The 60948-nt window shown below is 36.0% G+C and overlaps 3 protein-coding genes across 5 annotated transcripts; 2 read left to right on the forward strand and 1 right to left on the reverse strand.

The window, feature by feature from the left end:
- The first annotated feature begins 4458 nt into the window (after positions 1–4458).
- LOC146148513 (uncharacterized) lies at positions 4459–15128 on the forward strand. Its single transcript, XM_083387623.1, has 7 exons — positions 4459–4556; positions 5080–5358; positions 6805–6993; positions 7260–7394; positions 10770–10919; positions 11087–11308; positions 15008–15128. Exons 1-7 carry the CDS (start codon positions 4502–4504, stop codon positions 15010–15012), a joined length of 1035 nt encoding a protein of 344 aa, XP_083243749.1. The 5' UTR covers positions 4459–4501; the 3' UTR covers positions 15013–15128.
- A 1130-nt stretch (positions 15129–16258) lies between these two features.
- On the reverse strand, positions 16259–20906 carry LOC146148514 (uncharacterized). The gene is made up of 6 exons (XM_083387844.1): positions 20758–20906; positions 20074–20349; positions 18769–18978; positions 17858–17992; positions 17192–17335; positions 16259–16910 (listed from the first exon to the last, which is right to left on the reverse strand). The coding sequence occupies exons 1-6, from the start codon at positions 20816–20818 to the stop codon at positions 16675–16677; spliced, it is 1062 nt and encodes a 353-aa protein (XP_083243970.1). The 5' UTR covers positions 20819–20906; the 3' UTR covers positions 16259–16674.
- A 2181-nt stretch (positions 20907–23087) lies between these two features.
- LOC146148515 (E3 ubiquitin-protein ligase MIB2-like) lies at positions 23088–54959 on the forward strand. Of its 3 annotated transcripts, none has more exons than XM_083387750.1 (15): positions 23088–23233; positions 24685–24882; positions 38131–38167; positions 38379–38495; positions 38616–38680; positions 41900–42056; positions 44018–44210; positions 46605–46748; positions 47238–47395; positions 49617–49759; positions 50266–50407; positions 50505–50560; positions 50621–50759; positions 53831–53928; positions 54496–54959. In XM_083387750.1, the coding sequence occupies exons 2-15, from the start codon at positions 24718–24720 to the stop codon at positions 54661–54663; spliced, it is 1782 nt and encodes a 593-aa protein (XP_083243876.1). In that variant the 5' UTR covers positions 23088–23233; positions 24685–24717; the 3' UTR covers positions 54664–54959. The 3 variants fall into 3 exon arrangements, with proteins under 3 accessions (XP_083243876.1, XP_083243878.1, XP_083243877.1); XM_083387752.1 differs by lacking the exon at positions 23088–23233 and adding an exon at positions 37700–37801 and having other exon boundaries at positions 24792–24882; positions 38324–38495; XM_083387751.1 differs by lacking the exons at positions 23088–23233; positions 24685–24882 and adding exons at positions 34728–34887; positions 37700–37801 and having other exon boundaries at positions 38324–38495.
- The last annotated feature ends 5989 nt before the right edge of the window (positions 54960–60948 follow it).

The raw sequence follows: 60948 nt of genomic DNA on the forward strand, positions 1-60948 counted from the left end.
GATGAACCTTGTTCGTTTTTTGTACCAAAAATGTCCGCCGGCTGCATTAAAAACTGAGCCAAATATATTCTTTATAGACAGGCCGTATGTTACCCGCCCCTGTTATACACTGTACAGTTTAGCTTACATATGAAGCCAATCCTAATTTTCTACGTAAAGCTACAAAATAACAATTTTTTGTTATGGTATAATCGACTTTTTTGTTACAATGGAATATTTTAATATGAAATCAATCTCAAGAGTATAGCGGCATTTTATATTTTGTAAACCAAGACAAACATGGATGACGTAATTCATATCTTAGATGCGTTATTTTTTCAAACGTTTTTGGCAGTTTGGGAACGTTTTTGGCAGTTCCTTGCACGTTCTTGTGAATTAATAAAAAACCTTCTTTTACAATTTGTTGAGTTTTTTTAAGAACCAAATATATTGAAAAAAGCTAGAATTTTTTTATGAGATCGAACGAGTTTGGAAGCATTTTATCATGAGCTTTACCAGGGCTTCTCTAAGCTGCGTGGGCCGGGGATGGGTGCGCACAAAATGCACGCCTGGGTTTTCAACATCCTGGTCTAAGATATTCATATCAGGAAAGGATGGACGCACATTGTAAAGAAATTTGTGCACATTTTACGTTTTCGGACATTTTTAAGTGTGCATTTTGGCGTGAGTAGGTTTGGTGAAAACGTGCACAAATTTAAAGTGCATATTTTGCTCAAAACGCCGAGCCCTCGTTTGTCTGCGAGTCCTTTAAACTTATTTTTACCTTAATGTTTACAACACAATACACCTTTTTTGTAACTTTAATAACAGTACTAAATCCATTCTATTCGACAAATATTTCAATACTATCGAAGATAATGGCTTTAGTATTTTTATTGTAACCCCTTATTAAAGCTTTAACAGAGAATAATAAAATGCTTTTAATTTTTCGCTTTACTACATGCATTCGTTAAAGTCACGTCAATCTACGCACAAGGCATAACACTTAACACGACCGGTTTGGAAAGAGCTTGTTTCAACAATAGTGTCTCATAAGAAACATTCGTTAAACTCTTTTCTTAAATATATAAATATGTTTCGTAATTCTTAGACTGTAGAGCAGTGCTCTTCAACCGGTGTTCACGGTGCACCCTAAGGTGTACCAAAATATGCATGGGGTGCATCAGTATGATAAGGTACACAAGGGTGCATCACAAACTTTTAATGAACCATTAATATTTGACATTGAATTTTGTTTTATGACATGCAATAGTACTCGCAAGCAGCCTGCGGCCATATAATCGAACTCTCATCGACAGTGAAAGACACACACAAACATATGTGTGCGAGGGGCTAGATCACAGATGTTATTAAACACATATGTTTGTGTGTGTCTTTCATTGATTGATACGGACTGATGATCCCCCAGTGTGAAGTTGCTTGTACTAACAAAATGTGCAAGTATTTGGGCATGGTTGTTTCTCGACTCGCTCCTCTCTGAGCCTGCATAGCTCAGTTGGTAGAGCGACGGTCCCGGCTTGACCGGAGGTCATGACTTCGAACCTCACTGCAGGCCAGTTGTTTTTCTGGCTTGCTCTGCTTGCATCATAGATCGACAGATTCTGCGAGTCGGCGATGGCTTTTCGTTGTCTCATCGACAGTGTGTAAAACTTCGGCAGCTCCGCTCGTTTTAATTGACCTGATGATATTGATATGCATAATGATTTTTCATATCGCCTTTTACCTCAGTTTACCTTTTAAGTAAACAGGGTGCATGAGTTCGTCACAACCACATTTAAGGGTTTACCAAACCAAAAAAGGTTGTAGAGCACTGCTCTAGAGATAATTAGTCATAAAATATGTTATGATAAAATTGTCCATTTTTAAATATGTTGCTAGAATGTCTTAGTTCAATTTTATAAAATTGTTTAACCCAAGTCGCCGTGTGACCTCATCGTACCTCGAAAATAAAAGTGTTGGGCAACGATATAAAGGCGTTTTTGCACTTTCGCGAAAGTGATAACATCTTGATAATGTAGCTTTTGTATTGAAAATAACACCTCGAAACTAAAACTTAAACTAAATAAAACAACTGTTTGGTGTAAAGAATACTTTATCTAAATTCGTAGTTTTTAATAACTTTGTGACGTATTCATGTTTGACGTAACTTTGTGGCGTAATGTTTTGACGTAGCTATGTGACGTCACGTTCTGACGCAACCAAACAAAATCGTAGATCCGAACCTGGTCATGATTTCCTTTATTTATTGAATAATGATTAGAATTCATAAAGCAAAGGGTGTTCAAAGAAAGATAATGCATTTTAACAGTGCAACCTGAAATTCAATGAAAGAAAACTTCCCTTCCAAAAATTAAAATAGAAAATCTAATATAGACCACTATTCATCAATAAAAATATCTTCGTGCAATTCACACGTATCCTACAGACCTACACCATTACCAATAAAAGTGTTTATTGTACGCAACGAATGGTGGACATCCAGAACAAGCAAATCACATTAAAAAGGTTTCCGGTCAACCAGTTTAAAAGGGCTCGTATAAAACTACAAAACAGAAAACTTGTTAATGCTCGTGGTTGACTATGTAGTACAGGGGTCGGCAACCCCTGGCACGCGTGCCACTTGTGGCACGCAAGATTATTTTGCATGGCACGCCAAATGATTTAACGCGCACGTCATATCACTTTAAGAAAGTGCAAGCATTACATCACTACCACATCATTAACATTTCATTACTATTACATTACTAACACTAGCGCTAACTAAATGGTTGCACACACTGCCAGTTCGTGTCTCAAATAAGTGTCTTAACTGTGTTCTACTTAATATTATTTTTTGTGGGCGTTATACTTGTTGTTTACTAATAACCGTTCTTATTACGTCACAATGCCCCAAATTTGGCGTGACGTTTACTACGTTAAAGCAGGGCATTCTACATCAGTGGTTCTCAACCGCCGGTTCGCGTCAACTGTCCCGCCGGTCCCCCAAATTTAGTACAAATTTATATCTCAATTGCAAAAAGCAAGATGTTGAAAAAAAAGGCTTGTCCATCAAATTTCGAAACTTATATATAGTTCCGTAATTTGCAGCATTGTGACGTAACATAGAGTTAATGGTCTACTTTGGACTTTATCGTACGTCACAATGGTGCAAGTGTTATGCCCGACTGTTTAAAAGTAAGCTACACCTTGTTTAAGTCTTAAACTTTAAGACCAGTTGTATGTGAAAAACTTCAATAGAACCACGTATAACACGTGTGATATCAATAAGACAGCAGCAAATTTCTTATTACATTGAAGTTTTCGTTATTTGCTTTTAAGTTGTATACTTTTGTGATAATTACAATATGGGTTGATTTTAATTTTTGAAGATCCATCGGTCCGCAAAAATTGTTTTAATATTTTACTGGTCCGTAAGCAAAAAAGGTTTAGAATCACTGTTCTACATTAAAAGTAAGCACGTGTGTTTTTGTGCGACTGAGAAACCAACAAAAAGCGAAACTGATAGTTAACACTTGTATCGGGCTATCGGCTTAAAAGCATCGAAGTATATTTCAAAAAAGATACGTAAATTAGATGTCAGATCACAGCAGGGCTGCTGAGTCGAACTCGGGACTCGAGTAAAACCAGGTAAAACTGCCCGAGTCCGACGTGTGCGGCATGCGCAGTACCAAATTTCGAAACTGATTTATGCAGCAAACTGTAAATTGTTAAGGTGAATTAGCATATGCTTGTAGCATATTTTCCATGACCATATGAGTGGATTGCGGAATATCCACCTTATTTTAGTTACGTAAATTAGTGAAATACAGAGGCTGAGTCGAACTCGGGACGCGATGAAATCTCATATTCGGCCAGAGTCGGACACGGATTGTTTTTAACCAACTCCGCAGCCCTGATTGCCAGTGCGAAACCAAACATAGAAAAATGTTTGGCACGCCAGTTGCTAATATTTTGACATTATTCATAATCTGGCACACTGCGTACGAAAGGTTGCCGACCCCTGATGTAGTATATATAAATGGCTGTAGGCTTTCAAGGAGTAAAATAAACAAAAAAGTTATTGAGCTTTTCGAGAACGTATCCTTTGTTCAAAGTTACTGGTTTTCCGCTTTAACCCAATGTATTAGCTTTTTACCTGATTGACTTCTCAAGGTAAAACGAAACCAAACCGTCAAGCGTCGACAAACAGTGAGCATTCAACCATCTTATTTTTTATTTGGGTCGAGTGGCTCTCTTAGTTTGTGCGAAAACAACTTTGCTTACAGCTTGCAATGTCTTATTAGTCTCGTGGTTGTTAAAAAAGACAAGCATGTCTATTTAAACTGCAATACTATGAAAAGTTTTTAATATTGTTTATACTAGCCATGCTGTTCTTCTAAGTTGTTGTTTTCGTGCAGACATTTTTAATGTGATTCTTTGCCCTGTGTTTACCCATTAATCATGATTTTTCTTTATTGATTATAGCAAGTAGCCACTCTACCATTTTATTAAATCAACGAGAATGCTGTTGTTAAAATTATGTCTTGTGTTTATTTTGTTTAACGTCTCAACTCAAGGTAAGTTTCATAAAATGGAAATAAAAAAAATATTGCATAAATTAATCTCTTTTATAATAAACATACAAAGCTTGATTAATCAAAAGTGTTGTAGTAGGAATCATGGTTGATACCCCGTTTCACGTATTGATTTTGTTTGTTCACGATTTCATTGCAATTCAATTTATAAAAAAAATATATAAAAATAACGTTTGGTATAGTCAACTGAGTTAAAAGTCAATAGGTGTAAATTCGTTGCAACTAAAAGGTAATAAATGTTAGGTTATTCGTGATAAAACACACCAGAGTTTTTCTCGCGTAATCATTTTGCATAAGTAGACACGACAAACTGTATAAAATGCCGCTAACAAAGCTTCGTTTTTGTTTTTACTTTTTTGTGTGTTTTTGGGATTTTTCCATGCATTTTAGTGCTTGCAGCCTGCTGTGTGTTACTGTGTGAGTGGTTGAACTGCTTTTTTGCGACAGTTTGTACAACTATACATGTATCTAAATATACTGCATTTATGATAATTCTTTATTGCAGCAAATCTCGAAACCTGTACATCCAGCGCCGTCACGTATGCGCCTTACAGTCAATTCACGAGTGTCAAGGCCGACGGGTCGCGTTTCAATTGTAGGTGTTCGGGGCGAAACTGCGTCAGGCTGACTTGTACGCGAACCTTTTCGGCCACCACCACCCAGCCACCGGAAACCACTGCAACTGAGGAGGACGCTATAGGCGGTTCGGTCGTAACATATCATGGTGGACAATCCGGGAAGTTTGTTCCGGCCATTGAGTTTCCTGATTCGTCCGGACCAGAAGGTTCGTGAAAACAAGCACTTTTTTCTATTATAAGCTTTGCATATGCGCAAGATAAATGCAGAATAGTAATCACGTGCGTGCCTTATTTTGTAAAGGAAGCCAAACTTTGTGCAAATTAAGCAACTATGATACAGGACTTTTTACAAGATTTGACATGAAAAACAATTTGACTTAAGTCAATTGAGCCTTAAAAAAAATTTGTTATTTATAAGAGTTTGTGAGTTGACTTTGCTATTCGTTGTACACGACTTGACTTGGAATTAAGCTGTTTTGCAGATAAATTGAATTTGACTTTGCTTACGTGTTATTTCGAAGTATTTTTTTACTAGATTCTTTGCTTTCCAGAAAATTTCCCCTTTGCGTAACCAACAATCTTATTTCGTTTTATCATGTCTTTAAGTCCGTTGCGAGGCATTTTTGAGTCCAGTCATGTGTAAGATGGTATACCCTAATAATTTTTTTATATAATTAATCTATAAAATGCATTTTTAAAAGTAATTTCTTTGGCTTTTAAGTATAAACATACTGCTTGATTTAGAACCACTGGTTTGAGTTCCAACGCGCTTAATACTCTCAAAAATATATTATAGTGTTAAATAACATGGCGTTACCTATTTAAACTTAAAACCCGATTTAAATTTTCACAAAGTATAAAAATTATGATGTGCAAGAGTATGGAAAAACACCAAAAACTATATAGCCTACTTAATCAAATATACTTATTGTTTTCCTTGGAACTTCAAAAATTTATATTTTAATAATATGTTGAAGACTATAGATTAATGGTCGATAAACTGTGGGTCACAAGCCATTAATTATTACTCAAATTTGACATGTATAGTTATGTGCCACGTAATAGCCGTACATTCATTGTACTTTAGCTTTAAAAGCTTGATCTAACCGCGCTTCGTGTGCTTAACCATTGTAATTAAATATAGTCAGCCCTAAGGTGCTATACATACTACCATGCCATGTTACGCCGATTAATTAATAAACTGTGCAACGCGCAATTTTTACGTTAAGTTAGACTATAAACGCCGTTATGTTAAGCAATATTTCTTAAAACTTTTATGTGCCTTTTGTGACGCGTAGCATGTTTGCGCATGAGTTCGATCTAGAAAACAGGTGTTGTTAAAATTAATTAATATGTGACATCACGTGATGACGTAAATTTGTCACGTCATTCTAAAAAAATCATGTCCACTGGACGGAATCCTCGGTGTTATCGTAATGGTTTAACGTAGAGGGCCTTTACTATCTCTTGAAGATTATTTTAGGCTGCGACTAAAAAGTTTGCCGACCACTTCTATATATATTACTACTCGTCTATCTCTGCTCTGGGTTGCAAAATTTTAGACAATGTAACTATATTCTGAAAGTAAATGTCAATAAGGTAATCGCAAGTTTAAAAAGGGTGGAAAACAATCTGTTTAATCTTGCAAACAGATGGCATCGGGTGCATAGAGGATGGGCGACACTATGCGTTAGGACAAAGCGTCGTGAACTTAAGGCCCTACCCGAAGTCGTGCAAGTGCATTTTGAGGTCAGAAAGGCCAGAATTCGTTTGCCGTCCCCGTCGATGCGAGTTACCTAGGACGCCGCGGCGCCCACTTGCAAGATACAGCCATTATGCAAGTAAGTACTGCCATATAATAATAAGACTGTGCAAGTTCTGAAATTGCATGGAAATGTTATATAACATTAAAAGTACATAGAAACACACGAAAAAGCCTATTTTTGCTTGGATAAACAGAATATCGCTAACACCAAAATAAGCAACTATCACTTGCTTGCTATGGATTTGGTCGTAAATAATATCGTTGAGTGTACGCTAAGAATACAACAGCCAAACGTTGAATATTATAGGCTTGCATAGAGTTACGCATGAAATGTGTGCTTAGGTTGTTTCGATGCCTGGATGAATCAAGAGTTTAGAAACGGAGAAACTTACATTCAAAAAAGAAGCATGAGTTCGGACGGGTCAATTACGGGGAACTACAATTGTTCATGCAACTACCAAATGATGCGCTGTAATGGTAAGAAGTGCTCCCTATCAGCAAAATGTATTTTAAAGAATTATCATCGTGCATGTGTAGATAAGTACCGGTAATAGCATTTGTGAATACTCGCCATGTAGGCTAAGTGTGTGACGGTGTAACTTGAATACATGTTAACAACCATATTGTTAACATTTATTATGGCAGCCTTGGTTACCGTACTCACTCTAACAATACCTTTAATACTAATACATATAGTTAGGCCAGTATCAAACCTCAGGCACATAATGGACAATATGGCGCCCGACCAAGAGTAGGCAAAGTGATATAACTTAAGTTAAAATAACTATAATCTTTACAAAAAATATGGCCTCAACTGGAATATAACAAAAGATAAATAGTGCACCCTTCTTTGTGTAGCAGTAAAGGTAAAGTAATTATGGTAGGATTGTAGTGTCGTTAGTTAAAAATCGACAAATATATGTTACGTAACAAGTTATAAGTATTTCAAAAAGCTAGTGTCACTTACAGAAACCCCAATGCAAGCCACATGGACCTAAACATGTGCAAACATTTAATCGCACTAATACGAGGTTGTGGGCAATTCAATAAATTACCTTTTAAAAGTACATTTTAGGCACGGTTTTTAATGACTTGACTTGAGACTTTTGGGCAAATGTCTTCGGTTGAAATGAAGTAATTTTTTTATAAAATTGGGAAATTTATCTTAATGTTTGCACATAAAACAATATACTTGTTAAATATTGTGTTTTGTTGTTTGGATGAGTTGTTGCTCATAATCGAACGAGTTTACTCATTTGTTTACAACACTGCTATTCCCTGCACAGTACAACTAAGTCGTCATCAATTCATTATGAGTGGCTCTGGAAGTTAACAAACTACGATTAGGGCAAAATTAGGCTCTTGGTTTCCTACCGGCGCAAACAAAGCAACTGTAGCTTGTCGTGTGTTTTACAAAGCATAATTTTTTACAAGATATTTTTTTCGGTAACGCCTTCTATTGTAGCTTTGGCACCCCATTAAATAACGAAAACCCTCACAACGCCCCTTATAACTCGTTAAAGCCCACAGGAAGACGGTACACCCACATTGGGAACCACTAGTTTTGTCCAATATACAATGTAAGTATTTTTTTTAATTTAATATTATGAACATACACTTCTTAGGTGATTGATTCGAGCAGAATCAATAACTCAAGTTCATGTTGAATTTATATATAGCCAAAATTATCCCGAGTGGCTTAATTGTGTCAATCATTTTAAGCTACATACTGCTACACGATGGAAGTCCGATTGTTAGTATCAACTATATCAAAATCTTTTATGGCGTTCCAGGGCCTCAAAAAATGATTACCACAGTATTTTGAAATACGTTCTACTTCTGTTAACAATGAATAGTACTTAGTTGAAATAGATTCGGTCCCTAAACTTTTCTAGTGGCCACTAAAGCGAAATCCGTAAAAACTGACGACAACCAGTGTTTTGTGTAGCGGAAATCCAAAAAATAAACCATTTAAAAGTGCGTTGCGCGATTGATTTACGTGATTTTTGTGTGGCAATTTTACAACTGTAGAGTCATTTGCTATTTCGACACAAACATACCAAGTAATAGGTTCAAATCCTTCGGTGCAATTAACCTGAATGTTGAGACTAGATTTTTGTGCCTTTGCGAACATGTTGGACTACAGCAAGACTGGCTAAACTTTTGCAACGTTACAAAGATATGTGATTGTGTAATGTCATAAAACAAGACACCTACTTTACCCGGTGAAAATCGTGTGCAAATGTTTGTTTGAAATCGAGTTAGAATACATTTAAAGAAATAACAGCGCCTGAAGATTTACGCGAAACGAGATACAATCGCGTTAACTATAGTTCAAGTTGGCAAACATTTTCATTAAGAAGGACCCGTAACTCAATAAGCACGAAAAAGGTGGCGTTTGCTTAGCTTAGAAGAATATTTTAGAAAAACCATTAAGTTATGAAAGTCATTGACTTCACATCTATGGCTTTAAAGAACCCAAGTAAAAATAGAAGTATACACTATAGTTACAGTACGTTTATTGTGTTGAAGCAGGTTAACATTTAAAGTTGCTGAGATAACATTTAAAGTTGCTTTAATGGGCAAAAAAATATTATTCCAAATTATCGGTTCACATTCTAAATGCGTAAACCAATTGCGGAGGGAAACAATGCATTTTAAAAAGTCAGGATGGCATAGTTTTAATCTTAGAAAGCATCATGGTAATCACGAAACAGTGTTCCTTCAAATAGGATAATGCACCTTAAAAGTCAACAAATATTTTTTTGCATGGAGTTAATGTTAAAAATAACAAATATATATACATGATATATATTTTGGAAAATATACAGTTTGGATAGGTCCATGGCCTCGTGACCCTATTAGATTCGCTCCTAAACGTGAGTGTTGATTGTCCGACCTAATGTAAAAGCCATGTTATGCCGTAATCGCTGTTTGCCTAACGTTTAGTTCAACTTTTCGTGTGTGACGCAAAATTTAAGGCAATCAACAGGCTGCAACCGATTACTAAAGATAAAATAAAAACTGAAAAATGCAAAACTGAAAACTGATTTATTCTCAATAAGCAGGCCACTTCAAATGCCCTTATGGACCACATCAGGTTTTATCACCTCTTGTTATGACACACGCTTGTAACATATTATAGAATTGTAGCCACTCCTTAGAGTCCTCGCTTAATTGCAAAAAAATTGACGTTATTTAAAGCGGGTTTTTGTTAATGACACCTTAATTTTGATCAGCTTGTATCGTTTTTGGCCAATCGACTTTTTTGTCAAACTAACTATATTTTTTTATATGAGACCAACCTCGGGCGTTTGAAAGCATTTTGAATTTCCTAGCTTTTTACGAATATGGATGTCAGACACAACTCTTCCCTGGGTATTTTTTGGGTTTTTTACCTAGGCTTAATTTGTTTTGACTTGCTGGCCTACTGAGGCTTTACAATATGACGACAGAGCCATTTGGTGAAGGCAGCATCTGCTTGTAGTTCCAGTTAGTAAACACTGACTTAGATTATCTTGGCTAAACTTACAATGTACGAAAAACACTTTTTACGGGCATCTAAGCTGAGCTAGTAAACTCTCTACCAATAAATCTCTGCTCTAACTCGACCAGTTAAAGCAAAAGCATATTAAATCCAACCATACAGCATAACACTCGTCAAGTATCACCGTTCATAAAGTTGACTAAACAGACAACCGTTAAAAATTGCCATGAAAAGACTATTCGTTGAATGATCAGGACGCCGAAACAAAACTTACAAAAAGTCAGTTTTCCGAAACAATACATGGCAAGCCTTTTTTCATAAGTAAACTTTTTTGTTTTAACACTTGCCTACTGTAACTATTATAGCGGTTGACATACCATGCTGTGACATACAAACTGGAGGGTACGTGCCCAAGGGTTCTCAGTTTACAACGGTGCATCGCGGTGTTTTGGTGAAGTGCTTTTGTGAAGGACAACGAGGACGTTATTCGAGATGCATCCCTGTTGGCATTCCAGGTTTTTTGTGCTTTCATAGTTATTTCAAAATTTGTTGTTATCTATGTGAGGAGTAAAACTTCCATCGGACCTCTAAGAATTCCTGTCGGGTTACGCTAATAATGCTTTTTTTAAAGTTACGCAAATAATGCTTTATTAATAGGACCTTATTTTGACTTCTATATTAGAACCTGGCTTTCCCGATCGGTATCCTACAGAAACGATACCCGAAGTTGTTGGTGAACAATGTTACGACCCAATAACTAATCGAAATCACGAGGTGGGCAGAGCGTTCGACCAATATCGAGATGAAGGTCAAAGTAAGTGGAGATGTATTTGCACAACTCAACGTCACCGACAGCATCTCAGGAACCGTCTTATTTGCGAACCTATCTTTAATCATCTTTCAGGTAATAATTCTTCTTTTTCAAATAAAAATTGCTATGTAAACAATTTTCTGTCATCCATTAGGAAGTTTTCGTAGATTTAGTAGAGAGAAACTTTTGTATATTCCACATACTAAAACTCGCTCTAGTCTAGTATACAGAACCAACATAGTTTCACCACAGCCGTTTTTAAACTGTCACAAAGCCCTTTTCGTTTTATTTTTTGTTCAATGTGTCAGCATTCAGTGGTACTTTACGTCTTTACATTTTTTTTATATTGGCCAGAAATATCTTGTTTTTGCCAAATTTATTTTATGGTTTGATTTGGCTGATTTTGGGGGTATGACATTTCATTAAAAAGAAAACAAACATAGAAAAGACTAGAGGGTTGTTAATATGTAACATCATTAGAGCTTTTAGGAGAAAATACCGGTAAACTGTTGATACGTAAATTTGGAAAATTTGGAAAATCTTGACATTTGTGGATCTGATACTAGGGGTTTAGGGTGCCTCTGCGAGATGTGTGGAGGGAGAGGTTGGGGTGATGAAATAAACAAAATCAAACATTGGATAATATTTGTTGGATAAGTTTAGCATTGACGAGCTGGCCAAATACAAATCAGTAGATTTTTTGGGGACCGGTGGTTGTAGGAAATAGCAGTTAGTTTTTATTATTATGACAAGGACAAATTAAAACTAATATATTTTACAAAGTAGTATTTATTTGGCTGGTAAAGAGGAGGTTGAATTGGGCAAACAAATGGTATTTTGGGAGACTAAAATCAAATAAATATAAAAATTATAAAATTATTATTCAGGTTAGATGATAGTGGAGGTGAATTTAGGGTACATTGGTTGAGGAAATGCTTCCAAACCTTTTTCAGTTCGTGACCCACTTTTAATGCAAGTTTTGTTATGCGACTCACAATGAGATATGACCAAACAAATAAATTTACATAAAACCTGCATCTTCACTACGGGCGTACGTATACTGAAATAGTTAATGCGGCAACACATCTAATTGTTACGTATTTGTTACATTGTTGCATAAATGTTACGTAATGATAATGCAATAATTTTCCCATCTAATAGAAAACTGTAACATTTAGAAATGCTTCGCGCCTCACCAATGGGTCGCGACCCACTGGTTATAGGAAGCACTGGGTTAAGGGATAATTTTGATAGGGCCGACAAGTGGTTGTAAGAAGGGCAAATTAAAAAATAAAATGTATATAAAATATTGTTTTTATTATAAAGCTAATATTAGTTTTGTATAGACAAATAACTGTATATATCCCTTAACTAACTAGACCCTTCGCATTCGTAAAGGAATTGGTGAAGCGTGAAATTTTCGGCAAGTATATGTTTTTTCTTGCAATAACTAGTTAAACGCGCAATATACCAAAGTGAAACATATAATATTTAAAAGTTGAGCCCTATAAATACCTCTATTTACAACGACACACTGATATAAAACTAGGGGTAAAAGTGGAATATTATTTTTACCGAAACGCACGAAAATTTTCGGCGATGACGTCTCACAATTATGTCATAGCGGAACGTCTAAAACAAGTAACGTTTGACAATCTGTGGTTATCCTTTAATTACATGCATAAAGATACAACTATAATCTAGTAAAAAAGGACATGGCCTGCTAAAAATATTTTTTTACCGGAACGCTGTTCCGGGCCGTCCGCTTTACTTTCACCACTGCATGAAACTCCTCAAAAATAAACAACAACCGCAATTGTTTCCTCTTACTCCTAAAGTTTTAAGTATAAATAAAACCTTATATTTTATCTGGTGTGCGCCGGAACATATGGTCACGTCTTTTTCAAGTCGCTTGTCCCAACGATAATGCAGTTCATATTAATTATACCTAAAGTTCATATATTGACAGACTCGTATATTAAATATTTGAAGTTCAAATGTCGTAACAATATAACTTAAATTTCTAAATGGAAAGTCCTGACTGGGCGAAGCCGAAAATATTGTAGTTCGCATGGAGCAACGGGCACAGATAAACACGGTTTTTAGTATTATGTAATATAAATGTTACAGGCTTCATCAAAGCTGTTCTTTTATTTCATGCTTCTGCTTTTGACAGCATTTTTTGGCAATTTATGCAGCAATATTTCATCAACACCGATTGTTTATATAGGACGAGTTTTGGTCTGTTCTACAAAGTTGCGTGATGCAATACAACATTCTATGTACGTTATATTTAATACGTAATTATTTACAAAACAATCATTTAAATGAGGTTGGAAAATGCAATTTCCAAAAAATAGAAATAATGCTCTTTTTCACAAACTAAGTTTTGTCAATCAAATCAGAACTGATAAACAATTTTTTTATTTTTTTATTCGGTATACGGCGCATCAGCATGTTTAAGCCCTTTTGATTAAAATTATAGCCCATGCTCTATATACCAGGGGTCGGCAACCTACGGCCCGCGGGCCACCGATGTAATTCATCCGGCCTGCCGCCTCTTTCACAAATTAGACACGAGTCTATAATTGCGAAAATTTTCGCGAATGTTTATTTTACGTCCGGTTTGTTTACGTTTTAATGCTGCCTTTGTAACTAGATCAACGCTTCTTTACCGTGACGCTGTGAAAGGCTGTCAAGTGCGTCGCGCGAAAACGGAAAACATTTTTGAAAAATTGGACATATATTTTTTAACATTTTTTTATTTTTTATTTTCGGCAATGTCATAAAAACTTGCAAGAACTTAAAAGAAATACCGGTATACTCTTAAAAATCGCTCTCGCTTCGCTTGCCAGGTGCGCCTTGACTTAAAACGGTTAACAAACACTGAACTAGATTTAATTCCGAAAAAAAGATTAACTTCAAACACTGAGCTAGATTAACCTCGAAGTAGTTTTATTACACTTTTCATTATTAGTATTGATGACGAACTTTTGAACTCGTATTTTAAATCAAACAAACGTTTTTTTTCGCGCTTTGCGTCTACACTTTACTGCCTCTGTAAATGTAATTATATACACGTTCTTAAGTGCAAAAATATCGAGGCCCGCAAAGACCTTTCTAAGTTTGATCTTGGCCCGCCACTAGAAAAAGACTGCCCTATACTGTAATGGGAATTGGTAATGTATATTTTGTATGCGATATTATACAACCTCACTGATAGTGTAAAATTATGTTATTAAAGTTATTTCAACTTAAACTGTTTGCGTGCTATATATTGTTCGTATTTTGTTTGATTTGAGGAATAGTGCTCAAAATTAAGCTAGTTAACAAATTTAAGTAGTTTTACTTTGAAGTTACTTTTCCTACTGACTGGCTTTTTTGCGAATGACTTCATTTGTACCTGGTTATTTAACGAATAACTTGTACAACACAACTGCGATGACTATCTGATACGCCTCGAGTCCGGTTTAAAAAATAGCACAACTCACCCGCAGTGAGAAGCGTCTAAAAATAATAATGTCTAATAACCTCTAAATAACTTTTTTAATTGCACTGACATTTATATTTAAAAAGAAATGACCGAATATTTAACAAAAATAATTAACATAATTTACATTAATTATTACATTTTGAACTATACAAACTATATAGGTGCTGTAATTCGTTTGACTCGGTACTTATGAACGTTCGGAAACTTGTTTTATTGTTTGCAACACACTTATGTCTTGATTAAATACTAATTATGCTAAACAACTTACAAGAGTTGATATTAACGAATGTTTCTATCAGGATAAAGAGCATCATGCCCGCCTGGACCAAGAAGATCTGTCCGAGCTCCATGATAAAAACAACTATGTGTATTTTGTAAATTGCTTAACCAAATGCTAAATAAATAATTGTCATAAAAACATTTTGTTCTTGTATTTCGTGGGTCTACAGGAAACTTAATTGTGTAGGAAATTAAACTCTAAATATGTTATAGTACAATGCCGACAACTAGGTTCGAAGTGAAAAAACGTATAATTTAGAAAAAGTCGTGACAAATGGGCCCCACAGAAAAATCGCATATCGGTCGATATAATCACGTTATCAATTTGATTTAGACAAATAAATTGTAAGGGCAATAACCCCGCAGCTGTGTGGCTATACAACTGCGTTAAAAGTTCGCACAAAGCGCAAACATCATACGTGCGTCGTAAGCTTATCTGTTACCGGTTTCTGTTTTACTTGTGATATAAAAGGCTATACTACAAATACGTTGCGAATTTGCGAATAGAACAAAATAACTTAGCTGTACCAGGAATGGCACGCCTTTTTGTTGCGCAGGTAACAAATGAGACCTTAATTCTTAACAAAACGCACAATTGGCTCATACATTTAATTACCGGTACATGATAAATTATTGCAAAACGTTGCCGCTGCGTCTTCTTTACAAAGCGTGTTGGCTTTGGTCGGCTGGGCCATCAATGTTTTAAGGCGATTTTTAAAATAGGATTTGCACAAATTAAAAAATCCCAAAAAAGTTAACAAAACTGCTGCAAGTTTTATTGAATGAAACGAATTTAGCAGAAAGCGTTTCAGTATTGTTTTAACCAGGGCTTCCTAAAATTTTTAGTCTGCTAACCATTTTAACATCCTAAACTTTTCGCCACACTTTTACAGGGACAAGTTAATTGGTATTAGTTTTGACTTTGCAGGAAGTTCGGAAAGCTGGAACAATAGTCATATAGGAAAAATTTGTTGAAACATTTACTTTTTTCTAACAAATTATTGATCATGATGAAATGTACAGGCAATTTCACTGAATAAAAGTTCGATGATTTGGTGCCTAATAACTTTACATTAAACTTCAAGCAACATCCACCGCAACTTCAAGCAACATCCATTTTTGTCTTCTAAACTACAGAAACATTGAGTAAGAATGCAATACTCTAACACATTAAACCCTTTGTCGGAAAAAACAATTTAGAGAAACTAAACGAACCAAGCTGGAAGAATATCGTAGCTCCCCACAATTACCGCTGGTAAAATATAGCGAAATACGCAAAAATCGGACTACACGTGTACTTTTTATAGTTTAGAAATGTAAATATAAAGGGCAAAATTTGTTTATTTGAACAGGGTAGTGTTGGAGTCCGTTGGGCTCAAAAATATTAAAAAAAACGGGCTGTACTAAAAAGTCAGGTAAAATATCCGCAAGGCTGGAAATTGTTTAGATTAAAAAAGGGAAAAACTATTGGAGAACGAGTCTATGCCGCAACTCCTGGAAATGCCTTTGGAACGACATAATAATACTAAATGTACGGGGGTTTTCAAGTAACTTTATGTGTCAATTCGTTAGTCAAAAGTATAATATCTTGGCAAAAATAGGCAAAGTTATTAATGTGAGGCAGCATTTAAGAACCAAATAAAACACCCTGATGGTAATAAAAAAAATGGTAATTAGCATTTAAAAACTAGAGGTACAAAATACGACATGACACTTCAGGTGCGAGCCTGATTTTTACACAAAGACAAAGCCAGGTGCTTTGAGGTCGATGCTGCAGAAATCGATCACCGATTCGGTAGAAACGGCCTGTTTCTACGTCGTGACACAGCGCACGTGATCTGCCCAGTTGCTGATTCGCTTGACTGCTTATACCTTTTATTTGTTTTTCTGGAAGAAACGGTCTTGAAATGTGATGATCATTGACTGCAGAAAAACAGATATGTTTTGAAAGTAGGCCTGTAAAGTGCAACTTTATAGTTTAACTGTAACATTTCGCAAATATATACGATCACGAAAAAAATGTAGGCATAGTTCTTGAAAGTTTCACTTAATATTTAAGGCAAAGTTTTCATGCGCAATTTTACCGTTAATGTTGACACAGTTGTATCAATTTCAAGTTAATTATAATTTATGATTGCACAGTAATGAAATGATTTCTATCAACAAGAACAATCAGTATAGCATTAACGAAAAACAAAACTAACCTTTAATAGGGACGCAGTCGGTGTATCGTTGGTTTTGTCCAAGACACGTGCATGTAAATCTTCTTCCTGCACGAATCGTCACAAAACGCCCTCCGATTTTTGAATATTTTAGCGTATCCACGTTACAACAAGGAACATTTCTCGCTGGGAGTTTATAAAACAAAAATCGTAAGTTGCATGTTGATTTCTGTATGAGTTGTTTGCATAACAATTATATAGCTTCTTAATAAATATAGCCTAATAAGGGTCTCTTGAGTTTACTTTGAAGCTCAAACTTAAATTTGTTAACATAACCATGTGGCTATCATTAGGATATAATTTAAGCAGTGAGGTTAAAATTTTACTCCCATTGAAAACAGTTGCTCTTTTGTGTTTAAAATATACGAAAATAACATAATATTGTACAATTTAACGTGCTAGGGAACACTTATGTAAAAACACACACACTTAAGAGAAATAATGTTACTTTCTAAAATAGGCAAAACTTTTTATACAACTAAATAATGAGTAAGGCGATGACAAGGACAATATTAGAGCATGCAAGCAATAGTTATGCAACGAAAATATTGATCATCTTTTATGGCAGACAATTTTTGAAAAAACGTTTTTCATCACATGAGTGTCATTTGCGTCTCTTGCCGTATGATGTTACATTGTTACAATTACCTGAACATCTAATCAGGGAGTTGTGGCATCTACATCGGTAATCTGCAAATGTGGAACTATCTTCATCCATGTTTCGTATTCTAATAAACACAGCTCCATTGCGATATTCCTTGTCATTCCAATAATCGTAGCATCCTATATATAAATAACAAATAAAATCACTATATGAAACTCACAAAGCAACAATATTTTCAGCGGAAATATCTACAATACCACAGTATTAGGACCAACAACGCAATAAAACAAAATGCTCATTAATAATTACTACGACCTAGACTCGTCGGAACAAGACCTAAACCTGACGAGATAAGTTCTAAACCAATTGGAAAAAGACATAAAAAGTTTATTAAGTTGTGATCGATGTTTTTTTTCTGAACACGATGCAACTTCTAATGATAGGGTGTACTAATGATACGTAAGCCGTAATCGTTGGTCAAAACGCAGCTTTAGAAAGGCTAGATCACAGACGTTAACACACATATGTGTAGTATATTTCATCCAATAATGATATGGTTCTGTAGAACCCCTTCAATGTCAAGTTGCTTTATTGTACTATCTGAATGTAGCAAGCATTGGCGTATGTTTTTCGACTCGCTTTCTTCTGGCCTGTGTGACTCAGTTGATAAACGACGTTCCCGGTTTGACCGGAGGTCGTGCGTTCGAACCTCACTGCAGGTAGTTGTTTTTTTAGCCTGCCCTTCTTGCATCATTGATCGACAGATTTGACGAGTCTGCGATGGCTTTCGGTGTACTAATGATACGTAAGCCGTAATCGTTGATCAATAGGCAGCTTCAGAACTTTACATCAAAGTCGTTTAACACACAAATGTGTGACGTGTGCATCTTTCACGTTGTAACTAAAATGTTTTTTTTTGTTAAATACTAGCTGTTAATGTAATATTGATGCCCACCTAAGTTATATTTATTGGTCGGATATCTCCTGGGAGGTTCTGGGAAGGGGCATGTCTTGGAGTGACAGACGATTTTGGGAGGTAAACGCTTTGGTGTTGACTTGCAGCTGCAAATAGCGGAATGGTCCGATGGTCGTACGAACCTATCTTCCAAGTTGTAGCTCCTCCCAGTTTCCTCGTCGTAGCAATACTCGCCTGGTTCACCGAAATCTAGATCAATAAAGATTAAGTATAAGTATACGCAACCAAGCGAATATACAGAAACAAACAATCGTCCCAATATCGTAAAAAGTTATGTTTGCTATTTCCTGTCGAACCAATGTTGTCAGTTTGTGAGGTTGTGGGTATTTTAAAATATTTCCTAACAATACAGGATTCTTTGCTTTCTGAAAAAAATCCACTTACTTAACCAACAATCTTATTTCGCTTTGTAGTTTCTTTACGCCTATATTGAGGTAACTTTTAGCAACGAGCCTCGCATACAATAGTATGTTATAATAAAGTCTTACATACTTAGGCTATATAAATGATTTTTAGTGTTATTTTTGTTTTTAAATAAAAAAAAAAAATCCAATCGATAATATTTAAATAGCTAGTTTGGGCGTGTTAACTATCTCAACACTGCATTTTTTGCCTATACAGCTAATGGGTGGTTTGTGCAGCCATGCTCTTAACGGTTCTTGCTTAATGACCTTAAAATTAAAGTTCAATTGTTCTAGTTTAGGTTTGGTCTAACACAAATTAACCTACATACGTAGTTGATATACGTTTGATACTTTGCTGATTTGCACACGTGATATAAAGTGCTTTCCAACACATATGTTATTAGACTAACAAATTTCTGGATTTACGCTAGGTTGTGAAACATCAGTTCTTTTTGGCAACAAAATTATTCTGTTGTTGTTGGGTGACTGATTACGGGTGGCCAAACCGCTAGCGGCTCTCCTTGGTTGTTACTTTGGATGTTATTAACACAGTTTGTCAAAACTATTACTCATCATTTGTGATCACCCTCTATTTTGTGTTTTTTATTCAAAACAGACTATACTTCGGCGTGGCAAAAATTCACCATAAGTTAAAGTCTCCCTATGTAGCTTTTATTTAACTACTGAACTCAAAATGGGACTGAAAAGATAGCCTAAAAGATTGTCCACCCCTGGCCAATGACATGCAGCATATCAGCTGGGTGTCCAACATTATATAGATTTAAGTGAATAATGTATATAAAGAGAAAAGTATAGACAATCGTGGCATTTTTATCTAAGACTATATATTAGTTTGCATTTGTCTTAAAGGTAATTTCACCTGTGTTTACCGCATAAGCGGTGTCTTGCTTTGTAGATTTCACAGTATTATTAACATTTTCTGCAAACCGAGTGATGGGAAGGATATTTTTTATACCAGGCCCCATGTTGTCGTTGGGTCCCGACTCGCGCAAGCACCGTATAGTTGTGCAATTTTCGTGCAAGCATGTACAAGTAAAACTGGTTCCGTCCTGTTTGTTGCTGATGAACGCCTCGCCTTCGACGTACGAAACGCCTTCATCAATGCAAATTTCAAGCAGATCTTGTGATGTGGTAACTATAGGGTGAAATAATGATGTTTTAGTTAAAAACAATAGTCTATAGCTAAAAAAATCTAACGTGAACGAGGTCCAAAAATATAACATAACATAAAATTTATGCAAAAACGAATAAACCTGCGCGTTTTTAAACGTTTTGTATATTTGACAGGGCGCCTTTTATTTAGAGGTTTGTGCTTAAATAAACGTATTTGAAGGTCCCATATCTATTGTTCGATTCTAGTCTTACGAGTTATTGTAAATAAATTAGTCTTATTGTGCTATTGCCCAAGATTTGGTATCATCCGGCGACTGGTGTCGTACTGTCGTGCGTAGATTGCCGCTTACCGAAGGCTTATATGTGACCTTTTAATTAAATGTTAGGTTTGTTACAAATTTAAAGCAAATTGTAACGATTTAGGTAATACCTTGTATGTAAAACAATGTCAAAAGGGTCCTGTTAATCCAGAGTTTCATACTTACAGCCATAAAAAATCTAGGGTTAGAACAAAAGTTGGTTAGTCGTTGTGCCTGTATAAAGACAAACAAACTAAAGTGAGTGATTAACTAAAGCTGCAAGAAAGTACATATTAGCCAAATAAAGCGACTATTTGTTGAGGTCTGAACTATAGCATTATTTATTTTTTAAATAACAATCTGTTTTTTAATTAGTTTACTTCTGTTAGTAAACGTAGAGTGTTATTATATTTCACTGCTAGTGTTTTATTCGCCAAATTTCCATAAAATATAACATTTATTGCTTTCGATTAACACTACAACTACGCAATATTTTATATCTGCCGGCTCTACTTGACTTTCCAACTATCCCAAAAACTCATTTTCTGCCGGCTTTCTGTATTTGAAACTTTCAATGGCCATACCGGAAGAGTACAGCAATTGAATTACAAATGAATCATCAATGTAAGTTATTGGAATTGGCTTCACAAACAATAAAACCCAATGAGCTTTGCACAGGTTTTGGCTTTTCTTTGGACAATATAAGTTGATGTTGGTGAATATTTGATTCGTTACAAAAATAAAACTAAAGGTCATCAACTTATTCCAAACCGGCCGGGAATGTGTGCAAAGCTAGTTTTAAACATAAAATAACATATTTTTTTTCAAAAAAGTTACTTCATGTAACATTGGATGTCAAATTGTTTGGCTCAAGGTATCTTTTTTTGAAAGGGGACATAAAATTAGTATCCGACGGAACCGATAACATCCCACGTGTGCAAATACTACCACTTGGTATGGTTATCGAACATGAGTTGGAACCCTGGTGCAATCTCCACTGTAAACCCCTTTTTCAATTTACTTATCACTACAAAAAAACAATTTATGACAGTATTTTACTTGTGACTATGTGGAGACGTCTTTCTTTTCAGCTAACGAAAGCCTGTGCAACTTTTCTAAAAATCTAAATTTTATAGGCGCGTAATTTTTCTAGCAAATACAGTGACAAGCCGCTCTCATAGAATATAGAAACTTTGAATATAGTTTATCGTCTGTTTGAGTTCTGAAAATGCTTCTATGGTATACCAACATTTGGGTCGTCATGCTTGTGTTTTTAAATACATACGCAGGAGCAGTATATAATACCACACATAGGTCAGCACAGATAGAGTCCATACTTGTTAGTTTCATTTTTGTTTTTATCTGTTCAAATAAATCAGTGTTTTATCAAGGTTTTTTTTCCGCCAACTTTTTTGTCAAGGTTTTTTTCCGTCAACCAAATGGTCCTAATCAAATAAATAAATACATTTTTGTGGACTGTTTGTAGGTACGCTGCAGTCGTTACAAGCTTGCTTGTTGAATCAGTTACCTTTTGCGATTGCAACTATTTCATCAAACATTGTGCTTACAAATCCTGAAAAATTTTATGGGAGCAAAATCGTAATTGAAACGAGTTTTGTCGTAGGCCAATACAAAAATGATCACGTATTAAAATGAAAATGCCGCAAAAAATATTTCTACGTGCAGATTCTAAAATAAATAATTTCAGGTTTAGGTATGTTTTTATATTAAATAATAATAATTTACAAAAACCCAACAATTCGGGCACCCTTCGCTCACGGGAGCCAAGTGAATTGTGGTTGTTTGGGCTCCGATTCATTAATATAAGCAATGCCATCAATTGGTATTTAAATATTCGCTGAAACAAGGAATTTTTAGCTAGACAAAACTCGGCATGGTATTAAACAAGTTTCAAGACTTTTAGAAATATTACATGTCATATACTGGAAATAATGTTTTAAAAGTTCGACAGTTTGTGTTTTGAGTAAAGCTATTTAAAAACTAAACAACCGTTCGTTCATTTCGAGTGTGTTTTATCCATTTCGATGTACGTTGGTGTTTTAGGATTTTTCACAAAATTTTATTTCAACTACAATGAAATATTATTACTCGAACTGAGCCTTAAACTCTGACAAAAGAAATGCTTTACATCTTTTAGATTTTATAATGTATTAATGATTTACTTTGCGTGCAGTGTTGTTATGAAAACTGGTCGTTACTGAAAAAGAGGAACTAAAAGTCGACGCGTCGGTGACACGGGCCTTTGTGTTTGCCGTGGGTTGTGGGAGCAAGAATCGTACTGCTGTGCATTCGACGTCACAATACAAATTATAGTAGATTGGTGCTAAAAAGTTGTGAGTTATATATTGTTTGTTATTAACCGTGTTAAGTCAAGTCTCTTGCTTGAAAGCTTATAGCCTACATGAGTTTTTTTTAATATTTATTTTGTTCGCAATGCAAAACGAAAGTCAGCAGTTAAAATAGTTTTCGTATTGCGACGAACGAAATTTAAGAGAGAAGTTAAGCAGCGTCGCTTTAACTGTGTTTTGCGGCAACACATCGCAACTCAGGAATACCTATAGAAACTATTTCAAAGAAGCATTTACGGTACGCACACCCGGTTATATATATTTTTTTGGTTGTGGCTGTGGCTGCTATTTATTTTAAGTTACTGTTATTTAATTTAACACAACGCTAATTAGAAGGTAAAAGCAAATTTTGTCTGCAAAGCCTACCAGTTGTACCTAATAGCCTATCTACTGAACCTCGCTTCAATAGCGAGCAGCGTCGCTATTTTCAAGGGCGTAACGCAGTACCCTATACACCAGGCGCGTCATAATCACTGCCTGTAACATAAGCATAACAAAAGAATGAAAATCGCTTTGTGTTGAAATGTCTGATGTTAAAATAATTTTGGAACTATCAACTGCCAGGAAATTAATTTTTCAATTAAGAAAGTTGTTTAGCTTATTTGCCAGACTTGCATATACCACGGCCAGGTATGTCCCCTAGAATGATATGGAGAGCAAGCTTTAAACTTCTTATGACAAATGTCGGCATCCTTGTAAAACAGTGTCGTGAACACAATATGTCCAAATACATTATCCAAGCGTTTCGAAATTTTTCCGTCAGTAGAGGTTTGTAACGGCCGTTTCGAGTAGTAAGCATTAAACACAAACCAACAAATATGTGTAACGTGATACTTTTAGCCGACGAATAAAAGCTTGTTAACATGATCGCTGTCGACCTGTTACTTGTTTGCTCTGTCGATCTGTCTGTCTACGTAAATTTTACGCAAACACTCATTGTGTGTTATTGTATGACGTATGTAAAGGACAAGTTGTATATCAGTTTAAAAATTACGGTGATAGTTTTTACATAAAATCTTCTTAATATTAAAACCTGGACTTCTTTAGATCAGTCCTGTTAGTAGTTTGCTCGGTCGACTGGGTCTAGTTGTTACTATAGTACTTCAATTTGGAAACAGTATTTAACGTGTTTTGTAAAACTAAATATAGATTTCTGCTACACGATATTTTATTCCGATACCGACATTCTGGACAAAAAGTATCGCGATTCGATCCGACACTGAAAGCGGTCATCACTATACTCTAAAATAAGCAAATTACATCAAATTGAAACAATGTTTTATGTTAGATGATAATGCCAATTTTGCTTTTATTTTTTAGTTAACTCCAGTTATTAACCTATATTTTTATTGTTAAGATGCCCTTCAACATAGAAATCGTTGGTTTTCAATGTAAATAATGGCTAAAATTACTGCAATAATTAGGTATCGGATCAGAACCGATACCCTTTTAGCATAGGACCCATACCGATATTACCATTCGCTAATCGGCTTCCCGATTTGATGTTATTGGACATCCTTACAGCGGAGTAGATATCGTTTGAAAGTAAATCGTTGGAGGTTTAATGGAAAGCGACACCAGGTTCTAAAATGGAAATCAAAATCACTTTGATATGGCATACAGACGTTTTGTAAATTTTATATAAGTCTGTGTTTTTTTTTCATTTTTTCATTCTTTTTTTCAAAATAGGAGGAACAGGACAATAGATTTAAACAAGTGGCCATGGGGAATAAGCAAAGTAGGGACAAGTGTAGTTCTACACCATCCAAATCAAGTGGAAATTATAGGTGTGACAAGTGCCGACGGTCTTTTCCTACTTTACTGAGTCAAGTTATTCACGAGGCAGAGTGTGAAGAACCCACCACTTCAACTGCTGTTTCTGCAACGGTAAGACTAAAATATGATAAACAACAGAGATTGATGCTAACTGCCAGAGGCGGATTCAGGATTTTAAGTTTTGCAAATGGAACTGAAGTTTTTAGAGAGGGCTTGTTAACTTACTGACGGATGAAATTCATAATTTCAAAGTTTTGTAAATATATTTGATTAACTAAATATATTTTGAACTCAGCTTTGCTCGCCTAGCATGTGGTCTTATAGCACACCAGTTCGAAGAACTAGCATATCATTAATTTCGATTAAAAAATCCCATGCCACTTTACTGGTGGTTTAGATAACCTTTGTATGCTATGACGGCACGCTTGCGAAATAATTAAGCTACCTGTGCCCTGAAGTTACCTTTATCTCGCTCTGGCCACTCAATAAACTTGTACAAAAACGTGTAGCCACAAAGAACAAAAACCCAAAGGCCAGTCGAAAAAGAGATTTTATTTAGTTAGATATAGAATAGACAAATAAATTTGAACATATGATTTCCCAATTTATAAAGAAGAAATTGCATTTTAACCCTCTTTCACACACTATCAATAAGAAGTTTTATAGAAAGTTACCTTTTGGCACAAATATGATGATGCATTTTACTCGTTGATACACATTGCAGCGACACGATTTTTTATCAAATTACTGTAAGACAAAAATTGACACAATTTTTAGACGTTGAATGTCGTACCTATATCGTTGCGGATTTATTTACTTTTTAGTGTCGCCCCTGTGTCAACACACAGTCAAAAAGTACATACCTCCCTTGTCCACAAGCTTGCATTTGATATTTTGAGGTGTAGCACACAAACACTAGTCAAGGAAATTGATCTTCTATAATATAATCTATGTTAATAACCCTTGAAAACAGTGTTGCTTTCAGCCATAGTAAGCATGTTTATGGCATGGCTGTTCTTATGGAAAATACAATAAACACGGATACGTTATTCTATTTTGCAAAACGTCTTCTCAATATTTTGACTCAAAGCAATATTCAACAACAATAGCGGTACTTTAATTAAGAAGCCTTTGCACAGATTCAAAAGGGCAGCACCACAAATGGTGGTGCTAAAGGACACGCCGTTGTTTTATAGTAGGCCTAGTCCAGTTTTTTGATCAAATTTAGTTTCTCTGAATTGTTCTAGCGGATGTTGCGACCCTGGTTGGGAACCACTGGCCTAGTCCTAACTTAAACGTTAAAACCCGGAAACATGTCCAATTTAAGGATCATGGTATTTTCGCTGCACTAAATATTTCGTGATTCTGAGGTACACTGGATGCCGGCTTGTCGGTAGGGATAACATGATTATCCAACGCGAATATTTTTGTGTCTTGGTGGTTCCAATGGATGACTATGTTTATCCATGACAGTCAGTGCAAGGGGCGACATGTGTTCTATTGCCTAATAGCCTACGTTTTCTTTAATATGTCTGACTTTATATCTGCAGCCAGTGCATCGTATGTTCATATATTGCTTTTGTGGCAACACAAATAATATAGCGTAATAGAATGCTTTAATTTTCGCCATCGGTAAATGCACCCGATTCGATTTGTTTTCAACGCTTGTAGCGTTCGTATTAGGATAATTCGGGGCTTTGAAGCGTCTGTGTTAGAAATTAGACGCTTTAAGCGGACCGTATAAGAACAGGATACAGGCGAACAGCGAATGCGCAGACTAATCATGCATAACGAAACGTTGCCAAGCGATGCAGACTACAGATTTTGTATCTTGTACAGTTTTGGATATTAGAAATGCAGAAATGTTTATAACTGTACCAAGTTAATGCGATGTTTATAATTTTACCCAGTAAATAGAAGGTTAAAAGCTTTTATTGTTGCTAAAGCCTACCATTATTTGGGTTAGGGTGCGGGTTAGCGTGTCGGTTTGGGTATAGGTTAAGCAATACTATTAATAATAATACTTGAACCACCCTTACCCCAACCTGGAAAGTATAACAGAACACGCGGGTACAATGCCGAAAAAATTCGGGTGACTAGGTGCAAGTGCAACAAAGTTAAAAAAGGGCGCTGGTCTAGAATCCTACCACATTATTAAATCAACGCACAATATTAGGGTTAGGGGCGGCGAGAGTTAGTGTTTGGATGTGGGTGGGTCAAGTATTCTTATATTTATTTTTAACCCTAACCAAAATAATGTGCGTTGTGGTAGGACTTTAGACCAGCACGAAAAAGTGCATCTTTGGTCTGCTTTCAAATTTTCAGACTTTCACGTTATGATTTTCTCATGCACTCTGTATTGCATACATTGCACTGTAAACATAATAGGGTGCACGAACGTTTTACATGTTTAGGGTGCAGTTCAGATTTTTTTTTCTGGGTGCACTTGCCATACTTTCCACAGTGGCCCCCACCCAAACAGTCCAGCGCCAATACTTTTATTGTTGCTAAAGCTAATAATGCTGTTTCTGGCTATTGACTTTCATTCCGAAGTTTTAATAGTTAAAAGACAATATTATTTACATTTACAATGCTAGAAAATATTAGTTGTAGCTAATTTACTTCATTATAATAAACTTAGTTAGCAAATAGAGGAATCAGGTGGCACTGTATAAAGACAAATTGTATTTGATTCTCGACAAGCTTTCGCACAACCGTGCTTCATCAAGTCAAATTTATTCTCGACAAGCTTTCGCACAACCGTGCTTCATCAGGTCAAATTGATTCTCGACAAGCTTTCGCACAACCGTGCTTTGTCAGGTCAAAATGATATACAATTTGTCTTTATACAGTGCCACCTGATTCCTCTATTTAGAATTAGACTAATACGGCCATATACAAAGATTAGTTAGCAAAATATATGCCAAGGAATATTAAATTAGATAAGAAGACCTTTGTTTTGCAACTTATTTTCTAAAATTTGGTCACCATTATAATGTAAAGTAAGTCCTAGGTAGTATACATGTTTCAAATATTATAAATTGAAGCCAAAATTTTGGTGTTAAATTTAACTTTAACAATTGGCTCTTGTTATGGTGCATATTGCATCTAGTTTGCATTCTGTGGCAGATGCATACCAAATATTTTTAAAGCAATTCGTGTGCACACCTCAATAACTAAATTGCACACTTCAGAAAAGGTTGTATTGCAGTAGGATTTCAAACTTCAGTTCTGCCAAAATATGTCTGCACATCTGGAAAGTTGGTGATGTATGTCAGATATCTGTGCATCGCACATTCTTTTTATCACATTTTAGTGTAAATTTCAAATTTGTGGGATAAAAATCTTAAGGTCCGAAAATATGTTACTTCCTTCTGTTCATGGTGGTCTGAAGGCATACAACCAAACTAATAAAAACTCATGAATATTATTAGCTGTAAAAGTGTTGTAGTGATCTCAAGTTGATAAAAAATAGCTGTTGCATAAGGTTGTGAAGTTGTAGCGAATAGTGCCCAATAAATTTAAATTTCATATTTCACTACCTTAATTGACCTTACTTTTTAACATTTTTGCATTCTTAACTTTTTCCATTAAGGTCATATACAAGTCATGATTTTAAATAAAATTTTGAACTTAAGTTGTTTATTATCTATAAGCTGCTTTAAGTTTAATATTACAGAATTTAATTAAATATTATAATGCCTGGCCAAATTAATTTATATTTTTGTTTTTCATTATTAAAAATGTTTTTAGCATTTTATATAATTCCTAGATGTAATATTTCAGTCAACCCCCAAAATTAAGGACTTTGTAAGGTGAAAGTGCAAGTAAAAAGATGTCTCTGAAAGTGTTAAGTAACCTTTAAATCATTGGAAAAGCTCTCTGCATCAAGTCTACACCCATTTGACAAAGAAACAGCTTCAGTTTCCATCCCCACTAACAAACCTTTGTGCACGGAAGTTAGAGAAAAGGTAATTTCCATTTTGTGTGTTGTGCATTCCAAAACATTAATGTTTACCAGCACTTCCCAACCCGTGGCCAATGGTTTCCAGGTACCAAACTCGAAAATGTTTTTTCAATTATCTTTTATAACGACTTGGCTAATTTAGTCCACTTATTAAAATATGTAACCAATAAACAAGGCCTATTTAATAAAAACATGCAAGTAGTTCAGGAGAAATATATGTATATCTAACATTTTTAGTATTGTCTAGTGTCGACAAGGGAGTCCAATCATCTAACAAGGAGAAACAACTAGCGATAAACTCGTGGTGCCTATGTGCAAAAAATCATACAGTGATGAAGAAAAGGACGAACATTTAAATGTGTAATTATTCTAGACCGGTGGTTACTGTATAGTAACCCCGTATCATTTTACACAATCGTTCGTGATCGCGCCGCTTAAAACTGCACATGGTAAAATAAACAGATTTGGAAAATCATATCCAAAATGGCCCATTGATTGAGTTATAGTTCCTAACAGGCCGTTTAAAATACCCAGAATGCGATAATTTATTGAAAGATTTTATGGACTACGTATGCTACATTTATTACGCACCACATTGTGCAATTTTGGAAAAACATATAAATAGTTTCCTGCTTTACTACACTCTGATTATGTTTTTGTGTCTTGTTTTTAGCTATTAGTGCTTTAAATGTGAGTTTAATAAAATAAAAAGCAAAGGTTATGTGTTCCAGTGTTGGTTGACTACAAAAACTAAGTCCACTTACAAATACCAGTATTTTTGTTAGCTGATTTTTACGCATTTTGCGTTTCGTCCTTAGTATTAAAAAAAGAGGCCTAACAGTGTATTAAAATAAATAATTTTATTAATTATAACATTCAAATTATGTCCGTGTTGGGTCGTTCCTTGTTCTACAATTGACGATTAAAAATCAAGCAATATATCCACCGCACAACGCAGTAAATCAAAACGTGAATTGAGCACACATTTTTGTAGTGGTTTATCGTGATATTTATTGATTCGATCTATATTTGCCCCTATGATTTTGTTGTATCTGGTAGGACTCCAATGGTCCAGCCACAAGATCGAAATATATATTTCAGAATAAAACAAAAATCGGACTAGGACCTAACACTCGTAATAATAACGTATAAACGGAATATGTCCTAAATGCGTCGGAATAAGATTTAACTTGCAAGAAAGAACCAAGCCTATACAAAATTTGCCGCCCGTAGGTACATCACAAACCTTCTAATAATTTCAACTCTGAAAACAATTTTCAAACCCCAAACAGGGCCTACAATCGATGCTAAAACAGCGGAGCCTTAACGGCGCCGTTCCATCTAGGGTGCCCAAGCGTCGACACCAAAACAACCGATGGCCCTGATCGTCCCATACACTCTCCTCCAGTTTCAGACGTTATTTTGGCCATCAAACGCCCTGTTTCGATGAATTTAGGACTTTCCGGCGGGTATGTGTGTTACTCAGGCGGTTTAGATCTTATTCTGTCGTGGGTATTAGGCCTACTGCGTATTTGGCTTTATTATGTCGTTGGTTTTGCTTTGTAGTTATTATTGTATGTTCCCATCTGATTCCTATAAAACTGTCTTAAATGGTGCCAAGGTGTAATGACTGTTAGCGATGGATACAATCGTGTTTATACTCTTAATAGCTTACGTTACAACATGTTGGTCACCTCGGACAAACTTCCGACGTCAACCTGGTTTTAAAATGGCCATATGCCTGAAAAAATCCATCTCTTAAGGTTTTAATACTGTTAGCACTGCTGTATTGAGGCATTGTTTTAACTACGTGTGACGAAACGAAACTAAACAATTATGTTTTTTTCAATGAGAACATGTTATTGACTTGCGTCTAAAAATATTGTTGTTCACAATATTTGTCAAAAGGTAAAAAGCGTAGTATTAATGCACATTTCAACATACTAAACCATGCCTATTAAAGATTTTCATCCTGGCAGCTGTACAGCCGACGTTTTTAATTCCAGCTTAAAAGTTTTAGATTTCCAGCTTAAAAGCACTGTAGTATAAAGGGACTTAGGAATGCGTATAATGCGCCCTTATACTGCAGTGCTTTTAAGCTGGAAATCTAAAACAAATTCATACGTCTAGTTAAACAGAAGATAAGCACTTTTTATTACGAGGTTAAATTCAGAAACACTTCTGTACGAATCAGTAGTTTAATGAAACGGTTGTGCGAAAAGTCAGCTTTGCGACCTTTAACGCACAGTCCAATTACTGCTAAACGAAAAGAGTTACACGATCAGTTGTCTTACCAAACATCTCAGTTTATACGTCTTTTACAAATGTGTAAGTTTTAATTTTCCAACTTGAAAAATGCTTCTGTACTAAGCGCGCATCATAAGCATTTATAATGCACGATCCTGTGCGAAAAGTTAGCTTTGCGACCTTTAACGCGCAATCAAATTTCTTCCAAACGAAAAGAGTTAAACGAACAGTTGTTTTACGAAACATCTCAGTTTATACGTCTTTTACAAATGTGTAATTTTTAATTTTCCAACTTGAAAAATGCTTCTGTACTAAGCGCGCTTCATAAGCATTTATAAGGCACGACCCTGTGCGAAAAATCAGCTTTGCGAACTTTAACATGCAATCAAATTACTGCCAAACGAAAAGAGTTAAACGAACAGTTGTTTTACGAAACATCTCAGTTTATATGTATTTTACAAATGTGTAATTTTTAATTTTCCAACTTGAAAAATGCTTCTGTACTAAGCGCGCTTCATAAGCATTTATGAGGCACGACCCTGTGCGAAAAGTCAGCCTAGCGAACTTTAACGCGCAATCAAATTACTGCCAAACGAAAAGAGTTAAACAAACAGTTGTTTTACGAAACATCTCAGTTTATACGTCTTTTACAAATGTGTAATGTTTAATTTTCCAACTTGAAAAATTCTCCTGTACTAAGCGCGCATCATAAGCATTTATAATGCACTACTATGTGCGAAAAGTCAGCTTTGCGACCTTCAACGCGCAATCAAATTACTGCCAAACGAAAAGAGTTAAACGAACAGTTGTTTTACGAAACATCTCAGTTTATATGTATTTTACAAATGTGTAATTTTTAATTTTCCAACCCTGAAAAATGCTTCTGTACTAAGCGCGCTTCATAAGCATTTATGAGGCACGACCCTGTGCAAAAAGTCAGCCTAGCGAACTTTAACGCGCAGTCAAATTACTGTCAAACGAAAAGAGTTGAACGAACTGTTGTTTTACCAAACATCTCAGTTTATATTTCTCCCACAAATGGGTTATTTTAATTTTCCAACTTGAAAAACTTTTCTGTACTTAGCGCGGATCAAAGGCATTTAAAAGGTACACCCGTGAGAAAGTTAGCTTTGCAACAGTCAGCGCAAAATTAAGATTACGGACAAGGTACGAAATGTAAACAAACAGTTTTTGCACAAGTATCATTGTGTTTATATCTTCTACAAATGTAAAAGTAACTCATTTTTAACCGAAGTACACTTTGTGTACTGGTATACTCAAAACGTGTACATGAGAATTAAAACAGCCACAGGCTCTCGCAGACAATTGTCGGCTGTGCAGCTGCCAGGATGAAAATCTTTAATATGCATGGTTTAGTATGTTGAAATGTGCATTAATACTAAGCTTTTTAACTTTTGACAAATATTGTGAACAACTTTTAGACGCAAGTCAATAATATGTTCTCATTGAACAAACCATAATTGTTTAGTTTGGTTTCGTCACACGTAGTTAAAACAATGTCTCAATACAGCAGTGCTAACAGTATTAAAACCTAAAGAGATGGATTTTTTCAGGCATATGGCCATTTTAAAACCAGGTTGACGTCGGACGTTTGTCCGAGGTGACCAACATGTTGTAACGTAAGCTATTAAAAGTATAAACACGATTGTATCCATCGCTAGCAGTCATTACACCTTGGCACCATTTAAGACAGTTTTATACGAATCAGATGGGAACATACAATAATAACTACAAAGCAAAAATGCATTAAGCACAAAAATCTATAATACCATAGTATGAAGATCAACGACATAATAAAGCCAAATACGCAGTAGGCCTAATTTCCACGACAGAATAAGATCTAAATCGCCTGAATAACACACATACCCGCCGGAAAGTCCTAAATTTATTAAAACAGGGCGTTTGATGGCCAAAATAACGTCTGAAACTGTAGGGAGAGGGTATGGGACGATCAGGGGCCATCGGCTGTTTTGGTATCGACGCTTGGGCACCCTAGATGAAACGGCGCCGTTGAGGCTCCGCTGTTTTGGCATCGATTGTAGGCCCTGTTTGGGGTTTGAAAATTGTTTTCAGAGTTGAAATTATTAGAAGGGTTTGTGATGTACCTACGGGCGGGGTTAGGTGAAATTTTGTGTAGGCTTGGTTCCTGCAAGTTAAGTCTTATTCCGACGTATTTAGGACATATTCCGTTTATACGTTATTACGATTATAACGTCCTAGTCCGATTTTTGTTTTATTCCGAAATATACATTTCGATCTTGTGGCTGGACCATTGGAGTCCTACCAGATACAACGAAATCATAGGGGCAAATATAGATCGAATCAATAAATATCACGATAAACCACTACAAAAATGTGTGCTCAATTCACGTTTTGATTTACTGCGTTGTGCGGTGGATATATTGCTTGATTTTTAATCGTCAATTGTAGAACAAGGAACGACCCAACACGGACATAATTTGAATGTAGTAATTAATAAAATTATTTATTTTAATACACTGTTCGGCCTCTTTTTTTAATACTAAGGACGAAACGCAAAATGCGTAAAAATCAGCTAACAAAAATACTGTTATTTGTAAGTGGACTTAGTTTTTGTAGTCAACCAACACTGGAACACATAACCGTTGTTTTTTTATTTTATTAAACTCACATTAAAGCACTAATAGCTAAAAACAAGGCACAAAAACATAATCAGAGTGTAGTAAAGCAGAAAACTATTTATATGTTTTTCCAAAATTGCACAATGTGGTGCGTAATAAATGTAGCATACGTAGTCCATAAAATCTTTCAATAAATTATCGCATTTCCGGTATTTTAAACGGCCTGTTAGGAACTATAACTCAATCAATGGGCCATTTTACTCAATCAATGGGCCATTTTTTTGCATGTTTTTATTAAATAGGCCTTGTTTATTGGTTACATATTTTAATAACTGTGGACTAAATTAGCCAAGTCGTTATAAAAGATAATTGAAAAAACATTTTCGAGTTTGGTACCTGGAAACCATTGGCCACGGGTTGGGAAGTGCTGGTAAACATTAATGTTTTGGAATGCACAACACACAAAATGGAAATTACCTTTTCTCTAACTTCCGTGCACAAAGGTTTTTTAGTGGGGATGGAAACTGAAGCTGTTTCTTTGTCAAATGGGTGTAGACTTGATGCAGAGAGCTTTTCCAATGATTTAAAGGTTACTTAACACTTTCAGAGACATCTTTTTACTTGCACTTTCACCTTACGAAGTCCTTAATTTTGGGGGTTGACTGAAATATTACATCTAGGAATTATATAAAATGCTAAAAAACATTTTCAATAATGAAAAACAAAAATATAAATTAATTTGGCCAGGCAAGATAATATTTAATTAAATTCTGTAATATTAAACTTAAAGCAGCTTATAGATAATAAACAACTTAAGTTCAAAATTTTATTTAAAATCATGACTTGTATATGACCTTAATGTAAAAAGTTAAGAATGCAAAAATGTTAAAAAGTAAGGTCAATTAAGGTAGTGAAATATGAAATTTAAATTTATTAGGCACTATTCGCTACAATTTCGCAACCTTATGCAGCAGCTATTTTTTATCAACTTGAGATCACTACAACACTTTTACAGCTAATAATATTCATGAGTTTTTATTAGTTTGGTTGTATGCCTTCAGACCACCATGAACAGAAGGAAGTAACATATTTTCGGACCTTAAGATTTTTATCCCACAAATTTGAAATTTACACTAAAATGTGATAAAAAGAATGTGCGATGCACAGATATCTGACATACATCACCAACTTTCCAGATGTGCAGACATATTTTGGCAGAACTGAAGTTTGAAATCCTACTGCAATACAACCTTTTCTGAAGTGTGCAATTTAGTTATTGAGGTGTGCACACAAATTGCTTTTCAATTTATAATATTTGAAACATGTATACTACCTAGGACTTACTTTACATTATAATGGTGACCAAATTTTAGAAAATAAGTTGCAAAACAAAGGTCTTCTCATCTAATTTAATATTCCTTGGCATATATTTTGCTAACTAATCTTTGTATATGGCCGTATTTGTCTAATTCTAAATAGAGAAATCAGGTGGCACTGTATAAAGACAAATTGTATATCATTTTGACGTGATAAAGCACGGTTGTGTGAAAGCTTGTCGAGAATCAATTTGACCTGATGAAGCACGGTTGTGCGAAAGCTTGTCGAGAATCAAATACAATTTGTCTTTATACAGTGCCACCTGATTCCTCTATTTGCTAACTAAGTTTATTATAATGAAGTAAATTAGCTACAACTAATATTTTCTAGCATTGTAAATGTAAATAATATTGTCTTTTAACTAATAAAACTTCGGAATGAAAGTCAATAGCCAGAAACAGCATTATTAGCTTTAGCAACAATGAAAGTATTGGCGCTGGACTGTTTGGGTGGGGGCCACTGTGGAAAGTATGACAAGTGCACCCAGAAAAAAATCTGAACTACACCCTAAACATGTAAAACGTTTGTGCACCCTATTATGTTTACAATGCAATGTATGCAATACAGAGTGCATGAGAAAATCATAACGTGGAAGTCTGAAAATTTGAAAGCAGACCAGAGATGCACATTTTTCGTGCTGGTCTAAAGTCCTACCACAACGCACATTATTTTGGTTAGAGTTAAAAATAAATATAAGAATACTTGACCCACCCACATCCAAACACTAACTCTCGCCGCCCCTAACTCTAATATTGTGCGTTGATTTAATAATGTGGTAGGATTCTAGACCAGTGCCCTTTTTTAACTTTGTTGCACCTAGTCACCCGAATTTTTTCGGCATTGTACCCGCGTGTTCTGTTATACTTTTCAGGCTGGGGTAAGGGTGGTTCAAGTATTATTATTAATAGTATTGCTTAACCTATACCCAAACCGACACGCTAACCCGCACCCTAACCCAAATAATGTTCGCTAAGGTAAGCTTTAGCAACAATAAAAGCTTTTAACCTTCTATTTACTGGGTAAAATTATAAACATCGCATTAACTTGGTACAGTTATAAACATTTCTGCATTTCTAATATCCAAAACTCACCCCATCCGTCAGAAATCAGTGCAGTTCTAAGCAAAAAGGTCTACGACAATCAGTGCATTCAAAGGATCAAAAAGTCCGACTTTTAGACTTTGAGGTCGTGGACAATGCACTAATTTGCATTAAGAAATGTGCATAAGAAGATTAAGTTTAACAATACTTGACCCAACCAAACCCAAACGCTAACCAGCACCCTAACCCAAATAATGTGCGATAATTTAATAATTATAACGCTTCAGGCCCCAATACCTCAATTTGTGACGTAATAATCTTAAATACAATGGACGAGAAACTATCTTATGCCCATCCGAGTATGGGCTTTTTTCCCCAGCATTTAAAGAATTATTAAAATAACGCACATTATTTGGGTTAGGATTCGGGTTAGCGTTAGGGTTTAGGTGGGTCAAGTGTTATTAATCCTATCTCATACTTTTTGTTATCTTTTCTGAACTTTTAATGAATATTTTCAATTTATCTACGCCGGGAGTTTACCTAAAGGTCCAAATCAGTGCATTGCCAGGACCTCAAGGTCTAAAAGTCTAGACTTTTCTGCCATTGGATGCCCTGATTGTCGTAGACCTTTTTGCTTAGAAATGCACTGATTTCTAACGGATCGGGTGAAAAATCTGTAGTCTGCATCGCTTGGCAATGTTTCGTTATGCATGATTAGTCTGCGCATTCGCTGTTCGCCTGTATCCTGTTCTTATACGGTCCGCTTAAAGCAAGGGTCTCAAACACGCGGCCCGCGGGCCGCATGCGGCCCGCGAGAACATTTTGTGCGGCCCGTGTAAAAATTTTGGATTTCCAAGTATTTAACAATATTTAAGTGCCACATATCTTTTTTTATCAGATTTAAAAGTTAAAATTCACTCTAAAATTGCTTCAAAAAACTGGAACTATACTCACCAAACTTCACTGTCATATCACTTTCAAACGCTACCATTTATGCGGTAAAAGATCTACTATTACGTCACATTGCCTATTCAACTCCGTACAGTTGTTCATTGTCGAGTTGTAGGCTTTGATTGTTCTAGCCTAGTATTGAAATAAATTTCTATAGCTTAAAAAGCTAAATTACACTTGTCTTTTGCTTCAAAAATGAGAAAAATCACAGACGAAGGAAAAGTTTTTCAAGATAAGTGGGAGGAGTTATATTTTGTCACCGCGGTAAGAGGTACTAGTTATTACCTTATTTGCCGGCAGAAGATCTCTGTTATGAAGAAGTATAACAAGGGTTTGCACTTCGAAACAATGCACCGCGATACATAATATGCTTACCAGGGCAAAGTAAAAAAATAAAAAGTTAAACCAGCATTTTGCAAACAAAGAAGTTTCTTTGCCAATATTAGGCAGTCCACATCTGCAGGCAACTCTAAGATTTGTTTCTGTCGACAATTTGAAGCCCAATATCGAGATCCTTGTCCTTGATAAACGCTGCCAGTAAAGTAGCCAGAACAAATAACTATAGCCTAAAATCAGCCTACACGTGTTTATATTTTATTGTGTTCTTATTTATTGTAAATTGCGGCCCTTGGGCATTTTACACGTCCTCATTTGGCCCTCAGAGCAATTTGAGTTTGAGACCCTTGGCTTAAAGCGTCTAATTTCTACCACATGTTCTAACACAGACGCTTCAAAGCCCCGAATTATCCTAATACGAACGCTACAAGCGTTAAAAACAAATCGAATCGGGTGGTAAATGTATCAAACTTTGCCGTCGATGCTATACGGTACGTACAAAGCAGTTTTAAAGCATAATTCCATCTGTTTATGACTAACATATACTTTATTGGAAGCCATATGCTTCAAATGAGGATTCAAATTGGCTATAAGATGTGCATTATCATTAACCGTTTTGCAATCGACCAGTTTGTTCTGTATTAAAATGTTTATGTGTGCACCTTTAGCCTGTAGTTTCACCAAAATATGTATTTACCGGAAATCCATATGATGATAAATTCAACTAAAATTTTAGCTAATAATTTCACATAAAGATTAATGTTTTCTTTCTCTCCGTAAAGATTTTTTTTTTTTTTTATATACATTTACATTTCTACAGAATGACTCAGATGACGAAACGACTGCCACGTCTTTGGGTAGGTTTAACCCTTATGCTGTGTTGTGTCAAAATAGGCTAATATAGAAATATATTGGCATGTTTAAATTAATGAATGGCAATACCAAAATCGAAAGGTAAAAGATTTATATTAAATGGTTTTGACACTTACGCTAGTTTTGTATCGGACAAACAGTCCGATAAAATCAGATCGGCATCCCAAGCCGCCACATGGCCTACTGTGTTGGCAGGTGAGCTCTTGCTGGCATTGGATCTACAAAAAAGCTCGGAGCAACTCGATAGGTTACTACGCTTACAAGCACTTGTTGAATCAATCACAACGCCCGACAGTGAATTAACAGAGACAGGTAAGGCTCGTTTTAAATGACAACTTACACCATCAACAAACATCCCCGCAAAGTGATGAATCGTAGTTAGCAGTAAAATTGTTTTCTTTTGATTGACCCCTTTCCTATTAAAAATCGCAGGAACTGATTTTCTACAATTGGGCTTAAGGGTTGTGAGAGGACCAACCTGGAAGTGGAATGATCAGGTATGCTACATATTTATTTATCCAATGTTTTAGTCACCAGATTCTATCAACTTACCAAATATACAGTGGCGCCCGTTTGTCTTATTTAAAAAGTTGTATAGGCGTTAAAGGTTAAAGTGTTAAACGACACAATGTCCATATTGCAAAGCTGTAAAGAAAATTGGCATTGGATAATTTGGAAGAATTTGTATTTTGTGGAGAATCAGCGTCGACATAGCGCTTCGCTGTGAACAAATAGAAAAGTGAAAACAGTACTGGGCGCCTTCATGCATGAGTTGGCATGCCATAATACAAAACATACTACACAACCGAAAAATATTCGCGAGGCGTGAAAAATAATTGCGTATATACAAAACAATTGGCCTTTTAGGTTTGGTAGGCACTGAACATACGAAATATGTGACCCGGGCAAATGTACAAGTAATGAAATTACGGTTTAAGATATAGCCTACTTGTGGCAAAACGATTTTTCACCCCTAAAACGCTTATGGCAATGGAAACTTCCTGTAAACTTAAAAATTACTTTAAAAAAATTAAGACATCAGTATAATTAATTTATTTGTTTTAAGTATAAGAGTGAAGCAATTTTATTATTGATTAAGAAGGTATTTGATAGCAGTATTTTTATATAGGCCTAAAGCAGGGGTGTCTAACTTAAACATGCCGACGTGACAATTGTTATCTTATAACTTCTTCCCGTGCAAAAGTTAAGCAACTATTCTTTTTTAAATTAAAAGCGCTTTTATACAAAAAATAAAACAGTATAATGGAATAATCTTAGAAGTAATTGTTTGTTGTCTTAATTGCTGGGATTGTTTTATATTGGGAATAAAAATGATAATTGGCTGTATAACAAATTTAGCTTTATAACAATTGGCTGTGTTTTTTGGGGGGTGGGGCTTACGTGCCATTTTTTATTAGGTCGCGTGCCTCATGTTGGACACCACTGACCTAAAGTTTATTTACGGAACATATCTTGTTTGTGTCGAAAATCTAAGAGCCGAAACAAGTGTTTTTTTTTAATTATTTAACGTTTTTTCTTTCAAACTAGTGTTTTTGTTAAATTATTAACACAGATTTTGGGCCAGAGTTTTACAAAAAAACTGGTGGACTTGTTGCAATTATTTTGATTTTTCGCGGCCCGATAAAAATTCAAGGGTCAGCTGACCCAGTACACTAGTAGACACGATTTTCACTAATCTAACAACTTTCTAACTAATGCGAACGATTCGCTGACAGCATTTAGTGCAGCATAATAGATGCTTTATGAAGAGACATAATAAAATACGCTATATGATCGAATAATGCATAACTAAAAACAATAATGATGACAGATATTTTTTTTAACATAGACTAATGTTTAAACACATTCCCTAAAGCCTTATGTTGAAAAACTCCTTGCGGACCCTCTGAAACTGCTGTACAGACCCCAGTTGGTCCGCGGACCCCAGTTTGGGAACATATGGTCTAGTACAGTGGTTCGCAACCTTTCATGCCTCGTCGCCCCTTATAAATGCTTTTATTCCTCGTGCCCCCCACCCCCCTTGATTATAAAATATAGCTAGAGATGTGTTTAACGTGCTTTCACTTATTTTATTTCATCACGTTAATAAAAAAACACCTCGATTGAACGAAAGCCAATGAATAAATACACTTAAAATCAAATATCAGGTAACGTCGCTTCCTGGTCGAATCGTATTCTTTTGCCAGAAATAACTTCGGCGGCATCATTCTTTTTTGGGGATTTTGTGTTGGCTTTTAATCACACTAATTTTTAAGTTTAATGACGCATTTGACATCACCACCAGGCAGTGCAGACACTGCACATAATCATGGCGTCTAACTTTTGTGAAGCCAACAGAGACGTAACTCTCGCACCATTTGCGAATTTTCGACATTTGATAACACAAAACCTTGTTTATTAAGCTTCGTGTAAAAACGTATTTTTAATAGTAAACTTATCTGAAAGTATGTGCAATTCAACTATCCTTCGTTCTGTTAGGATTGCTTTTTTATCAATGGAAACAGCAACAATCGTTGAAAAAACATGTTTAGCTTGCTTGTATTAGATTTGCTATCATTCCAACTTGCGGTTTACATTAAACTAAGGCAGCCTTTCTTAACCTGGGGTAAATTTACCCCTGGGGGTAAATTTCCTCGTTTTAGGGGGAAAATGTATTTAGTACACTTTTTGAAATTTTAGTGCTGGTTATGCATATGATTGCCTATTTTTTTGTCACTGGGTAGGGCTTATAGCTGCTCAGTTAGTTTATTGTTGATCTTTTTGACCCAATGATTAGGGCATTTTAGTGATAAAACAATTGATCGACTGATTTAAATATTCTGTCAAAGTAGGCCTAACCATAAATTTAGTCTTAAAAAGTGGCATGTCCCAAAAGAAGAAAAAGTACTACAAATTTTTTTTGAATTTTAGATTTACATATTGAGAATGGTCTTCAAGTTCCTTGGTGTGTTTTATGCATGGAAACATTTTCAAAGAATAGGCTACTACGAAACCTGCTCCTTTAAAACAAAACCTAGCAAATGCTCATCCCAGTATAATGAGCAAAAATGGTCCCTTTTTGAGTCAAAACTGTGCAGTCTTAACTCTTAAAAGACAAAAACTAGACCGAACTGGAATGTTTTGACAACAATTCGTTGCTAAAAAGCAATGGCAGCCGTCGCATTGGTTATACCTAATGCAATTTGTTTTTTTCGTTTTTTAAAAGATGAGCACCATTTTATATATTGGGGTTAAATCTGATATTCATCTTTGTTAAAAGGGTAAAACATACAAAAAAAGGTTAAGAACCCCTGAACTAAGGCAATAAAATGCTGGTGAAACGTTCCAAAGAAAAACTGAAATAAACTAGAAAACACAACTGTTGGTTGTATGTGACGTAACGATGCTTGGCAATTAGGCGAGCAGATAAAGTATTGCAAGCTTAACGTCGACTGTTGCAAAACTTTTCACGAATAGCAAGTAGTAACGTGTAAGAAAAAATGCTTACAATAAGTCAAAGAAGGTTTAACACTACTAGCTTAAAAAAAAAAAAAAAAAATGACACGGGTTTTGCAATACCACGACATTGCTACAGACTTATGCTCGTGGCCTCTCAATGACAGCTCCGACATTTTTTTTGTCACATGATTATGTTAATAAATTTTAGATAAACATTAAGAGCAAGTTTCTCTTAAAGCGTATCGTTATATGCCCAGGACAACGGACTGGGCGGAATTGGAACTGTTGTGTCATACACCGATTTTGCTCAGTCGAAAACGATAAAGGTCACATGGGACTCGGGACATTCGAACAATTACAGGGTCGGTGCAGAACGTTCTTTCGACCTCCTAATTTTGGATAGCGCGACTACAGGTACGTTGTACACTTGTACAGATTTGTTTTCAAACTCTGTAGCAGGGAATGGAACTTTTATGTCGCGTGCAAAACGCTTCAGCACAGTTTAGGTTTAAAATATGTTCCTTTAACCTCTTACGACCCAGAACAGCGCTACAGCTTTACAAAAATAATTTGGCATTTTTAAGTTAATAGATTTTAAATGTATGCCCCTTTATAAATGTATAGCTTGACATGGTTTACTAAAATATTATCCCTCTTATCATGCCTAAATAACTTTTCAGGATACTGCAAAATATAAAAAAGTGTAGAAAAGGCGGGCCAAAACATGGTAATGATAACCATGGCGCCTTATAGGCTGAAGTATTTTATTAGAAGGCTAAAACGTTCTACAAAAACGAAAAATAAATAACCAAAATAGCAACATGCGAAGGTAGCAATGCATTAATATAACAGTTAAATGGTTATAAATAGGCCGTGCGCTAACTGCCAAAATAAATACTATCTTGCTTGTTAAGGTTTTGCCATTGTATTAAATGGAGCAGCAAACTGACTCATTTGAAACGCAATAGGCTAGCAAAGACAAATAGACTGCAAGTACTAAAACTATGTTCGTATTGGTTACGTGTGTGGTCCCGCGGCACCCTGGGGCAGGGCTGCGGAGTCGGTTAAAAATAACCCGAGTCTAACTCCGGCCAAAAAAATAAACCCGAGTCCGTCCCTGACTCTACAGCCTGTATTCAGCCAATTTACGTAACTAAAATAACGTGGATATTCAGCAATCCACTTATAGGGGTGTCGTATAATTCATTCACTCACAATACATGGTTGGAAAATATTCCACCATATGCTATTCCACCTTTACAGTTTCCAGTTGGCGGCCATATCAGTTTAAAAATTTGATACTGCGCATGCGCATGTCGGACTCGGGACTCGGGTAGTTTTACGTGGTCCTACTCGAGTTCCGAGTCCCGAATCCGACTCCAGCAAAACAAACCGACTCGTCGAGTCCCGAGTCCGACTCCGACTCCGCAGCCTTGCCCTGGGTTGCTATTTCTTATGGTCAAAGGTGCCGAGAAGTAAAATTTTAGAACAACTGTGAATCAGGCGGACCTCGGATCTTTTTTTTTCACTTAAAATCGTATTTAGTTACTTTTAAGGAGGCAGTAAAGTCTTGGCGCAAAGCGGAAAAAGCGTTTGTTACGTCGTTATTCATATTGAAAAGTGTAATAAAACCACTTTGAGAAAACGCGATAACCTTAATTTAGTTCAGTGTTTGTTAACCTCTCAAGTCAGGGCGCACATGGCGAGCGAAAAGAGCGCGATTTTTTTCTGGGTATACCGGCATTTTCTTTTCAAGTTTTTATTACATTTCAAATATAAAAATTAAAAATGTATGTCCAATATTTTTGAATACGTTATCCGTTTGTACGCGACGCACTGTGGCACTTGACAGTCAGTCTCAAAAGCGCAAGAAGCGCTAATCTAGCTCAAATAACAGCCTCATAACGTAAACAAGCCTGATGTATAAAGATCGTTAACGCAAAGCGCGAAAATTTTTCGCACTTACAGAGTTAAAATAGTCAAAAGTATGAGAAATGGACTCGTGTCTAGTTTGTCAAAGGATAAATTACATTCGCGGGCCGGATCCGGCCCACTGGCCGTAGATTGCCAACTGGCCCCTGCTGTACAACATATATGTGTAACTTTTTAATTTCTTGTCATTTCGCCACGGATCACCCGTGCAGTCGTCGCGGACCACAGTTTGGGAAACCCTGGTATAGAGTCTACATTTTACAACAGGGGTGACGAACCTATTTGCTGTCGCGTGCCACTTTGTCAGTTACCGCTAAGTTAGCGGGCCGCACAACTTTTTACTCATACTATAACACCTGTTAAAATCATAAACAATTGTTCATCAAACGAAATTAATCAAAACTCACGTCACCCATTGGTTCTGTGACGGTTTATGTTTCTAGGTGTAACCCATCCGAATGTATGCTGTGACGGTTGTCATTCGACACCCACGTTTGCGGCTAACGATATCATACGGGGTATGCGATGGAAGTGTCTAGATTGCCAAAACCTTGACCTATGTACAAGTTGCTATATGGAAGACAAACATGAAGTTTCTCATAGGTTTACAAGGATCGACCGAAAAGAAGCTGAAAGGTTCGTTGTATGTTTACCAAGCATTTTAGTTTGCATAAATCACCTTTACAGGAATAAAACTAACAAAAACGCTGTCCTACGTTTTTTATCAATTTGATGTGTTTTCTGTGTTACTTTTTGACGTATGTGTATGATGCGTTCCGCTTTCGTCAGACGACGTCTATTAATTTTATAATTTTTAAAGAAACAAATCTGGTAAGAGATATTAACGGTTTTGGCAAATCGCAATGAACTTTTTTTATTCCTAATTCCTCTTTGGAATAGGCCTATATATCACGAAGTGGCACGTCAAATGATATAATACAAGGGTCGGCAACCTTTTTTCTAGTCGCGGGCCAACCCAAACTCAAAAAGGTCTCTGCGGGTCGCACAAAATGCTAACTAAGAATTGTGTTATTAAAATGTTAGAACAACTTTTAGTCAGGGGGACTCGGATCTTTTTTTACAATTTAAAATGTGTTTAATTACATTTGAGGAGGCAGTAAAGTGTTGGCGCAAAGCGCGAAGAAAAATGCGTTTGTTGGTTTAAAATTCGCGTTCACACGTCGCCATCGATACTACTGATGAAAAGTGTAATAAAACTACTTTGGGGAAACGCGATAACCTTAATAGTTAATGTAGTTCAGTGTTTATTAACCTTTTTGTGTCCACATGGCGAGCGAACCGAGCGCGATTTTTTTTGGCTAACTGGCAGTTTTTTAAATTTCGTGCAAGTTGTTATTACTTTGCCAAAAATAAAAAACAAATAAAATTATATTCCAAACATTTTTGAATACGTTTTCCATTAGTCCGCGACGCACTTGGCAGTCTTCCAAGGCGCAACGGTGAAGAAGCGCTAACTTAGTTGAAAAGGCAGCCTCAAAACGTAAACGAACCGTACAAAGATCATTCGCGCAAAGCCCGAAAAATGTTACGCACTTACGTAGTTGAAATAGTCCAAAAGTATTTGAAATGGACTCGTGTCTAGTTTGTCCAAAGAGGCCGCGGGCCGGATGAATTCTATTGGCGGGCCGAATTCGGTTGCCGACCCCTGATATAATAGGTTTATCAGCGGGTTTTATAAGTGTGAGTTAATAAAAACATAAGCTTCTGTGGCTGCTGGGCAATTTATAAGCTTTTTGTTCTCTTGATCTAAATTCTCTTCGCATAAGGAAGGTTGAGTTATTGTGTAGTTCATAAACCCATCATGAATATCTAAGTTTACACAAGCCCTTACAGGAGCGTATTCGTTGAACAAAGGACATGAAGTGGTAGCAAAGGGTAGCGGCGTAGCAATAAGAGTATGAAAGCGCGTGAAATGTTTAAAAGGGCAACGAGAGCACTATTTTGAAGATGCAGACGAAATACGAGCATCTCATGTAGTGCTTTCGCATGGCTTAGACCAAAAAACTAATTTGTGTGTCAACTAATATTTTTTGCCTCACGGCGCACTGGTTCTAAAATCCTAGCGGTGCACCTGGCGAGGGAACCCAGCTCTAATTTTTTCGGATTAACCGGTATTTCTCTTAAAATATTTGCAAGTTTTATATTAGGCCCTATATAGTTGCTTTATCTTTAAATAACTTTTTTTTACCCCGGCTTACCTGGCGTTGTTCCATGGCGCACCAGTGCGCCTCGATGCACTGGTTAAGAAACGCTGAGCTATAGTGACACTTCGCTTATAGTGACACTTTTTTCCGCGGTCATTTTAGGTGTCACTATACACGAATTCAACTGTGTTACACAATTCTACCAGCGAATTCTCGGGTTTTAAGTTTCCAATTTCCAAAGTTTTGAATATTACATGCTTAATAAATGGCAGTGTTTCTCTACTTGCAAACTCAACTTCCTAAAAAGATAAAAAGCAAAATGTTTTTTACGCAGGCATTTAGGCAGGTAAAGTTGGCCAAAAAGATATAGTTTTTGTTCAAACAAAATTTATCATTAATATTTTAACAAGAACACACAATTAGAATAAATTTAGTCAGTTTTAATTGCCCAGTTGCACGGGAACATGACTGGCAACAACGGGTCTCTTTAATCTAATTGTTTCGCAGCGTAACGCTATATATATTTTGGTGGCGTCATACTTGAATGACCACAAACATTTTAAGCCACAAAATATGGTAACCCTGGTTAAAACGGTCCTTTGTTTAGTTGAGACACTATTTTTATAATCTTGTCACTGAACCTAGTAAAATTATATTTGAATAAATGTTTAGAGGTTGTCACCACTTAGTCAATTTTTTTCGGAATGACGCAAAACATTTTTAGAAACAAAATTAGCACACAACTCAAAAATTAACACAAACCTCAAAAATAATCACGGAATGGTCACCGTGTGTAAAATATTATTTAAATAATACTTTTTGGCCAGGTAACAACCAACTTTAGTGCCATTGTTACGTTGTTTAGCGTGAGGTTACCGCCAAGATCTTTATCTCGGCAAGTGCAGTCGAAAGGAATGATGGTCGGTGCGACGGTGGTAAGAGGGGAAGATTGGAGATGGGATGATCAAGACGGCGGAGAAGGAAACACAGGAACAATTACAGAAATAACGTGTTTAAAAATTGATTGTGAAGTTAAAAACGTTATTATATAAATTTTAATTGTATAATAACGCAAGTGGAAATAGCATGTAATTTGAAATGTTACTAAGTCTGTCACAAGCTTACGCTTAACCAAGTGTTTCTCAACCCAATGCTTTTTCAAACAAGTGACAAAATTGGTTGATTCGTCGACTGTATAGTAGTTTAATATGGTTAGATTAGATTTATTAAGGTTTGTTCGGAGCAAGATTCCTCCAAAATTTATGGAAATTGCGGAAGCCATACAAATAATTGGATTATAATAATTATAATAAAAATTTAACTTAGTTTTGCTAAAATATTAAGTTTGCCTCGCTGACAAAAACTTCAGTTAAAAGAATTGGGTCTCCACAGCTTTACTGTTTAGCCCTTTCCGTGATATTAAGGTAATCGTATTGTTCATTATGATTAAAACCCATTTCAAACCAGTGCTAATATTAAATGAAGAAACATTTATCAGTGGTTTCAATGACAAAAATGCGTCCAACGCCGTTCGTGTTCTTTGGAATGTTGGAACAAGCAACATATACAGAAGAGGGCACGAAGGAAAAGTGGATTTAAAATGCACGACTCCTACTAATGGTTGGGAATACTACGTTGAACATCTTCCCATGTTGGGTTAGAATTTGATACAACGTTTTGCTTCTTTGTAATACAAGTGACAAAATAAAATACTATAGTATCCCTAATTTTTTCACTTTGTCTGTGAAAAATAGAAACAAGTGTTTCCGGACCTGCCAGGTAGGGTGAATATACTGACCAAAAAAAGTCCATCCGGCCTGGGGAAAGCCACCATTTTGGATGTTTTAAATGGCCGTTACACATGATGTTTACATCTTTCTAGTCATCATCAATGTAAGAGTAAAACCAATTTCGGATTAGGGCCAAAATTAGACTAACCAATAAATCCTAATATGACCTACATGTAAATAAGACCTTAACTGCCTTGTGGGTTTTGTTTTTATTCTTGCCAGTTTAGGTCTTATTCCACCATAAATAGTATGGCGCTATTGGTTTAATTACGTTGTTGGTCTTAATACCATGGCTTTATACATATAGCTGGAGTTCACCCATAAGACCAAACAACATCAAAGCGGGAAAAAACACACTTGGGAATAAGACCAATATAGGTCTACTACCTAATAGTCGTTAGGAATAAGACTTAAATCCGTCGAATTAAGATCTTAATATTCAGAATCAGGCTTATACAACCTTTTACCTAACCCCAAACCCACACGTAAGTACATTACCAACTCCCTTAATAATTTTAACTAAAATCCAATTTATAATCCATACAGTTCACCCCACTAACCCCTACAGTTCCGCTCACTGACCCCAAATAGGTGCAAACAATCCGTTACCAAAACAGCGGCGCCCTAACAGCACAGGTCTAGGGCGTCTAAGCGTCGACACCAAAACGCTCGATGCCAGACGACAGCTCCCGATCGTCCCATACCATCTACTTACAGTTTCAAGCGTTATTTTGGCCCTTTAGGCCTTATTCCGATCATTTAGAACGTATTCCGACAGATTTTAGTCTTAATTAGACGATTTACATATTATTTTATTATTGATATTCCTGCTTATTTGGCCTGCTAATTTTTTTATGTCATCCATCAAACTTTACTTTTTTAGTTACGCTTTAATGAGAACAAAAGTGAGCTTTTGAAAAATGCCATATCTCCGAATGCATGGAAAGTATTTGAGACATCTAAAATAGCGGCTTTCCTCAGGTCAGATTAGTTGGAACTTTTTCTGGTTGATATAGACCCCCAATAACAAAAAAATTCACAAAACTTGTTTCTATTTTTATCCAGGCTGGTCACATGTTGCCGTAAAATAAGGTTACTATTACTATGCATTCGTTCATATGGAAATTTGTACTCTGAGATGTAATCAATTACATTTAATATATTGCTGATCCATAATATTGCAGCATTTGTTTGTTTTTGATTTAGGAATCAGCTTGCTATATGATTTTTTAGAGTTGCCAACTGCGGCGGGGGTAATCAAGTTCAATTAACTACGTCACTTGTGACGTGGTCAATCGGACTTGGCGAAAAAAACATGATGCAACACAGAATAATAATAAAAGTAATATGTAAGGGTGCGGACACCATTATGTTAAATTAGACTATAAATGCTGTTATCACTAGCAATATCAGATTCTCCTAGCCCAAAGGCAGTTTGTTAACCTTTTTTAGGGCGCACCTGTGGATCTCTAAACACGTGGTGGCGCACCTGGCGAGCTAAGCGATCGCGAAATGTTTTGGGTATAACGCCATTGACTTAACTATCGTCTTTATAGTTGTATTGTTTTTTAACTATTGTTGACTCAATGAAAAACGAGAAAGTTTAAAAAATGTAAAAATATATATCAAATAAGTTTTTGTTGGCCTGCAGGGCACATGACAACCTTCCATGGCGCACATTTTGGTAAACGCTGTCCTAATGCGTCACGTATCCTTTTAAATGAGTTTTTTGCGATTGACGTAATTGGACTGGATTCCAGCTGCAAGCTTGATCACCGGTTCCCTAAAAATAGCTACAGAATTTTTAAGAATAAATATTATATGACTTCACATTTCGACGTTGTTTTGTTGAATCATCGCTGAAAATTTGCATGCCCCCGAACAAAAAATATTGATCCGCCCCTGTTGGTCCGAGGTACTTACAGTGCGTAGTGGGCAGGCGTGTGAATTTCTATAGAATTTGTGGTCGAATTATTTGAATTAAATATTATGTGAACATTTCCATTAATTTTTTCATCATTTTCTTAAAGTGATACTGATTACATTTAAGTGGTACATTTTAAGTGGTAGTATTCTGATAAATTAAGGTGATATAAAGGCGGCTGACGAGGAAGAGCAAAATTCTAATTCTGACTTTTCTGTCGGAAATCTGGTTAAGATTTCGCTTCCTTTAGAAGTTCTTCATGAAGTTGCGCAAGCATCTGGAAGTTGGGATGACGCTCTAATAGAAGTATGATGTAATAGCTATACTGATATAAATCCTGTATATTTGTACTTATTTTGTTTTTTTTAAAGTTTCATTGAGTTTTGTCAACAAAGAAAAATGATGATGTGAGAAAACGAATGACTTGGTATCCTTCAGACAATTTAGGCCGACAAGGAGATTAAAAGACTACTTATTTTAAACATTTATTTGAAATTATATTCAAAGGCAAATACTAGTTGTTTTACACATCAGAAGAAAGCAAAACAGAATTACGTAAAACATTCCCAAATACTAAGCAACCGTGATGCCGACCATAGACATCTCAAAATATAATGAACAAATATGACATTAAATCCTGCACGCTACAGAAACTTTAAAGATGACTATTAAGATACTCCCACAAACAACATTGCTAAGCCAACCAACCAATTGTTTTTCTGAATAATATAACACCAATTGTAGTATTTTCTTGAATCTTTTTGACCAAATTTTAATAGACCTACCGATATAGAAATACATTTTTATTATAGCTGTCTGACAAACAAGGAACAGTTCGTCGAATCGCATTAAACAACGACGTAATCGTAGAATACAACGTTGAAGCTTTGGGGATCGGTCTTCATCAAAAGATGTGGTCGTTTCATCCTATTGTATTGGCAAAAGTTGAAAATGGTATATGTATTTAGAAGGACTTTGTCGTTATATTATGCCTTGTGTGTCATAACATATTTATTCTAAATTGTTGTTTTAATGCTTAAAAACTATTTAGGAAGAATTTCGCCTTCATGTGCTTCATCTCCTTCGTCGCTAACATCTTCGATAGAGGTGTGGTTGTATTTACATATTATTATTTCGTTTAAACTACCGTTGTACCGCTATATATAGTCGGAATCGACAGAAGCACCAACGACATCGTATGGCGAAACGACTGTACCTGACTTACCGCAAGACATGTGCAAACTTTGCGAGGAGGAGAAGGCAATTGTTATATTTCGACCTTGTCAGCACCAACTGGTTTGTCAGGGTAAATATAAAATTGAGATATGTTGTGGAGTATAGTTTGTCAGTACAAATTAGTCTTTTAGCAGCGGCAGATAAAGACTTTTGTTTAGAGCCGTAAATTGTTAACTATATTTTATTTCATTTTAAACATGTCGCTACGTTAATTCGACAAGACTATTTCAAATTATGAATAAACTCTATCTAAAAAAGGTGATTATTTTTGCCAAGCCCAGTCTAACTGTACGGGAACTAACTACTAAAATAAAGGCTTGATGCATTCGGGTGTTTGCATACAGTAAAAATATTGCGCCAAAAAATCGGTTACGTACATCTATTTTTTCCTTTATTGGTTGTACCGACAGTGGGGCTCACAATAATAAAAATGCATATATCGAGTTTAGTTAAAAAAATATTCATTTTAGAGTTTCTCGTGGTCCTCAGGGGCAATTCGGTCACGCAAACAGCGAGTTAAAATTTCGATTTGTTTAATCAAACCTTTGGATGGCCGTCATGATTACGAATATACGTTTATCAGGAACCCAGTCAGAATAATTGCTTGGCAACCAACACATTTTAACAGACGGCGTTACAAAACGGTTCGCTATGACGTAAAGCCAGAAAACAAGTCTGTCTTCCATATATGGTTCTAGACCAGGGATGGCGAACCAGTGACCCTCGGGTCATAAATTGAAGTACCACAGATTTTTATTTACCCACTTGAATCTCTAGAACTCTTTAGAGCAGGGGTCGGCAACCTTTTTTTATTTGCGGGCCAAAACGAAACTCTGCGGGCTGCAAAACATGATAACTAAGAATTGTGTTATTTTCATGTTAGAACAACTGTGAATCAGGCGGGCCTCGCCCTCGTATCGTTTTTTTTGCACTTAAAAACGTGTTTGATTACGTTAAGGAGACAGTAGAGTATTGGCGCAAATCGCGAAAAAAAGCGTTTGTTTGATTTAAAATTTGAGTTCACACGTCGTCCCCATACTAGCAATAAAAAATGTAATAACAATACTTTGAGGGAACGCGATAACATTTAAAATTAATCTAGCTGAGTGTTTTTTAACGTTTTAAGGCAAAACCCCTGGCGAGCAAAGCGAGCGCGATTTTTTTGGGTTAAATTTCTTGCAAGTTTTTATTACATTGCCGAAAATAAAAAAAAAATGTTAAAAAATATATGTCCAATATTTTGAATACGTTTTCCGTGACGCACTTGGCAGCCTTCCACGGCGCAACGGTATGGAATGACTAGTCTATTTCAAAAGACAGCATCAAAACGTAAACAAACCGTAGGTAGAATGAAGATTCGCGCGGAGAGCGAACATTTTTTGCACTTACGTAGTTAAAATAGTCAAAAAGTATTAGAAATTGACCCGTGTCTAATTTTTCAAAGAGGCGGCGGGCCGGATGAATTACATCCGCGGGCCGTAGGTTGCCGACCCCTGCTCTAGAGTCTAGAATACCGAAATGTCGTTCATCATTTTCAGGCAATAATAAATGTAAAAAAACAATTCTTTGTTTGATAGAAAAATATATCCTACTTTTTAAATCAGGGATTGCTAAATCTGTGAGTCGGGCAAAAGTGTTTTACGGGTGACGAGTAGGCCTACATTAACTGCACTTCAACAAATGCGTGCAAAAAAGGAGACAACTATCAAAGCATTTTGTTTATCGCTGTACACGGGTGGCGATCCTTTTAAGGGAAATTAAGAGCTCGCAGACTAAAAATTCTGAAAAGCCTGGTTAAATCATGTTAAAAATCTGTCTGCTGAACTCCTGTAATCCCATAAAAAATGCTGCAGCATTTGTTAACCATTTAGGTTCTTAATATTCGTGGGTATCTGAATTTGGAAATCGTCGAAAAAAAAAACGAATTATTAAACCAGACTATATCACCTAAAACGACGCAGCAGCAAAGTTTCGTAAAAACTAGCATATAGTCAAATATATGGCCCACTTGTGCATTTTGTAAGGATCCTCTTCATATACAAAACTTCACAAATGTGCAACTGAAATCGAGTGTAGAGGAATTCAAGGAGACGGTGTCAAAAGCGATTGTGCGGCGCCCGAAAAAGTGCATTCATTAACTAAATAAAGTAAAACATTTTAATGTAATAGGTTACATGATGAACTGCTGAGAACAAAAAACATATTTGCACTTTACTCGATATGTTGGAACTATGAAGATGATTTTGGCATAAAAATATAATGATTTGAGTAAACAGGTTTTAGTCAATTGACCCCTAAAAAGCATGCCTGCACAGAAAACCAGAAGAAAAACGTAGTGCATACAGTGGGCTTCACGTGTTAAAATTTTACGTTGTAAAGGTATACATTTTTTACGTTCAACAGATAAGGATACAAGTGCCACATTGTAAACCAGTGGTCGGCAAACTTTTTTTGTCGCGGCTCAAAGTACTCTTTCAGAGCTATTGAAGGCCCGCTACGTAAAACCACTATGAAACAGTGGCGGATTCAGGATATTTGATTTAATGTGAAATATTTCACGGCGCCTTGATGCCCAAAACACTGCCATGCCATAATGGTAAACATAATATAAAAAAAGACTATACGCGCGAAGCGCGAAAAATTATGGGATAAAAAAAAATATATATATATATAGTTCGACAGGCTCTTAGATCAACATTTGGCACGTGAGCCTTTCCAAGCTGAGCCAATTTAAAAATTATGTGCCACACCAACAAGTGCAATGAATGTACGGCATCACGTGGCCTACAACTACATAATAACACCAAGCTATTCAAAAGTAACTCGCGGCCCAATAAAAATGGCTCTGCGGCCCACAGTTTGCCGATAACTGTTGTAAACGAATATAATAATATAGTTTCTTGTACTGTGAACTAAAGGCACCCTTGTCTTCACAAAAATCCTTAGGACTCCAAGTGTATATATGTTCGGCGTTCCCGATCTCAATGACCAGGTTTCAGTTATGCATATGTATGTATATTTTAACTGAACAGAGTGCATATATCATATTTTACACAGCGTTGACATATAGTTTTAAATAGTGTCCACATGTTTATCTTACACAGTGTTGACATGTAGTTTACATAATGCTGACATGTTTAGGTTGTAGCATCCGAATTAAACGATGTCTAAGTTGTAAAGCTTTCATCACAGAAAAGGTTCTGCCACTTGCCGACGAAAATAAACGGCTGAAAGAAGAGGTGAGTTGTAATTACACAATCCTTTTAAACTAATACCGGTTTCGCGATGAGCAAATACCCAAATGCTTCCTTTTCCTAACTTTTATAACACTGGTCCAGTGTCCCGACGAAATACCCAAAAACAATACTATAATTCGGAATGTTATTTTAAGGAGCTTATAAGTTTTTTTGCGGGCTCTGTCGCGTAGCAAATTGAGTAATTAGTACAAACCTGGATTTATAATGCCCTTCTTATTATTCCCAAACTTAAATAATGCCCTTTCTTATTGTTTCCCAAACTTCAATTATTTGTATTTCTTTCTGACATCTATACCCCCGGCTGCGATCCGATATTATGACACCCATACACTCGTTTTTTTCGATCGTAAAGTTACTATACAACGAACATTGCAAAAGTTAAATAAAATATTTTTTTCTTTTTGCTAGAGGAAAATACCCAACACAGCAAAAAATATTTAACAAAAATACAGATTTAAAAAAAAATTAATTCTTTATCTCTGCTTTCAATTAGGCGCAAGTGACACAATATCTGGTACTATTTTATCTTTGTTAATGTTTTGTTTCCAGGTTGAAGAATTAGTTGAAGCTCAAAAATGCTCAATCTGTTTTGATAACGCAAAAGAAATCGCATTCAACCCGTGCGGTCACGGATCGTGTGGCCAATGTTCGTCTCAGTTAAGCAAATGTCATATTTGTCGCATTGAAATATCTGGAAAACTTAAGATATACCTGTAAATCGTATAATTTTTACTCACGCAAGCATATTATTTTATGATTTAATAAGCATTTCTTGTTTTACAGTGACGACTGTATTATGTAAATAACTTATTCTCTTTGTAATGTACTAATTTCGGTATTTGTTTGATATTAACATGATCGTTTTTATTGTGGCAAACCTACTGATGTGCATCCATGTATATCAAAGAATGCAGATCGCCCTTTTTCCTATTTCACCGCTGAACTTTATAAACGCGTGTTTGTGTTACACCCCCTTGACTTTACCATGTTACCACTACGCAATAAAACACCAACCGCTTTACATTATAAATATTGTTATGGAGACATGCGGATTTTATTTTTTAACTATATCATACTTTTTACCGTATTGGTGCGCCGGCGGACGGTTCGTAGAAAGAAAGAGACGAAGCAATGTACGCTAGAGTGATGGGCATTTTAGGCGAGTGGTTCTCATCATACATACCTAATAAAAAGAAAGTCATGTTCTCCCACGTAGGAAACAAGACTATCTTTTTTTCCGTGGTAGTTCGTATTGCGGACTTTCTCAAACGTACCTCCTTATGGCCGCCCAATGCTTGAAAGCAATTTTCTTTGAAACGGTTCAACAAACTTCGTCTGTAGGGCCAGTTGGCCACGTAGTGCAAACGTGAGGCACAAGTAGAAATGTTATCATTTTTTATAATTAGCTGATAAGACGAAGTCAGCAAATTTACACGGTTATATTAGATTAGTGCAAAGGACAAAAAAGCATTAGGTAGAGAAATCACTTGATTAGAGGGTATCAATTAACCACGGCGACTGAATTGATTCGATCCAAAAAGGTAGGCTATATATATAAAGCGACAGTATAGTCGAGCCATATTAGTGATTAAAATGAGACCTTTTGTGCATCAATGGACGGGGGGGGGGCGGATTTATAGTACGTCTATATGTATTTCAGATCATATATATGACTAGATACTTTTTTTTTATTTTTTTTTTAATTCAGGGTGTCAAAATATTGCCCCTGCTAAAAGACGATAACAACATAGAGTAAAATTTTTAAGTAATGATTGACACTTACGGGTGTCAAATGATAATACCGGTTTTCATATTTGCAAATATGGAACTGTGCTTGTTTTGTGTTAATAGCAAAACAGTTATTATGTAGTTCGTGAATTCAAATCAGCATTTCGCCATTAGCATTCGAGTAGTTTATCGGTTGTGCTTATTCATTTACATCAAAACAGATGATTTTGAAATCGCAATGGCTAAAGAAAACACGGTATCTCATCAGGAAAGCCATATATAATATGGAAATGTCTAACAGAATAAGTTCATAAATGACCAATGACCATGTTCCGACTCTCTGTTAAGGCAGCTTATTCATCATCTCCCAAAAGTACTTTGATTCGCGATTAAATGTGACGATGCTACAGTTTACTTCCAATAGAGGTAATTGCATTTCCGCATATCGGACAAGTACGCAACTCTGTTGAACATGGACCACAGGATCCGTGTCGACAGGGTTGAAGTGCAACGGATTGTTCTTCTATCGCACAAATAGAGCACTTGGTGTAAACCGTCGTTCCGTCCGTCTAAGAAGGTAGCAATAATTAAAATAAGTATTGTAGAAATGTCAATCTGCGTGCCTCAACAGACGAACGCTTGGTGTACATCATATAAATATTCTTGCACTTTTAACGTGTCCCTATGGCCAACATAGAAACAGTCAGGGCTTCGTAAACTTCGCACCCCTTTAATCTGAGTTATTGAAAGCGAGGCACCTCCCTGAAAATAATATAGGTTTCATGCCAATAGAGCTCAAGTGATTTAACTGTTCATAAAGAGTGGCTTTATTATACAGCCAGAATTTTAGATTCATACAAACAGCACACGGACAGTGACAAACGTGCTTTTAAAATATTAAAGTTTACCATCCAGGCAGGGGCGATCCACAACTTCAAAAAGGGGGGTTACGAATTTTCAACTTAGGGAATTCCCCGTTTTTTCCGTCTGACGTTAATGACGTCATAATATAGCGACGGATATGACGTCATAAAATAGCGATTGTAATGACGTCGTAAGTAATTAAAAAAATATATCAGAAACAGCGAATTAAAGTCCAGCAAAAGCGAACCTTCAGACGCAAAGCGAACACGTGCGACGTGCGTCGTCCACACTCATGCCAAGTGCCAGCTGCAAAACCGCTAAGTGTGCAACCGTTAACTTCAGGCGAAAAACTAAACCAAGACCGTGAAATATATGTGATTGATTTTGGTAGATCCGGACGTGTCCGGGACTGAGCTAAATTACAAGCACGTCTCTAGTCACCTGCTGTACTTAACGAAGATCGTTTTTCCCGGGTGTTATTCGATTAGCGCGACCTCCACGCCGAACTGTGTGCCAAGTCAGCTAAAATACAAGCACGTCTTACACCAGGGGTCGGCAAATGTTAATCTAGTTCAGTGTTTGTTAACCTTTTTAAGTCAGGGCACACCTGGCGAGCGACGGCATATCGTTTAAATTTCTTGCAAGTTTTTATTACATTGCCGAAAATAAAAATTAAAAAAATGTTAAACAATATATGTCCAATATTTTCCATGGAGCAATGGTAAAGAAGCGCTGATCTATTTCCAAAGACACCATCAAAACGTACACAAACCGGACGTAGAAAGATCATTCGCGCGGCGCGAAACAATTTTTGCACTTACGTAATTAAATGGCCAAAAAGTATTTGAAATGGAATCGTGTATAATAATAAAAGAGGGCGATGGGCGAATCCGGCCCGCATAGGTTGCCGACCCCTGTCTTAAACCGATATCTGATATTAACGCGGACAGCAAACAACGAGAAACATCAGCACCGCCTAGCCCAGGGGTGTCCAACTCCAGCATGTCAACGTGCCAATTTTTATCCTATAACTTCTTCCCGTGCCAAAGTTTAGTAACTAATTCTTTCTAATAATAAAAGCGCTTTTTTACAAATAATAAAAACGTGTAGTAGAAGTGCGCATTACTGCATCTAAGTGCCGTCGGTGAGCTGACTTTTGCTTCTTGTTTCTTCACACCACAGTTAATAGTCAATTGAATGCTAGCCTCCACTACAATATAATGTTGTAGTAATATAAGTAATTGTTAGTTGTCATGATTGCCGCGATAGTTTTATATTATGAATAAACAATGAGAATTTACTGTATAAAAATTAGGTATTTTTTGACAATTGGCTGAATAACAAATTAAGTATTTTAGGGGGGCTTGCGTGCCATTTTCTATTAGGTCGCGTGCCACATTTGGCACGCGTGCCGCTTGTTGGACACCCCTGGCCTAGCCCTAGATCAGGGGTGGGCAATTATTTTTAACCGCGGGCCACATGAGAAACTTAAAATGTTGTCGCGGGCCGGGTAAAAAAAGATCATCTCAAATGCATGTAATATGACGTCATACTACGAACCTAAAAAATAAATAAGCTAACAAATTTGTTATTACGTTAGAAGTTTTGCGCAAATGTTCAATTTACGTCGAATTTAACACAAAGGAAAAAATGTGACTTGGCCTATAGGCTATTTCAGTGTTTCTTGACCTTTTTCACTTGGGGCGCACCTAGAGACATATGCAAACAGGGCGGCGCACCTTGCGAGCGAAGCGAGCGCGAATTTTTTTTTTTATGTGTTCCTGTATTTCTCTTAAATTGCCTGCATTTTTTTTATTATATAGGTTTTATATAGTTGCATATCTTTAAAGGGACTCCAGCCTTTAAGACTAAAAACCTTATTTTGTCCATTTAAGTCTTGTTCCGATTAATTTTGGACTTATTTCGTGTTTACGTCTTATTTAAACCATTTTAGAACTTATTCTGTCGTGGTTATCACTGCGAGTATAGCGTTATTATGTCGGTGGACTTAGTACTATGGTATTATAGATTATCTGATTTAGATATTGTTTCTTTGTAGGTCCTATTGCGTTTTCTACTTAAAAGGCTTGTGGAATCAATGAGCTAAGCTTAATAGGAAAGTAAAAAATATATGTTTTATATAATAATATAATAGGACCTACATTATTTTTTACTTCTGCGCCGCGGCGCACCGGTTGAGAAACGCTAGGCTATTTGTTTTAAAACGGAAATTTTAATTTAGACATAGAGGGGAACGTCAAGCATTGAGCACAGATAAAAAATATACATTGCTTGATATATACTTTGGTACAATGGCCATATTGTAAAGAAGGTATAAATACACAACATGGCATTAACTAAATTAGGCTGACAAACGTGAATTTGTATGTTTAGAAAACGGCATGTATTTCGTTCATATTTTAAAGTCGGAATACATTCGAAAGCAGCGCAATATATCTATATATATTAGGGCTAAGTTTGTTAAACTTTTGTTGGAGAGAGTGCCACAGTGCAGAGGACGCTTTTAATCTGTAAATATGGCCAAATAATTTGTGGAATATACGAAAAAGACAGCAAAGATTCGAAAAAAAAAAAAAAAAAAAAAAAAAAAAAAAAAATCAAAAACAAATCCGGATCCGGCCCGCGGGCCGTGTGTTGCCCAGGTCTGCCCTAGATCGACGTTTTAAGCGAGAAAAAGGCGGAGACCGCTTGATTTATTGTTGCTGATTGTCAAACACACACTTGCTGATCAGCCAATCCGAACGAATAACAAAAGGCTAAAGAGAAAAACTATCTTTATCCATAGTTGCCATTCTAGATTATTTTAATCTAGATTTAAATGTTTTGGTTTGAATCTAGATGTAGGATTATACAATCTAGATGTTAGATGTTTTTTTAGATTATTATAAAAAAATATTGTATAAGCTAAATTAGTGACAGATTCGCTATTGACGATAAATATTTCAGTAATTTCAAAAGTTAAAAAAAAAAGTTTTTTCAAATCAAAAGTTTAAAATGATGAGATATAAATTCGAAATTTCAGTAACTCGTCATGTTCAGTAAAATGTTTTATAAAGCAGAAATCTTAAATCTAAAGCATCAAGCAAGTCCCTTTATGGAACTTTATACGGCATTAAGCTTTGAATGTTGATTTTTTGTCCAAAAGTGTTGAATATGTTCAAAAATCATTTTTAGATTATTTTTTAGATTTCTCCATAAAAATCTAGATGTTTTTAGATTATTTTTTTGGTAAATCTAGATGATTACTGTCAGAAAAATATGGCAACTATGTCTTCATCTAGTGTTTACGGTCTACCAAACATAAAAAGGAAAAACGGCGTTTTGCGTTTGATTTTGATTTCGCATTAGCTCAGTGGTTCCCAACCTGGGGTGCACGGACTTGGGGGTCCGTGAGAAAGCATTTGGGGGTCCGTGATTACCTTGATGAATTTTAGGAAAAAAACGAACAGCGATCTTTTTGCTTTAATTTCTCTCTTTAAATGCACATGTGTCAAGCTCAAGCCCGCGAGAATAAATTGTACCGGTATGCATTAAAATAAATCCATGCTGCTGCCTACAGTGTGAACATTGACCTTACACTACATTACTACATTTACCAGTCCGCAACGCATGTCGATTACAGTTAAATCAGGATTGGTTCGTCTATTACGTAATAGAAAGCATGAGGTGCAACAAAAGTTTACCTCATAGTGGCGGGAACGACCACACTGCTTGCAGTTGGAGACTACGCTGTACTGGTAGGCCAGTAGATATGTACCGGTAAGCATATAGGTGGTATGTATGGTCATAGTCAATATTTGAATGAAAACACCAGGATGTAGCTAAATAGATATGAGGAATAAGGCAGAGGAATAGTGTAAGGTAATGATTAAGTGTGACCTTTTTTTCACCATGTTACCTCTGGCCCTCTTCCCTGCTTTGCAGGTGTAGCGGGTTGGTCGTCAGCCTATCTTGTCTTTATTTATATATTTTTCCCGACTTTTTTCTAGTTTCTTTATTTTACTATTATGTCAATTGTTTATTCAACTTTTATGCCAATGGTGTATTCGACTTTTGTTCGTTATTTCTTTCTTCAACAACAACAACAACAACAACAACAACAACAACAACAACAACAACAACAACAACAACAACAACAACAACAACAACAACAACAACAACAACAACAACAACAACAACAACAACAACAACAACAACAACAACAACAACAACAACAACAACAACAACAACAACAACAACATTGACACAGTTCAGTCAGTACAGTAGTTGAGTAGCATAATTATTACAATAATCGATAGTATGTTAATTTAGTTTCAGGCAAAATTTAGGGGGGGGTCCGCAGAATTAATAATTTGTCTAAAGGGGTCAGTGACAACAAAAAGGTTGGGA

Source organism: Ascidiella aspersa, chromosome 4, assembly GCF_963924565.1.
Source record: "Ascidiella aspersa chromosome 4, kaAscAspe10.2, whole genome shotgun sequence".
NCBI classification, from domain to species: domain Eukaryota; kingdom Metazoa; phylum Chordata; class Ascidiacea; order Phlebobranchia; family Ascidiidae; genus Ascidiella; species Ascidiella aspersa.

Bases quoted from the DNA above. Each gene is read 5' to 3' on its own strand.
- LOC146148513 (XM_083387623.1), top strand. From the start codon at position 4,502: ATGCTGTTGTTAAAATTATGTCTTGTGTTTATTTTGTTTAACGTCTCA. The intron at 5,359-6,804 runs GTTCGTGAAAAC...TCTTGCAAACAG, and splicing joins TGATTCGTCCGGACCAGAAG to ATGGCATCGGGTGCATAGAG. The intron at 10,920-11,086 runs GTTTTTTGTGCT...CTTCTATATTAG, and splicing joins CATCCCTGTTGGCATTCCAG to AACCTGGCTTTCCCGATCGG.
- LOC146148514 (XM_083387844.1), bottom strand. From the start codon at position 20,818: ATGGCTGTAAGTATGAAACTCTGGATTAACAGGACCCTTTTGACATTG. The intron at 20,350-20,757 runs GTATTACCTAAA...TTCACCCTATAG, and splicing joins GACATTGTTTTACATACAAG to TTACCACATCACAAGATCTG. The intron at 17,336-17,857 runs GTAATTGTAACA...ATAAACTCCCAG, and splicing joins CTCCCTGATTAGATGTTCAG to CGAGAAATGTTCCTTGTTGT.
- LOC146148515 (XM_083387750.1), top strand. From the start codon at position 24,718: ATGGGGAATAAGCAAAGTAGGGACAAGTGTAGTTCTACACCATCCAAA. The intron at 38,496-38,615 runs GTAAGGCTCGTT...TAAAAATCGCAG, and splicing joins CAGTGAATTAACAGAGACAG to GAACTGATTTTCTACAATTG. The intron at 42,057-44,017 runs GTACGTTGTACA...TTATGTTTCTAG, and splicing joins TTTGGATAGCGCGACTACAG to GTGTAACCCATCCGAATGTA.